At 37.8% G+C, this 60,948-nt stretch overlaps 1 long non-coding RNA gene across 1 annotated transcript; it reads left to right on the top strand.

The window, feature by feature from the left end:
* The first annotated feature begins 333 nt into the window (after positions 1–333).
* On the top strand, positions 334–32,625 carry LOC148045626 (uncharacterized). The gene is made up of 3 exons (XR_015696608.1): positions 334–405; positions 31,476–31,584; positions 32,235–32,625. It is a non-coding gene; the product is annotated as an uncharacterized LOC148045626 (long non-coding RNA).
* The last annotated feature ends 28,323 nt before the right edge of the window (positions 32,626–60,948 follow it).

Genomic DNA, 60,948 nt, shown 5'->3' with positions numbered 1-60,948 from the left:
AACAAATTCTGATTTCACAATACTGAAGTGGTAACCTGTAAGCACATGTTAACATTTGGAGAGGCGTCCTGCAAACTTTCAAGTCAGGATCTTGATTTATTTAAATAAACCATAACTGCCTGTCTGAATGATTCCTCCATCAATTATTTTTTTACACATTAGAGGCTTTTTACTTAGTCCTCGTGACGAACCCTTGTTTTGGTTCTGCCCTCAGAGTGGTAGATACATAGATGCTCATGAAGTCATACTCTTTCTTGTGGCTCACATGCAATAATTTATACATGGAACAGGGGCTGCCCCACCAAAGAAGCATTTTCTGAAGCAACTGAAGGCAAGGCAAGGTACAATGGATGGAAACTAATCAAGGAGAGAAGCAACTCGGAACTAAGAAGAAATTTCCTAAAGGTGAGAACAATAAACCATTGAGATGGGTTGCCTTCAGAGGTTGTGGGTGCTCCATCACTGTGGGCTTTACAAATGAGACTGGACAGCCATTGAAATGTTATAGGGCCATGATGGTGAACCTATGGTATATGTGCCAAGGTATGCAGAGCCCTTTCCGTGGGCATGCGCATCGTCGCCAGTTGCTCTTCTGGATTTTGTTGCATGCATGCTGGCCAGCTGGTCCATTGCTCATGTGCACTGGCTAGCTGCTGTCTTCTGGGTTCTGGAACGCATGTTGGTCTTTGTGTGAAGACCAGCTGGCGGCATGCATGTGCACAGATCAGACCCTGGAAGAGAGCAGCTGGCCGGTGCGCATGGACAATGGACAGCTGGCCACATGCATGCATATGCTGGAACTCAGCAAAGCAGTTGGCTGCCGCATGCATGTGCACTGGCTAGTTGCTCTCGTCTTGGGTCCAGGTGTCCGGTGCTCTGGTGTGTACGTGCATGTTCCAGTTTCAGCACTCAGTGCTGAAAAGGTTAGCAATAGCAATAGCAGTTAGACTTATATACTGCTTCATAGGGCTTTCAGCCCTCTCTAAGCGGTTTACAGAGTCAGCATATCGCCCCCACAGTCTGGGTCCTCATTTCACCCACCTCGGAAGGATGGAAGGCTGAGTCAACCTTGAGCCGGTGAGATTAGAACCGCTGAACTGCAGATAACAGTCAGCTGAAGTGGTCTGCAGTATTGCACCCTAACCACTGTGCCACCTCGGCTCTTAACCATCACTGGTATAGGGTCTCCTGCTTAATCTATCTTTTATATGCCACTTGTCTATCTGTGACTTTTCCTCCGGTCTCTCAAGTTCATTTCCACATTCCATTACATGCAGCTTATGCCTGGCACAGATATATAGGTAACAGTTATGAGAATGAGAAATAGAGGGTGGGGGAGGGACTCCAATCTGGTTGTTTTCTTCCTTCACATGCAGGCCATAGAGTCAATTTGGATACAAGCAGAACATTAGCTTGAAAGAATAGAGGAGAAAGTTGGCTGGTTCGGAGCATTGCTTCCTTAAAATCTTTCAGGTAAGGTGAAGCAATACAATAGTGGGGCTGCCTTATTTTGCAGAGAGATCGTGCTGTACTGGAGCTAAATGTTATTATGTTCCATCAAGAGCACAGTGAAAGCAATGCTCCAAATCAGACTCAGCTGTGACATTGCTTTCCTGCAAAGTTATGGATTATGAACTTTCACTCAACCCCAAGCCCAATTATATTATAACTTAAGAAGGGCCTCAAAATTGGAAGAATGAATGAAATACATGCTGTGAGGTTGTTGTAGATTTTTCCCCCCTTTCCCTGCCAGGGACATTAAAAAAAAAAAGAAGAAAAAAAGATGGAATGGGGAAAAGCACATTTTCCTCTTTCCTAACACCAGAAAACTCCAGCTCCCAAAATATGTAGTGCAGAAGAGGCCAGGAATATCTCTGAAACATGCAGTAGATAGCATTCTTTTCCCTGGCAGATTGGGAGAAAAGAATTTTTCTTTGGCTTTTTCTGCCAAACTTTTCCTCTTTTCTAACCAGCTGCAAAGATTGTTGCAAAGCTCCTGTTCAGGGCTGTTCATTCTTAGAGGTTGGCAGTACTTATGAGTTAATGTGTGTAGAGTGCTAAAATATCTTTGTTGCCTTTTAAACCACAGGAGACAGAGGGGAATTTCTCATGGAATTGTACTACTGCTCTCTCAGATTGAAGTGAATTTTCAGACTGAAATGTCTATGAATATCTTTTGTTCATGCAAGAAGGTTACAACCCAGGTCATAACAACTGGGTTTATCTCCCATCATATTTTTTTGTTAGTGGTTATTAATAACGACAGTATTAGGATTGAGTAATCCTTCAATGTAGGGTATGAGGTGGCTCAGTGGCTAAGATGCTGAGCTTGTCGATCAGAAAGGTCAGCAGTTCAATGGTTCAAATCACTATTTCTGTGTAAGAGAGTGAGCTCCCGTACTTGTCTCAGCTTCTGCCAAGCAGTTCGAACGCATGTAAAAATGCAAGTAGAAAAATAGGGACCACTTTGGTGGGAAAGTAACAGCATTCCGTATGCCTTCAGCATTTAGTCATGCCAGTCACTTGACCACGGAGACATCTTTGGACAGTGCTGGCTCTTCGGCTTTGAAACAGAGATGAGCACCGCCCCCTAGAGTTGGGAACGAGTAGCACATATATGCGAGGAGAACCTTTACCTCTACCTTTAATGCTTCAGATCTGAAGGCCAAAAGGTGTTTTGGAGCATGCAAGGACATGCAGCCTCCAACTCCTTAAATCAAGTGTATCTTCTCCTTAAAAAAAAAAGAGTTGCAGATAGATGCTATGTGAAAGTGTACTCCATAAACCTAATCACTATCATTGTCTACCTTTTCAGCAATGCATTTGTTTTTCACTTTATTTTTCCCTATCACATATAATATTACAAATATATAATGTGATTCATGTATATACAAAGTAAGAAGTCAGCTGTGCTGTACAAAAAATAATAGCTTATATCAGTCCTGCTAGCGACCGGTTTGTTGTTGTTTCCACCTCAAGGCTACATTTCTGGGGAAAAAAGTGATTAAATATGGTATAAGCAGCTTGTATATTTCAAATTACTTGGAAGTCATGTGCTACTGCACATGAAAGGCAGAAAATAAAATAGACATGCAACACACTTTGTTCTAAACAAAGCTTTGCAGATTGGCATGAAGTTGAACCTCAAATGCTATATTCAAAGAATCTGGAAGATATGAGTAATTTGGGAATGTGTTGTGGTGCTGTTTAATTTTTTAAAAAATTGACCTATAGTTGACAGAGTACAACAACTAGCTAATAGTTATTGTAAGTAGTGAAACGTCAGTGTTTTCAGAAGACAAGAGTTTTTTAAGACAAATCCTTCAGGCCAATATTTTACTTCCATCTGTTTGCAGTAAATATTTCTAAGAGGTTTTTGGCTGAAGACAAAAAAAGATATAATGTGCCCATTGTCAGTGCTGTTCCTAAGCATATGGCTATATACTGTATGATTATCTGGGGAAGATTATTCAAAAAGTTGATCAAAATGTATTTGTTCTCAGTGCCAAAAATGTGGGCCTTTAGTACTAGAATTGTAAGGAATCCATTGCTCTCCAATTGGAAGAGGTAGATTATTTCCATAATATTATTATAAATCCCCCCATTTTCTTCCCAGAGTAGGCTAGCCCACAGTTACCAATTTTGAAGTCATCTTATACATTAAGCTGTGCAGTAAAATATTTTTATGAAGCTATTTCCCATGGTTTTAAAGACTGCAGTTTAGGATCTCAAAATCCGAAGGGAGAATTGACATTTTGGGACACTACATAAAAATTGAAGTGGGTAGCCAAAGTGCCAAAATATGACATGAGTGCCTTTTTAAAAAAAAATGAAATATCAAAACTGATTTGTTTGCAATAATTACCTAATCCTCGCTCCTTTCCTTTTAGCCTATTTATGTAAGATTAAGTTACCACAATTCCAAATGATATCAGAGGCTCCGCTATCATGGCTCTTTAGCCAAATGAATTGTCGTCTCTTGTAAACAATCTTGCGATCTGATTTCCATAGGGACGAAAGTTGTAAAAGGCCTGGGATTTGTGATGGATTTACACATATACTGTTTCAGTTAAGTTACCAAGGTCAACTGAACAGCCCTTTTCCTCGGAGTCTCAAACATGCTTGCCACCCAGTTGCTCTTGCTATATGCTAAGAATTAGGAAATGATACTTTAAAGGGATGTTTGAACTTAATGGTATTCCAATGCTGCAGAGTTTTAAAGAGATTGGGGGTGGGAGTAATGTGTTCCCAAGAGCTGCTAGGAAGTTTTGCTTTCATTAAAATGTGGGGTATGTGAACAAGGTGAGTCTAATGCTATAATATTCAACTTCTTTATTAGAATGTTGCATCGATTTGAAGTATAATTACAAGAATAGTTTAAAGCTAATGCCTGTCACAGGACCCATTAACCCCCCCCCCAAACCCCGTGTGTGTGTGTGTGTTCTCCAACCAAATTTCATCCCTAATTCTTAAACGTTGGGATGCTGGTGGTAGTTATGTCCTAACAACAGAAAAAACCATATGGAGTATAAGTGCTTAAATACTATTTGGTTGTTTGGGCCAGTTTGACCTATAAAATGCTTTGTGTTAAGGAGATGATATGATTTCTCTATTGAGGAGCAGAGTCAATGCCTCTGACCCGCTGAGAAACATAGTGTTGTTTCACAGCTACAGGCAGCAATTGGAAGGGTCAGAAAAAGCAACAGGGTGGGAGCAAGATTTATATGAAACCCTCCTTATACTATTGGGGAGGAGGTCTCAGAAGCATCACTGGATCACCCTTTTAAATTTTTGCAAAGCCCTAAATATCATCCAAAGTTACAAAGATATAATATTATCCAGAATCAGCCCAACAATATTGGACTTGATTCAGTTCTGATTACCTGAAATAGTTGGCATTAGGACATTGAAATGTTGAGTTCAAAAAAATTACCGTAGATTAACAGTTCTTATACAATTCCCATATCTGGTCTGATTGTTTTTGCAACTTGGAGAACAGTTCCTTTGTGATTCCTATCACTCTAGTAATTTCATTTGATATAATAAAGAGAATCAGGTTAAAATATGATCTAGAGATTGCACTTATTGTGGACTGATTAATATGCTTGTTCCATGACCCCACTATCATGAGGAAAAGCATAAAGATACATTGTTCTCAGCTAGTGCCCTATATATTCATACTTGCTGTGTGCCAGAAAAGCCTTCTTTGATTAGCCACACCAAAACACTCCTGAAGAGGTAGGCATTTTTTTCAGACTCACATTTTTATAATCAAGTAGTAAATTTGGAGACTAATCATAAGTGGTACCTTTTCTCTGTGTGTGCAAAGGAAGTTCATCAGGATTTCTCTCCAACCCCATTAAAAATAAAGTACCTGACTACAATAATTAAAGATGTATTGCTCTCATATCTAAAGTTCAATTCACAGGATCATAATATGGATTCTGAGATCTACATTAAGTTTTCCTAGGTTCTTGTTTTATGGACTAATATTTTGTTAATGAAGTTCTGCTAAAAATGAAGGAATCTCATGCTTCCCTTACTTTCTGCTTCCTCAGCCAAACTATGAAGCACTATATAAGTTATTTTGTTCTGTTCTTAAGTAATAATTATTATTGTTATGGTTGGTCATATCGTAAGAAAGATGTTTATGCTGGATTGGGAATTTTCATCAAGTCCTTCCGAAGGAACCAGATAGATAGATATTTTTGTTTCATGGTATTAAAGGTTTTGTTGCAGGATATAAGCTGTTCCAAGTATAGTTGCCTTTTGCAATTGACAGATGGTGTTTTTGTCAATGCTGATGGTGTTCAAAAAATATTCCAGATGTTTTGGTGTACCAGGTTGCCTATTGCTATTGGATTATTTGATTTCTGTTGTAACAATCATTCTATTTCTATTTTCTTCTTTTCTTCCAATTCTTTTTTCTCTTTTTTCTTCTTTTCTCTAGGACTTGGAACATACACTATCCAAACTATTTTTTTGTCTTTCTTATTAACAGTTATTAAATCGGTGATGTTATATGGCAGGTGCTTGCCTGTTTGAATTCTAAAATCACAAAGAAGTTTAGCTTCTTTTCAGTTTCTAATATTTTCTCTATTTGATGGTCCTACCAGTTCTTGCTTGCAGATATTCTAATGCATCATTGTTGCTCCTTTGTCACGCCATTGACGGTGCGATCTTCTTGCGGCAACTAACTAGGCGGTCCACTGTTTCTTCAGCTTTTTTGCAATGTCAGCCTTTATTGTCTGTTGCTTTCTTCTAAATTCTGGCTTGTTCTTAACGCTTGGTCTGTACAGTCAGTTATTTTTATTTACATTTTTTTTCTGTGTGTCATTCTTTAGAATTGAAATCTCACAGTCTCTTATGACATGTAAGTTGAGCATGGAAGAGCAGGATAATATAATGAATGCACAAAACTGTAGAAATCTGTAGGATATCATTCTTCAAGCTCCTTTATAGTACTATGATGACATCATTTTTTTTTTAGTCAGTCATGCCTGTGATGAAACCTAATTCTTTTGGATTTTCATTACTATGCACTTATATTAGCTTCCTATTTGAGAGCCAAATCCCACTACATGTTATCATGCCCTACCAGATGAGACCTATTAAATATTCTAAAACTTGTCTGCATTTTTTTGTGTATTCCATCCTCATTTTATTACGTTTCTTTCCCCCCTCCCTTGACTGGATGGGAAAAAGAGAGTTCCCAGTGAGGTCAATACTTCCTCTCCTGTAGCAGACAAGTCAACAGAAGATGACATTTATGCAAATCTCTACCCTGCTATGGAAATACATGCACAAGGATTCCATTACCACATTCATTAGGCTGCACTATCTTGAATACAGATCAGGAGCTGTAATAGATTGAACAGCTGATTGACCCCACTTAGCCAAATCTCTGTGATACTAGCTAAATATTTCAGACAGCAGGAAGAACAGGGGAATATTTCAGCTCTTTGGAATCTTTGTGCTTTGATTTTTAAATGTTTGTTGTTGCGGCTAAGTTTCTGAATATTGTGTAAGAAAAGCAAAAATCATGATCCTTCTCAAAATCTGCCTAGGCTCATTTTAGGTCCATGGGCTTTAGTGAGGGTTTGGGAAAAGCTGTGTGAAAGATGTTGTCACATAAGTTATACTCTTACAGAAAAGCTTTCTTTGGCATTCAGAAGGGAATAGTTCTTTATTGGTCACACATATTGAAGGATTATGCTATAGTTTAAACATAATTAGAATCAGATGGGGGGCGGAAGTAAAATCTACTTCTACATTCAGGTTCCTTCAATAGAAAGGTGGGATGTGCCACAATCCTAGTAGGTGGCTGCTGAATGATTTTGTTGCTCTCTGCTCTTTGGATGGCTGCAGAAAAGCTGGCCAATGGCCATACTTCTGGAAGGATGTTAATTTTACTCTTTTGTCATCATGGACAGCATCAGGGTAGGAGAACAAAGAATTGAATGGTTTTGTTTATAATCGCAAGGAACAGTTTCACATGGGCTGGCCAGACACAATGTTTTGGGGAAAAGATCTCAAGTTTTATGTTAGGGCTTGCTGCACATTTTCTGTTCATAGTATGCATCTAACACAGGGGTCAGCAACCCTAAATACTCAAAGAGCCATAAAGGTCCTAACCAAAAGCCCCCCCATTCAATTCTGGAGTCGACTGGAAGTCTGCTTCTGCCAGGATAGAGTCTCCTCCTAGCGTGGCATCCTTTTCTCTGCCAACCAGAAGTCTGGTTCCCCCACCATAGTCTCCTCCTAGCATGGTGTCCTTTTTCCTCTACCCTAACCCTAACCCTATCAATTGTGGAGCCGACCGGTGACAAGGAGCTGCAGCAGAGGGATGAAAGAGCCACATGCGGCTCCAGAGCTGCGGGTTGCTGACCTCTGATCTAACCAATCCTTATTCTTCTAGTCAGTGTTTACTTCAGGCTCTAATACTCCTTTCTTTCCAATCTGGCCACCTTCCTCTAAAAGGTCATTTCTTAGTGTTTGCATTGATTAGGTTGTTTTGGGTCTTATTGGAATTTGTATATAGAATGCTTCCTTACTTCCCTCCTTTGCTTAATTTTATTCATCATTATTAAGTAACAGACAATTCTGAGAAATGATATTTGCACTTCTAGAATGCATCAGGATTTGGGAAGGCTGCTGTGAAGGACAAGGAAATATGATGATATCAACCATCCTAGTTGTTCCATGGAGAGATGAGGTCATGACTGATAGTCTACCAGCCAGGAATAGAGCTGGCACATGTCTTTCAGTGGGTACCGAATGCCTTGATGGTACTTCTTTCTTTAACATTAAGCATCTGTCTCTTAACTGCATCTTGCTATATTAAAGTTCTACAGACTTCCTTATAAAGATTGGAGTGAGGTGGGGTGGGGAGTGGGCACCTCTTCCAGAAACGAGTAGATCGTGTACTTTCTTCCAAAGCCAACCTTCTGCTTCTTATGCTCCGGCTTTTTTCTTTTTCTGTTACAATTTGGGAGAAAGATAAGTGGAAGGATCAAACAGGTTGAGGGAGGGACTGTTTTCTTACTGCAAGAACATGGCCCTTTACATTGTGATTGTAATACAATCCATCCTCTCTGGGACTGTGAATGCTACAGTGCAAAACTGTGTTTGAAAACCTCTTTTATCATTCATCGTCTCCAAACTGAAATCATTTTTGACAACCTCTGCAGAAAACAAGCAGCTTTCTGGCTACTGGCGAGCCGATTAAAGGGAGGAAACACATGTTCACTGTCAGACTGAGCCCCTGGAGAAAGCAGTGACAACCTTTTAACCTCCTTTCTCAGTGAAAGTGCCCAAATATTTCTCTGGAACAAAATCCCAGCATTGTTTTAAGTAGCTCTTTTTCAATTAAAGGGCCCTATTTTCTTTAAGATATTTTTTTTTAAAAAAAAAACCTGCATTGGAAGCCGATTTGATTCCAGCCAAGGGAAGAGAATTGGCTAAGCAGAGAGTATATCTCCTTCGGAGAACTAACCTTTCTTTATGACTGTCTGACCACAGTTAAAATACCAGCAGACTTGAAAAAAAAACTCCACAACCTCAGCAGCGATTTCTTCTTATAAGCCAAAGCACTGCAGGAGTGAAATTTTCTAAACAGTGGGGAAGGCTGCCGAGCAGACATTATTAGCGCTTTGAGCATTATAATCTAGTTATGGAAACTTTTGTGAAGCATGAGGTGCCGCGCCAGAAAATTCCACCCATTACTTATGTATTTGTTATCAAGGAAAGCTCCCCCCCCCCCCCACCACCATTCCACTCTATTTAATCAGCAGCAGCAAGGGAAAAATGGCCTACTAGGAAAATAAAATGTTACATATTTTTATAAGAATAGTGAGTGCAGGTATCTTAATCCTCCTACTCCTTTGTAGGCACAAAAGGTGGATCTGTACATGCAGTGCATACAATCAATGTCCTGATTGCCACACTCGTGGAATATACAAAGCATGCTCAAACTCATCCGACCATCATTGTTTTCCTTCTATATTCGGCTTTTCTTTCCTTGACTGCTTTTCTGATGGCTCTTTTGATGCTGCCAAATACAATGTTTTTCAAAGTTATCGAATTATCAGTGTTACTTCTGGGATGCTGTCAGGGAAGAGGTTTGTTGCTGATGGGAAAAAGGGAGAATCACGCCTGGAAATTCACTACAGATATTAAAAACCTGATTAGAAAGAATAAAATATGGTTGTCTGACAAAATCCACTTGTGAAATTGATGAAAGAAGGGCCAAGCACCAAGGGAAGAGAAGGGGTCCCAATTTCTACTTTCTGAAAAGACCAGAAAAGATTTAATTTTTAAAAAAATCAAATACACAGAAGCCAAGGAACAAATTTGTTTTTATTCCTGAAGCAGCCTGGTCTAGAATTAAAACCGACCAAAGTGAGCTTGGAATATATAAATAAGTCCTACTGGATCTTATCATGTATTTGCCGATCATAGAATCAGTATGCTCCTCATTTTAGTGAATAATCTAAAGGGGCTAGGTAATCAATAAGAAGGCTAGAATTGCCTGCTCAAAATGGATACCAATTTGTTATTATAATCAACATTATGATTCCATGAAGTCCAACCTGTTCATTTCTCAGAAAGATTTCTTTACATTCTGAATCTGAAATTTCAGTTTATAAATGTTTTTTTAATCAATTCTAGCAAATAGATAAAGTGCTAGGATTATGGCATTTAGGGTGACTTTTTAAAAATAAATGCATACAATATGTTCTGTGTGCTTTATGTTTTTACCAAGCTGTTTGTTTGTAAATGACTGGCAGCTAGAATGAAGTGGCCACAATCCAGCAAAGGTTCATGTTCATTCATTCCTATCAAAATAAAGCAGAAAAGTCAGCTGCAATTAAAACTGGGTTAAATTATGTCTTCAGTGAGCCGTGAGTTCTCTTCTTATGGAAAAGAGGCTTCTGTTTTTCTACTTCATTCTCAGAGTGCTTTCAGAACTCCTTAGAATGGATTTTGATGGTGCTTGTGAACTTATTTCATTGCTGAAAGGCAGTGGAGAATGCTGTAACACATGCAGGGGTGGGTTTCAAATTTTTTTGCAAGGGATTCTCTGCCTGGTTACTGGGTGAGCATGGCCATGGTGGGCCAGAGTGGGATTTGGGGGTTCTCCAAACTGCACAGAATCTTAGCTAGAGGTTCTCCCAAACCCCTGCAAATCCCCAGCAGCCCACCCCTCATGGATGTTTCTTCTGCAGCATAACCTCTTGCTCACATTTCCTGGTCTGAAAAAGGTATGTGGGAAGAATTCTCCCTAATATCTTTACTTAGAATTTAATTGAAATATCACTTTACAGGAAGCCAACTATCAGGTTATCTTTGGAAGATCTTTGGAAGATATCTTTGGAATTACTTTGGAAAAAAAGAATGCTTGAACAGAGTTTTATAAAACTCTGTCAGTTTTATAAAACATTGCAGGTCAACTGCAATGTATAATTGCAGCCTTTTGTCTTTTCCTATGCTTCTATGTGTTAACTGAGTTGGTTTCTTTTGAGGAGTGAGGTTTTTTTTATTTTGCTATATTTGTATGAAAAAGGACTTAAATAAAACTTTTATTTAAACAGGAACCAGGAGTACTACAGTACTCAGGTACAGACTCTAAGGACACAGATAAACCTCCAAGTGCTTCAATAACATTCTAAAAGGATGCAAATGACCAGCTGTCTACAAGGAATATAAATCCTTCCATTCCCCACCAACCAGTCAGAGCTGAAGAAACTAATTGGATGACAAGCAAAACATCTTCAAAGAAAAAACAAGAAAGTCCTGAAAAAGCACTTTTGGAACAACTGTGGCCTGGATGACTGAGAATCTCTACAGACTTTTAAGGAGAGATTAAACCTAGAAATAAGGAGGAACTTTCTGACAGTGAGAACAATCAACCAATGGAACAACTTGCCTTCAGAAGTTGTGAGAGCTTCATCACTTGAGACTTTCAAGAAGAGAATGGACTGCCATTTGTCAGAAATGGTGTAGAGTCTCCTGCTTGAGCAAGGTGGTGGTGGTTGGACTAGATGACCTATAAGGTCCCTTTCAACTCTGTTAATCTGTTAAAAAAAGAAAGAAATCTGGAAAGTCATGGAGAATGAAGACCATTGGAAAAACAATTATGCCTTTTGGGAGGGTAGTTTTTAATGCATTTTATTATTGTTATTTTTGCAAAGTATCAAAGCTCTACTCAAGTTTTTGCACATTGTTTTTGCACCAAATTAAGTGTAAAAACTTGACTTGAGAGTTTTGCTTCTTTACAATAATAATCATAATAATAAAACATTAATTAAAAAAAAACTCTCCTCCCAAAACAATCCCTTTTCAATAAAGCAATCTTGAAAAAATACAGGAGCAAATGTTCAGCACAGCATTAGTTGGAGCCAGTTTCAAAGTTGCTGCTTTCAGAAGGAGTTTATCTCCTTTAATTTTAGCTACGCCAGATAACATATGCAACAGCATCCAGGTCAAGGCGCTAAACATTGTGAAACCAACTACAGATAGAATTTCTCTTTCTGTTACTGACCCAGCTTGAAAAAACAATCTCATATTCATTTAGTATTTTGACTCATGGATACCGCCTAATATAGAAAAGAGAAACAGAAGTCCTTGAGGCCAGTCATCTGTTGAAGCACAGCCAACACTTAGTTCCACTGCAAGGCAGCAGGTGTGAATCTGTGCCAACAGACATGAAGCCCAAACTCCAAATTGCAGAGAGTTAGCAGAAAGAGACCAGACCATGGGAAAAAGCCAAACATTTTTTTTATGCATCCTTTTTTTAAAATTAACAAACATGTAAAATACACACACACAAAACTTAGACGTACACCACATTTAGACAATACAATATGAAGCTTCCTGTTCTTTCTAATAGCAATTAACAATCGATACCGCTCACCTTATATTATTTCCCCTTCTATTGTATTTCATTTGGATTTCACCATTCTTAACCCTCTTATTTTACTCATAACTATTTTTTTGAGTTTTGTTATATTCCTTCATTGATTCTTGTTTCTTTCCTCCATCCACTTATACTATTTAGCCCATATCTGGTAGAATTCTGATTCTTCTTTTCCCTGGATTTCTTTAGTGAGTTTGTCCATTTCAGCACAATCCATAACCTTTCTTATTATTTCATCATCTTCGCTTGGAATTAATTTGTTTTTCATTTCTGGGCAAAGGCAATCCTTGCCTCTGTAATTATATGTAGTATTAAATACTGGATTTCTTTTTTGTATTTCGCAGACATTATTCCTAATAAAAAAACTTCCGGTTTCCATTCTATTTTAATACCTGTTATTGCCTCTAGCCAATTTTTGATCCTTTTCCAAAAAAAATTAGCCTCCTCACAGGTCCACCATAAATGGTAATATGTTCCGTGTATTGATTTGCATTTCCAACATTTTGGGGAGGTATTTGTTTAGATTTTAGCTAACCTTGTTGGTGCCAGGTGCCACCTGTAAAACATTTTGTACTGGTTTTCCTTGTATGCAACTGATAGTGTCATTTTTAAGTTTGTTCCCCAAAATTTTTCCCATTTGTCTAATTCAATATTATAGCCAAAGTTCTGCGCCCATTTTATCATTTGTTCTTTCACAATTTCCTCTTCCATTTTATACTTCAGGAGAAATGTATATATTCTCCCTATCATCTTTCTATCTGAGCTTTGAATAATTTCGTGTGGTTCTCTTTTGATGTCATATAATTTAGTATCATTATTGTATTTAGTTTTGATTTGGAGGTAAGTTAGCCAGTTAACTTTCATGTTCTGTTCTGCCAATTCTTCAATTGTTTTTAAATTTCTCTGTCTATCAATTAAGTCTCTGTATCTTAGCATTTTGTTCAAATCTATAAAATTTGGATGAGTCGTCCTTTCTGTCGGTGATAGTCAATTCGGGATTTTCACATAGCCAAACATTTAAAACCTTTTCTTGCTCAGAAAACCCATGTGCGAGTAGATAAAGAGATAGATGAAATATGCAAACTGAATCTAAAACTTAAACATGAAAGCTACTTCTTTGCTTAAATAATGAAGTTTTGTAATGCTGTAAAACTGTTTTATGTACTGAACAAAAGTGAAAAAGTGTAAAATATTTTATATTAGCCAGAAGTTATCCACATTTTTTTCTAAATGAATCTGTTTTATTTTTAAAAAAATGGATGAAAACAACAATACAGCAACAGAAAAATGCCTGGGAATATTTTCATACAGGAAACATTGCAGAAAGAGAATGGTTTTGATGGTCTGATTGGTTTCCATAGGAGCTGTCATATTTGGGTTGTCTAATTCAATATTATAGCTGACAGTAGAGACATTCAGAAGTGTCTCTTTATCTTCATCCAATTATATAGATTTTTGCCATTCAGATATCATAAGCCTGTGATGGTGAACTTATGGCCCATGTACCACAGAGCCTTCTCTGCACGCACAGCCCAGCTTTACCACACATGCATGCGCACCTCCCACTGTCCAGCTGGTCTTTGGCCATGGGGCACATGTGTGGGACACACGTGTGCATGCATTGGGCGGGCACATGTGGGGGAGGCACTTGCATTGCATTTTGGGGTCTCTTACAGCACCTCCATGTCCTGCTTTGGCTCCAAGCCCAAAATTGGGTGCCGGGGGAGCATGCACATGCATGGGGGGGCAAGGCATGTGTGTGGGGTTGTGCACATTGCATTATGGTTGTGGGCACATGGGTGTGCTGATGCATACGCGCTTTCGGCATGCGATGACAAAAAGGTTAGCCATCACTGTTATAGGTCTTCCTTCCTTCCTTCCTTCCTTCCTTCCTTCCTTCCTTCCTTCCTTCCTTCCTTCCTTCCTTCCTTCCTTCCTTCCTCTCTCTTTCTCTTTCTTTCTTTCTTTCTTTCTTCTTTCTGAACCACCTTATTATTTCTATAAATAGCATACCTTCCTCACCTGTGAGATGATGAACTATCCTGTGAGATGAGTTGGACTGAGAGAGAGTGACTGGCTCAAAGTTACCAACTGGCTTTCATGCTAAAGTGGGACTAGAACTCATGGGCTCTTGGTTTCTAGACTAGTACCTCCAGTCTGGTTTGGGGTATAGGAATTCTATCAAGAATATATTATGTTTTGGTATTCTAAAGAACCCGGGTGTTTCCCAATGATGCCAATTAGGTTTATCAGTCAAATAACTTTATACAACTATGCTGACTCTTTTCCCCTTTTCTATTTTAGTAAAATTTGTAGTAAAGTTTTTTTTCCTTTTTGTCTTTCTAATTAGATTGACAAAGTTAAAAATTAAAAATAAGATTTCATTGGTAGTGCTGGGAGCACTCTTGCCCCTTTGTTCCATTTTGGCAATCATAAATGAGGCAAATGCTTAATGAAGCCTTATTCTCATCCCCTGATCAGTGATTTATTCTCTACTGCCTTTGCTTTGACATCAGTTTTGCATGTACTTACTACTAATTTCAGCAAAGAACAGAGCAGGGGACATAAGACAGTTTGTATTTTTTGTTCAGGTGAAAATGTACAATGCGAGAACAGTCTTCTCCTTATCGAATTCTGTTTAGCTTTCATGCCATGCCTTTTTGCACTTCGCTTCTGATTCTTGTTGACATTGTTACATGTTTTAGAAAAATATATTTATGAAAAATGCTGAAGAAATGTAAGTTTAAATGGAAAACAATAAAAAAGTATAAAAATGAGCAAATACAACAGAAGAACAAAAGCATTTCAGAAGAGAAGAGAAGATGCTATTTGATGCTACAGCCATACAACATAAGTAAATGCACATAGACAATGCAGTCTTACACACCTTGACCTAAAGGTTAGCTCTAAATGTAGTGAGATTTATTTTCCGGTAAGCATGCATTTGTTTGTGATCTATCTGTATAATCTGATGCTCATTCAGAAATCAGCCATAATGAATTTGGGGTGTTTTGCTTTGCAATACATTTATTAACGTTTTAAGGAAGAAATGTAAAAACTAACAGAAACTAATATTTTAGGAAAGGAAAGGGAACTAAAATACAGAAAAAATGTACAACTTTCCTTTACAAGAGTTATAGGTATAAATTTAAACTGATACTCTTATAATTACAACACAACTTTTCATTTTTTTCTATCTACTATTTTTCTAGTCATCAAATCGATATAATGTAATTTCATTTTTTTCTGTTACATTCAACAAGTCCAAAAGGAGTTTCCAATCAGCATTAAACTTAATTAGTGTCTTTATACTAATTAAGTCTGTCAGTTTAGCCATCTTTGCAAGCTGCATCGTCTTTACTATTCACTCTGCCATTGTGGATAATGTCATTTTTCCCCCCACCAGGGTGTCTCGTTCACATGTAATTCGGCACAGAAGAAAAGCAGAAACAGGAATATTGATGCATTCCATTTATTTTTGGACTCCTGGCCAGCTAGGCTATACTTACTGGAAGTGACTGATCAGCAACGTGTGGAAGGCTGTAGGTTTCTCAGGCCTGTTTAAAAAAAACAATGGGGAATTTTGCTTCTCATGGTAACTAGTCTTATATCTTCACGTTGGAAACACAGTTCACTTAACCAGAGCTCATTTCGGTATTTTTGTATTACAGAAATTCATATGGGAGGAAATACTAGGTAAGTAAGCTTCCAAACTATTTTGGACTTTTTAAAGGCATACGTGGAGTTTAAGATTGGAAATGAATTAGTGAAGAGATCTGAAACAACTTGATAGATGAGAATGCCAAGTGTTATTTGATCTGTATTGACCATGGTTTCCATCTGGCAGAGTAAGAAGACCAGATCATCATAAAACATTTTGATGTAAAGTGAATTTGAGCTCTCTGGAATCAAAAGAATCAAAATCATATGTAACCATATAATTGTATATGTGATGTGGTTATACATGATTAAATAAATAGTACCAAGTGGCTTAGCAGCAGGTCAGATTTGGAGAGTCTAATCATGGCTAAAATCCATTAGTAAGCAAGTGAACTCATTGCAAGCTGGTGAATTTTTAGAGAATAGAGACACTACTAGATTCTGCCTCACTAATGAAAAGCATCTTCAAGCAGACCATCACTGACTGTTTTATTGCTTGACTTTTCAGTTTGACATATAGTTAGCTACAATTACACTAGCAGTGCTATCATAAAGTCACAATTGCAGACCAAGAATATAATACCCAAGGAAAGCTTTTAAAAGAATTCTTTAAAGAATTTTGACTGGTGGGGTCAAAGAGACGAGCCTTTTCTGTTGTTGCTCCTGTCCAATGGAACATCTTGCCCTGGAAGTGAAGCTGGACTGCATTCTTCTGGCAGAAGAAGATCTGCTTCTGCCAACTAGGATGGGGACACCAATAGTGGTGGTGGGTAACCCTGGAGATGATTTGTGACTTGAGGACATTCTCTCCATCTTTCAATATTTTTGTAAGAATTTTAGCAGTCTTTTAACTTGTAATTCACTTATATAGGGAGATGGGTGATGTATAAATCTGATAAATAAATAAATAAAATGAAAGTATTAGGAAGTGTACATTTCCCTCATATTTGAGATTCATCTCTGCATGCTCAGCTTAACTTTGTCTCATGGAAGTTTCCTATTGTGAAGATAAAGAACTGATCTGAAAATATAGACATTGTGCTGCATTCTTTCCCTATAATTTAAATGGTCAGAAAACTCCTACCAGCTCAGTGCTCCTCTAAATATCCCAGAATCTATTTTAACTTTTAGATTATTAGATCTTTTTCAACTAGTAAAAAGTTTCCAAAATTTATCACACAAATGCTGGGACAAAATAATAGCTGGATGATAAACAGAATCAGATGCAGAATGGTAATCTAGCAGGTGGAATCAGTTACTCACTATAGTCCATGAAACCTCCATAAATGTCTATCCTAGCTGTATCTGAGTTACTTCAGAAATTCTTGAGAAAGAGTTGGGAAACTGTTTTTATGATTAAATATGTCAGAGTTGGAAATCCTTGCTACTTGTTGTGGTGAAGGAGCTTCCTGAAGCAGAGAAACATCTGTGTATTTGATCTTCTCAAGTTTCCTTTGTGCTGTCATTCACTTTGTTATGTTTTAGATATTATAATTCCACCGTGCAGGTTTTGGGTTTTTTAATGTTGAATATAATCTAGAACTGGTGTCCCCAATCCCTGGACTGCAGCCCACTAACCTACCATGGGCTGTAAGCCATTTGGAACCAGGGCGCAGAAGCAGTGTGTAAGTGCATGTAGCCCCACTAGCGTGAGCAGTGGATAAACACATGCAAACGTGGTCCATTTGTGCAAGTGGTGAGTGTGCCTGTTGGCTGCTTGTGCAAATGGAGCTGCATTTGTGCACACGCTTGCTGGCCACTCATATGGAACAATCTCGTCCCCCGTCCCCCCCGTTTCGCAAAGCCAGAAAGGTTGGGAAACTCTGATCTAAAAGAGAATTGGAGTTACTGGCATGTATATAATTACTGTAAATAAATGAATTCATTAAATTGGTTGGTTTCCACAAGAACATGTGATCAAGGATCTTTCTTCCTTGATGGTTGGGCAACTGAAATTTTAAACGATGACATCTAGATGTCCAACTTCTATGTCATATGTCTCCACCAAGAGGAAGTGGAAGAATGCTTTGTTTGAATGCAGAAGGTCTTTCTTCTCCTTGAAGAAAGCTTTTGCTAATCGGTATTGACAAACTTAGGTTGCCCAAAACATGCCAAGCCAAATATTTTGCATTGTTTTTCTGTCCTATATTGTAATATAGGAAATCAATATGTTTGATTGAACAAATTGCATTTGGATGGCTTCATACAACACAGACAGCCATAAGTCATGTTTTCCATGTCATGACTTATGGCTACCTGTGTTGTATGAAGCCATCCAAATGTGATTATTTTTTCAATCAAACATAGTCAACTAAATCATAGTTTAGCTCAGTGGAGGAACCAATTGTGATTAATACAGCTTCTTATGTTCCTGGACGTTATTCATGTGAATATGTTCAACTCAGTTCAATAATGTCTACATCTGAACTATAGGAAACATGTTCAGAATAAACTTTGATAGCAGCAGACTTATTCCCAAGGGTACATTTCTTTCATAGGAATGGACTATAGCATCCTTCCACAGACAAAAATGATTACAGCCATCATTACTGTTCATCTTGGGTGATGAAAGTTAAAATCCAACATTTAGACTATCCAAGTGAGTTTCATTGTAGATATAATGACCACGTACTGATATCTTACTAGTGTGAAGATAAAGCTCAAACTATACATGTTTCCTTTTCTGCCTCAGTGTCAAAAAGGTCATCGTTACTTACTATTTTAATGTCCCATTTGATTAAATACTAAGTGATTGTCTTGTAATTATGTGTATTCAGTGGAAAAACAATAGGCCTGTTCAATTAGGAATGTAGCTTTTTACTGCTTTGGTTTTAATGAAGTTGCAGCAGTACTGCAAGTTATAAAGAATAATGAAAAAGCTTTTTCCGTTTTCTTTTTAAAATTGAAAGAGCAAAATAAGTATTCTTGCAGAAGGAGAAGGCATGCATTGCATGTGTAATTTGATGAACTTACTTTGTGAGTTTACTGGGTGATCTAAGAAGTAAATGACACTTGCCTGAGCAGTTCAACTGTTGATCAAAAAGAGTAAATTATTTAAGTGGATGCTGCAGTCCAGGAACATGTGGATCCAGCTGGAGTGTCATGTGTCATAGCCTCTGTCTGCTGCCAGCTGGAAGCAACACAAAGGCAGAACAAGCTAAACAATTCTTGTTATTCATAACACTGAGCGGGTGTTCAAAACACATAGGGTCCTGCTTTATGGAATAAATTTGCACTCAGAGATGCCCAGTATTGTCTGCTCAATTGGTCTTTAAATCACACATCTTGTGTGCTGGACAAATCTCGACAATTTGTTGTAGAGGACCTCAACATTCCTCTGAAAAAGCAGAACCAAAATACTGGATTGAAAGCAGGGGTGAAATCAACTTACCTTCGCAACCAGTTCACAAATGTGAGTGCATGCGCCACTTTCTACGCATGTACAGGATCTTCCGTGCATGCGCAGAGCATCAAAAATGGGATATGATGATGTCTGGGTAGATTGGCGGAGCCTCCCGCCGCCGGTGCTACCAGTTCACCTGAACTGGTAAAAACTGACTGAATTGCACCACTGATTGAAAGAGAATGCTGTACTTCTGCTTGAAATATCTTAATCTAAATTCTTGATTAGCTCTTTGGATAATCTGTCAGCCTCACCTACTACCCATGGCTGCCCTGAAGATAAATTCAATAATATACATGCAAAGTCAAGCTTCATAAGCTCCTTTGAAAGAAATGTTATACTTATGTGATGGGCGAAATCAAGGACTACAACTCCTTGCATTCCTCACCATGGGTCCTCTTGGGTAGTCATACCAGAAGGTTGACAATTTGAGACCCAACATTGCATGATGGGGTAGGCTCCCATTCTTACCCCTGCTGCCACCAACCTAGCAGTTTGAAAACATGCAAATTCAAGCAGATATAAATAGGTGGCACTTTGGTGGGAAGCATTCTATGTACCTTGGTGTATAGTCATGCTGGCCGCATGACCATAGAAGAATCTTCAGGCGATGCTTGGTTACCTTGGCTAGGAAATGGAGATGACACCACAGTCTGCAGTCAGACATGGCTTGACAGGGGAAACCTTTACTTGTTTTTTTTTCCTGGAAATTGTAGCTGACCATCATTTGGAATGCTATAAAATGCCTATTTTGTGAGATACCAATAGTTACTCAAAAGGAAGCTGCTTCTCTACATGCAGTAATCAAAGATAGCTTCCAACCAAAAGACAACCAACAAGTTAAGTCTTTGGTTCTTCTGTTTGCATTCTGGTTTCAACAAATGTAAAAAACAACAACACATTTTTCCACTTTACATTTTTATAAAAATCCAGTTGAGACATCATGTTAAATATCTATTTAAATATCTATTTTTTAAAAAAATTACAAGCAAATATGTCCAGGATCTCAGCAAACATATTTTTCATATTTTGCTGCAATCCACAATGCCACAAACTGTTCTCAGAAGGGAGGGAAGCTGACTATTCATACAATTACAAAGCTACATTTTTGGGGTCAGGATCCCAGCAGTAAGATTAAACGCTGCCTTTATAGGGATGTGGATGTTAAGAATTCAGAAGTATATTAAATGTATGGCATGGACAATTGTGATGAACAATTCCTCCTCTTCATCTAGATATGGTTTCTGCAACAAGGAAGTTCAGTTCCACTATAAAGTTAGCAGCACATAAAAATTGCCGAATACATGTGTTCCTGTTCTGAATGTTTTAAGAATGATATGTTTACATAGCACACATGTGGAATGTTAAAGAGCATGATCTCTGTTTGCTAAAACTTGAAAGCTAAGTGAATTCAATAATTGAATTGGAGTCTCTGGCCATTGTAATTAATCTCTCACAAATCTGCTATGAGGATGTGTCCAAAGCAGAAAGGGAGGGAGGACATGATTACAATACTGCCATGTGAAGATTGTAAAGTCCCAGGGTACCAGTCAATTAACTGTCTTTTTGTAATTGATTAATACACTATAAATTCACTAATTTATATTATGGTGATTGTTTGAGGAGGATAAATAGATACAATTTCAAATAAGAAAGGGAATTTTTTGTTGTTGGAAAAACAGCCGAAACCATAGATGACAGCAATGTCTCTGTTAAATGTTTAAAAAACAAAACAAAACAGAATTTCAAACAAGACAGGATGCTAAATAAAAACAGAGCCTTTCATTGGTGGCTCCTCAACTATGCAGGACTATTTCAATTGAGCTGCATATGGTTCCATGGAGATGTGGAGAATTTTGCAAAACATCCATCCTCTTATTTTAAATCCACTTTTCAAGGCCAATTATATAAAGCTACTCTTCTAATCTGAGGATGTTGCTAAAAATAAGTTACTGTTGTTTTAGAATATTTTGTTAGGCGATTGCACAGCTATTTTATGCTTAGTGTAGTAAATTATTCACTGTATGTATATTCTATTGTTCTGTTTTTGGCATCTAGTTTAGAATTAGCTTGGTTTCAAAATGTTCTCTCTTCCAAAAATGGTCTCAAATTGAATGTAGGAGTGTCTGTATATGTTTTACACTCTTTAAGTATTTAATGTTTTAACGTCAGAAATTATTGGTAAATATAAGATATTAAATATGATTTTAATGTAGTTGTTGCTTATAAATATGCCAATTTTAAATGATAGCTGATTTCTTTTAGTGCTGTGAGAATTTGTTATAAATACTTCATAGGTTTAGGAATAGAGAATTGAATTAAATGTACACATAGGCATGTTAAATCTACATTTGAAATCTTACACGTGGCAATATGTGTCCTCGTCAAGTAGTTTAAATTTCCACAACTTGGTTTGTGGTTAATGTACTTCTGCTAAATTTCGTCAGTTGGGGATCCGTCTTAATACTAAAAGAAACAAATCCATGGTCATTATCAGACTGAATCATCAACTTTATCATCTCAGGTGCTTTAATTTTTTAAGCCTCCCCATTAGTTCTTTCTTCTTCTTACAAAAGAATTGATCCAGACTATCAGCCTGTTTTGGCTAAAAGTAGCTTTGTCAATGCAGAGGAGGTAAGATTGTCAGAAAGGCAAGGAAGATATGCTGGAAGTAACATTTCAAAAAAGAAGCTAACGCTTTATTCGGACATGGTAAATTCCCTATATATGAATGCAGAAATGTCTCTTCAAAGAAGATACTTGCTCTGGTTTGTGCATGCCAGGATGAATGCAAATTAGGTACATTCTTTAGAAGCATAGTTCTTGAATGCAATCTGAACAATTTTATCAATTAATTGATTAAAGAAACTGGTTTAACTAGACAGTTAAATTAAACAAATCGCCCCTACCAATAAAGGAGAATTTTTGTAGTTCAGGGTTGAAATGAGAAGGGTCCTTGATACGCTGAGCTTAGTTGTTTTCTTGCAGATGTTTCATTACCCAAACTTTGGAAAAAGTTCAGAGAAGAGCAACTAAGATGATCAAAAGCCTGGAGTCTAAACCATATGAAGAACTGCTGCAGGTTTTGGGTCTGGCTAGTGTAAAGAAAAGAAGAATTAGGGGTGACATGATAGCAGTATTTCAGTATTTGAGGGGCTGCCACAAAGAAGAAGGGATCAAATTATTCTCCAGAGCACCAGAGGGCAGGACAAGAAATGATGGTTGGAAACTGATCAGAGAGAGAAGCAACCTGGAATTAAGGAGAAACTTCCTAACAATAAGGACAATTATGCCTATGGAACAACTTGCCTTCAGAAATCATGGTCACTCCATCACTGGAGGTTTTTAAAAAGAGACTGGACAGTCACTTGTCTGAGATTGTATAGGTTCTCCTGCTTGTGCAAGGGACTGGACTAGAAGACCTCCAAGGTCCCTTCCAGCTCTATTCTATTCATTCATTCAACTAGGTAATGTCATCATCAGTGCGAGTGATGCCCCTACTAAGTAATATTGGCAGATCTCCACAAGAATAGATTAGTCAATGCCCACATTGTAAAGCAAACTCTTTGTTATTCCCAACAATGATAATTCTTACATCTAGGATGGATAACTTTCCCAAGGCCAAAAATTATTCTTTAAATTTTGGGGCAGGTGGGAGATTATAGATGGGAGCAGAATTATCCTTTGTCCCTAGGGAGCTTTGTTATTGTTCTCTCTCTCTCTCATTCTCTCTCTCGTTCTCTCTCTCGTTCTCTCTCTCTCTGCCTCTCTGCCTCTCTCTCTCTCTCTCTCTCTCTCTCTTTCTTTCTTTCTTTCCTTCCTTCTTTCTTTCTTTCTGTCTTTCTTTCTTTCTTTCTTTCTTTCTCTTTTTGGTATTTTGGGCTTATAAAGGTGGTAATAAATATTAAAAGTCCATTAAAAGCCTAAAGTGGAAAAGCAGAGAAGAAGACTTTGTTCATTACTTGTGTCTACATTAAATCTTTTAGAAATTTCCTGTAGTTAGGAAAAAGTTGGCTCCTATTCCACTCTAGCTGTATCAATCAAACACAAGATATGCCAACTTATTTTCTTTGAGATAAGTAGCATTCTTTTTGCTTGTGAAAAAAGAAGAGACTATTGAATAGCTAAATGTACTGAATTGCAAACTAGCTACATTTTTGTTCTGTGAACTCAGTTGGCATGCACAGTTTGTAGTTCAGTATGTCCAGGGAATCTAGGCAACTAGGCTAATTTAGCAAACTATGAGTTAATGAATCATGGGTTCTCATTTTAGACAAATACAACTGAGTAGCACAACTTTGCCTAACCTGATGCCCTAGATATAGATAGGCTGTGACTTCTACTCTCAAAATACCCAGCCAGCACAACCACTGTTCAAATAATATGGATATTCCCAACACATACCAAGGGCTGAGTGGTTTTGTATTTTGGTATGAAAGGCAGCTCCCATTCAAAGTGTCACAAATAATACCTTTCTGAACTTGTCCAGACAACCAACTCAGATGATGAAACTCAGAAGATGCTTTGCTTCTTAAAAAAAAAAGGACTTAGAAGTATAACGGTTAAGTCGGGGAGATCTGTGCATGCAGTGATTACTGATGCATATCCAAATTCATACTGTATACTTATCTGGTCATCTGTAAACTTGGTAAATCCATCTGATGTGGAAGAAGATTCATAGCTGTATCTGGAATGCCTAGTCCAGAACTGATGCTGAATCAAGACAAATATTTTTTTTCAGGACAACAAAAAGTTATTTTATTTTAAATGGTCCATGTGGAAGATGTAGCCTCTTTTCTTTTTTTAAAAATACACTTTTCAAAACATTTAGGCCAGATTCTCCACCCCCCTCTCTCTCTCACACACACAAGACTTTGGGAAACATACCATTTTCAGATCTGCAAACTTTTGAATGAATACCCTAAATGTATTATGTGTGGCTCCCTTATTTTTTATTATGGCAGTTTGTGTGTAGAGATGATTGATTCTGAGAGTTAAAAGAAAGTTTAACTCCTCCCAGTACACCTACTTGTTTAGTAGTTTTCTCTCTCTTTTGTAGGGTCATAAAAAACAGGAAAAAAGAAATAAAATCTCAACTAGACTAGAGCAAGAGCCAGGGAAGATTTAAGCTTTTCTTCTCTGCAGGCAGTGTTTTTTGTCAGCAACTGACTCCCACAAACTTAGATTACTGAAAATTAAAATAAGGAAGTTATATAATTAATGCATTAAATAACTCTAACTCAATATGGGGACATTTGCTTTGGCTTAAATATTATCCCAATAGACCCCACAGCAGCTGAGTATGCTCATTTTTCTCAGCTAAGAGCTACCTTATGGCTCTATGTGATATGTGGATCTAGTCTTACAGCTAGATGCACATTGGCCAAACAGCCCACCAGAGCATTCTAGATATGAATCCACACAGATAAAATCTCTCTAGATAGTTTTCAGTTTGCAATAATCAATGAGGAATGGTGCTGGCTGAGCCAAGTAAAGTATACATGATCAAATCCTGGATGAAGATAAGACAGCAAGGACTTTTTTCCATTAGTTATTTATTATATCCCTGGGATAGCCTGGCAACTCTAACTTTATCCCATGGAACCTATGATGTTGACCTTGCCTCATCCCCAGCTCATAATTTCAGAATTCATAACTTATTCTGCTCTACAGCTTCCCATACAGCAAAACTACAGCCAGCAAAACAAGCAAACAAACAAAACCCTCAAAACTAAGAAAGTCAAGATCAGGTGTCCTTACGCTAGTAATTCTTTGGTTTTTCTTCTTCTTCAAGGATCCTTGTCTAGCTCAGTCCTTGTTGTATGAATGAAACAGCTTTTCAGGATAATACATGTTTGTTGATCTGTTACTGCTATCTAGCTTGCTAACAAAACGTACTGTTTTCATTGCTGTGGGGAAAGTATTTAGAGATGCTTATTGGTAATTAACTATTCAATGTCAAGTGTTTCACATCTCCACAAGAAATGCCCAAGAAATCATCAACCGATCAACTCACCAAGGTTAGCCTGCTCATATCAGACTCCAGGTACTTATTATCATATGTGGCAGACTTGTATGAAAGCAAGAAAATATTGGATGAAAATACATACTTGGTTGGAAAAGACAATCAAATAACATATAGATATGAAACCAGAAATATTTTTGTTGGATATAATGCCAGAGGGCTATGATAAAGGCACTATATATTTAGTGCCTATATATTTAGTTTTGCATGTATTGACAGCAGCAAGGAATGTATTTGTACAACATTGGAAAAATGAGAACACCCCATTAAATGAGGATGTAATTGGGAGAATATTAGACTGTGCAGAGATGGACAGACTGACATTAAAAATAAAGGACAAAGACGACACAGAATATTACTTAACATGGAATAGACTTTAAGCGTGGTTAGAGATAAGAGGCAGAAATTATATGAAGAAAGATTATTGCTATGTATGAATTAAATATAAAGATGGTTTATAATTATAAATATGCTAATATAATTAACAGAATTATAAATAAGCTAATATAAAGAGAAATCTAGTTAAAATTATTGTTACACTATTATTATTGTAATTAATATATGTGTTAATATTTTTTTAATTCTTTCTTTGCTTTTTTGTAAATGATATGCCCTGACAATACACTGTATTCAAAATGTTTATGAATAAAAAAAGGTTAGCCTGGTCCTATACATACTTCTCCAAAATAATGAGTTTTATACAAATGTGATTTTGAATTAGCTTAGCCAGGAAAACACTGGTTCCTTTCCTGGATGTGAAAGGTATCAGGTTGACAAAGTCATGGGCTTGGGACAAGATAAGATCAACATCAGTTAATCAAGGTAGAATATTGGGATTACTAAGATTATAAAATGTAAATGCAGAAAGGACACTTCTGTCATCACAACAAGGGCTGGGTTGGAATAAGATTCATTAAAAAGAAAAGCTTTTTAGTCAACCTGGATAAAGTGTAATGAATAGTTTCTAGGCAATCTTGGGGTAAAGTATGCATCTGCTAAAATATATTTACTTATTTATATTTCACATTTCTAACCTTAGTTTGTGTTGCAGCTTCACGTCTCACAATTCCTAGTGTTCAGATCAATCATTTGCATTCTACTTTTGAAATTCAAGGGAATTCAGTCTGGTAGGTAGAATAATTCCTGGCTACCTTGCCCGAAAATTATGGAAGTGCAGAGGATCAGAAAGACCATAGAGTAGAGAGGAAGATTGTAGTAGAGTTAGGGATGTCTTCAGCCAGACATTCACTCAACATGAATAAATAATTCACTAGTTATTGTAAAGAGAAATTTTGGGGTAAGCGCTGTTGGAATTTTCTACTTCATTCACCAAGAGTCCAAGTTTAGCCAAATATACACATCTGAATAGAAATTAAGGCCATTAATAGCATCTAGAGAATATAGATCTTATATATACAGTACTAAAGAAATTACATATTCTTTAGAGTATATAAATACTCTAAGAGTAAGCCGGCATTGCTCAGCTTTGTAGGGTGGAAGTGGGACATAGAACATAGAATAATAGAGTTGGAAGGACCTCGGAGGTCTTCTAATCTAACCCACTACTTTAGCAGGAGATCCTATACCATTTCAGACAAATGGTCTCCTTTTGAAAGCCTACAGTGATGAAGAATCCACGACTTCTGAAAGCAAACTGTTCCATTGGTTGATTGCTCTTATAGTTAGGTAATTTCTCCTTAGTTCTAGATGGTTTCTCTCCTTGGTTAGTTTCCATTCATTGTTTCTCATCTTACCCTTTAGTGCTTTGGAAAATAGTTTCACCCCCTGATCTTTGTAGGAACCCCTAATAATATTGGAATACTGAGATCATGTCACAGCTAGTCCTTTTTTCGTCAGACTAGACTAGTGGTTCCCAAACTTGGCAACTTTAAGGCTTGTGGACTTCAACTCCCAGAATTCTCCAGCCAGCTGCTGGCTGGAGAATTCTGGGAGTTGAAGTCCACAAGTCTTAAAGTTGCAAAGTTTGGGAACCACTGGACTAGACAAACCAAATTTATATAACCATTTTTCATATGTTTTAGTCTCCAGCCCCCTAATCATTGTTGTTGCCCTTCTCTGCACTTTTTCCAGAGTCTCACATCTTTTTTATATTGTGGCAATCAGAACTGGATGAAGTATGCCAAGTGTGGTGGAATTCTACACCATTTTTGGGGGTAGAAATTAAGCTGAAGAGGTTGAGATTATAAGAGTAGCTGTCTTCCAAGCAGAAGAAAGCAGAGTCAAGGCACAGAGAGCAGCAAAAAGCCTAATGATCAATAGGACTAAAAATAATGGCAAAGAATCGGTTTCCAACAGAACCTACCCACAGTATACAAACATCATAGGAATGAATGCAAGTTGCATTTTGCACTTGGAAACTCCCCTGATTATGGATTTATCCAAAATCCAGTATCTTTAATAGGTGCCACTGGCCCAACTTTTGGATAAAATGGTATCCAGGTGTATTTTAGTCATTTACACCTTGGCTATTATGTATCAGAAATGCATACTACAGCATTGATTTCAAATGTTGAACATCTTCCTCTCCTTATTTGCCTTCTCTTGGTTGACTAGAGTAGTGATGGCTAACCTTTTTGTCCTCGCGTGCCCAAAGTGTGTGCACTGCACGTCCACACTCATAATGCAATGCACCCCGCCCCCTGTGCATGCACATGAGACCACCCATGCTCTCCCCACCCGCCATGCTGCTGCCGCCTGCATGCGTACAACCCACCCATGGCCCGTTTTGAGCCTAGCAGGCATCCCTGAAGCCTCCTGGGACCAAAAATGGGCTGTGGAGGGGACACACTCCACATCCTCTCATGCCCCTCATGTGGTTCACCGACAAAACCGCGAAGCCCTTATCCGCGCCGACATAAGCGCGGCGGGCAAATCCGCACTGTCCGAAGCGCTAAGAAAAAAGGCAACCCTAGTGCGACGACATAAGCGCGGAGGGCAAATCCATGCCTTCCGAAGCACTCAGCACCCTAACCCTAACCCTAACCCTAACCCTAACCCTAACCCTAACCCTAAACCTAAACCTAACCCTAAACCTAACCTTAAACCTAACCCTAAACCTAACCCTAAACCTAACCTTAAACCTAACCTTAAACCTAACCCTAAACGTAACCCTAAACCTAACCCCTAAACCTAATCCTAACCCTTACCTTAATTTAAATCAGCTTTCTGTCGCTGCGCTGTTTTAAAGTGCCCTTCTGTCGCCGCGCTGTTGTTGCCGCGGTGATGACGTCACAGTGATGACGTAGCGGTTTTAGCGACGCAGTTTTGTCGCCGCTATTTTGACGAGCGCGGTTTTGTCATGCCACGCCCTCATGCATGCGTGCACACCCCCTGCTCCCCACACATCCATGTGCATCTCCCGCATGCGCCCCACCCCATCCCCACGCATGCACAGCAGAGGCCTGAAAATCAGCTGACCGGCGGGAGGCGCATGCACATGCATGGTGCAGATGAGCTAGGGTGACGGCTCACGTACCGGCAGAGAGGGCTCCGCGTGCCACAGGTTCGCCATCATGGGACTAGAGTGCTATTACATCACAATGAGAAAATATCATGAAGAGAGAATGCAAAAAGACAAGGTCCAGGAAGAGACATCAGTCAGTTAAATTTTATTCCACACACTGGCACTGTATTCTAGGAATGAGAACCAGAAGTGGGGCATTTTAATTTTCTCTGCAGTTGAAACCCCTGCTGGGTCTGTTTATGACAGCATAATCCTCTCCAAAATTTGTTATTACAAGTACTAATTTTTATTTTTTTAAACCGCAGACTTCTCACCATGGTAGAGTTATTTGATAGCAGAATTATCTGAAGTGTTACAAGTGGCCTCTGTTTGAAGAGTCATCTAGTGAAAACTGCTAAAAAAAATCATTAGGTTTCTTTAAAAAAATCCTTTGGGGAAGTCCATTATTCTGCATTTTCTGTTATGAAACCCTGTAAAAAGCTTCTGAAACAGAAGCCGCTCATAGTTTTATATATATATATATATATCATACCCTCCATGTATTTAATATTTAAAATACCATTTATTTTTGTTTTTCACTAAATTCTTTTTCTCAGCAACACATGCTGAAAAGAACTTATGTATTACAAATATAAAAAACTCAGGGACACAATGTAGGTTTCTCTAATGTGGGAACAGGAAGCATGAGATTCAGAGCAGGGAACAGGGAAAACTTCTCAGCATGATGGAAAAAAAACAGCTTTTTTAACTGAGATGGCCCTTTCTGTCCTGCTGCCCTCCAGATGTATTGGATTGCAACTCCCATCGTTTCCAGCCAGCATGGTCACCGAGTCTCTAGGACAGAGTATTACGTTAAGGAGAAAAAAAGCCTTGTACATTTTAAAGGAATATGCTAAGTTACTTTTTCTATGGACTATGAAAATTGCCCCTTTCTAACAGAAAGTTAGACACGGGATGTGGTGGCTCAGTGGCTAAGACACTGAGCTTGTCGATCAGAAATGCCAGAAGGTCGGTGGTTCAAATCCTTAGTGCTTTAAATTGTTTAAAGTTGGTTCAGCAAGAAGAAGTTAAGGTCATTTATTAAGGTTTATTTATTAAAATTAAGGTTATTAATTTTTTTATTTCTTTTTTTCTCAATAGATTTTAGACTGTGTTTGTTAGAAATCCATACCGTGTACGGGTTCTGGGAAGTCGGGGGGGAGGTGGAGGGGGGTTGGGGGAGAGGGTAGAGGGAGGGAGGGGTATATATTAGGCTAGACAAGAATTTGGTGGTAAACTAGAATTATTTTGATATACAAGAAATTGTACTTAGATGTCTTACTGATTGAGGAATGATGAAATGTTTGCCTTAAAAGAAATAAAACTTTTGAAACAACAAATCCTTAGTGCCACATAACAGAGTGAGCTCCCATTACTTGTCCCAGCTTCTACCAACCTAGCAGTTCAAAAGCATGTAAAAATGCAAGTAGAACAATGGGAAGCACCTTTGGTGGAAAGGTAACAGCATTCCATGTGCCTTCGGTGTTTAGTCATGCTGGCCATATGACCACGGAGATGTCTTCAGACAGTGCTGACTTTCCGGCTTTGAAATGGAGATGAGCACCCCCCCCTAAAGTCGGGAACGACTAGCCCATATCTGCAAGGGGAACCTTTACCTTTAACAGAAAGTAATTTATGGTAAGAGTCTCCCATGTTGGAGGGACACTAGGGCACTGAATAAAAGAATGAAATCCCATCCCCCAAAGTCTTCAGGAAGGGCCACCGTATCAATAATATAGTGAAACCATAGAAATGCAGCCACTGAGTTAAGTAGTTAAATCCTACCTCTTTGGCAATTTTGGCTAGACGTTTCCATTGGCAATCATGGATGTACTGTACTTCAAATATAGGCTGCTTTTGGACGCGAGTAGTCCAAAAGCAGCCTAGTGAGTTTTCTTACCAAATGGTTTCTATGACAATGTAGCCCTTCATAGCATCCCCATGTCTCTTCCTTGTATACCCCCTAGGATCCTCTGTAGGTTACCTTTGCCACAGTCCACCAGTTTTATTTTCCAGAAATAGTTAACTGGAGCTTATGTGAGGTCCAAAGACATTTCTGTTAAAAAAAGATGATATCCTGAAAAACTAAACATTACATAGCATGACACTCTGAAATAAGTTGGACTGAATGATGAAAATGGAACATTTTTTTTCTTATCTTTTTTGAAAATTCCATTTAGTGCTGTTATTCTGATGTTATTGATTGACAGAGAAAAGGAAGATATAAATTATGACTTTGCTTATTGGGATCCTTCCTTCCTTCCTTCCTTCTTTCCTTCCTTCCTTCCTTCCTTCTTTCTCTCCGTCCTTCCCTCCCTTCCTTCCTTTGCCAAATTTCAACAGCTATTTGCTGTTGAGATAGTATGATTGACCCCAAAAATTAACATAAACCAAATGCATTGGGCTTTGTGACTTTTTCTTTTCTTCTTTCACCTGCTCATGTCAGGAGATACTTCTGTGCTAGCACTACATCTGAGCAGAAACATCTTTGGGCTTTGGTGAAGATCTGGTAAAGGAGACAGATGTGTTCTCCCACATGGCTCACCAAACATCGGGTGAGTTGTGACAGCTGTGGTCCATCCTTTGCTGTGCTTGCTGAAGCTCTGCTGCCTGGAGAACGTAAAATATACATTTCACATTGTTCATCAAAAGTTTTGTAAAGTGGAGCAAAGCAAAGTAATACAACCACGCACCTCTCTTTGTTAAAGTGAGATGATCATTTTACTTAGAAATGAAGCTTTGAAGAAGTCCTTCACACCTATTATATACTATAATAATGTTAAATTGAAAGACCCCTTTGAAGAATACAGTAGCAAGACCCCAAATTATGATACTTTCAACTCTAGAAGCATTATAACACTGTAATTAAATCATTGCCTTTTAATTATTTATATTCCAGTATAAAAGAGATTAATGTTCACAATTTCAAAAAAATCTTTGTCTATTTTATAACCATTATTGCATTTATTAAAAGAAAGGAACAGTCATATTGAACAGTAAATAATACATTTGAAGTTCTGTATGGATGCATGAATCTGACTCTGAAGTTTGACTTTGAATGTTCTAGCTAGACCATGCAATTCATTAATGTAACAATTTATATGGAATCCTTAAACTATTCCAACTTTTCTTACATGTAAATTCCCTTTCTCTGAAGATCAAACTGCTCAAAAAGTTAAACATGCTGTTTGTTCATGCTCCCTAGGGAACCAACTCAAGATTGGATTTGCTGTACAACAAAACCGAGACTTTGGACAAGTTAGCAGAGAAAGTAGCCGTGATTAACTACAGGCATTCTGGGATGACATGGGGCATCTGATTCCTTTGAAAGTGGGCTTCATTGCAGAAAATACCACTTCAGTAACAGAGTTGTCAATGCCTGGAATGCACTACCTGATCCTGTGGTTTCTTCCCAAACACCCAAAACTTTAACCTTAGACGGTCTACTGTTGATCTTACCCCATTCCTAAGAGGTCTTTAAGGGGCGTGCATAAGCACACCAGCGTGCCTGCCATCTCTGTCCTAATATTCCCTTGTATACGTATTCATTTCATGTATTCATAATCATGTCTATACTTATATCTGTTATCTAATTCATATTTGATGAAATAAATAAATAAAATAAATTAACTGCAGGCATTCTAGGATGACATGGGGCATTTGATTCCTTTGAAAGTGGGCTTAGTGTAGTTCTGGATCACTGTCACGGGATCTCAGATAACAGATATATTTGAAATTCAGCAACACAAAGTCAATTGAATGGGCTCAAGCTACTCTCAAGCAACTGAATGGATCTGCCTACTGTCCTTCAGAGTCATTCTCCATGCCATCTACGTTTTGTCTCACTACCAATACTTTATAGGACCAGGAAGATGGAAAAAATGTTCTTATTAGAAGATAATAATGGCAAACCACTACTGTTAACCAAGAAATGGATGTATCTATGAAGTCACCAGGAGTCCTTAGGCTCTGTTAGTTAGAATGAACATTTTCTCCATGAAACTTTGGGGAAATGAAATGTTCCCTGATAAGGGAGAGGAAGTGATTTTACTCCAAATAAAAATCATACTAGAGCAAGAGAATGAAAGATGGGCATGGGGTTCTTTTAAAGAATATTTAGGTGCAGCAATATAATACTGCTAAGGCCAGGTGCTGCATTTTAGTTTCTAATGTACACAATATCTTATGCCAAACAACGGAATATCACCCTCTAATGGGTACTGGCCCCAATCACACATGTTCCATAAGTGTTTGACTTTCTCTCCTGCTTGAAGATGCTAAGATTTAGAGCAGGGGTGTCAAACTCAAGGCTTAAGGGTGCTTAGACCTGGCCCATAGGGCCGGTCTGGAAATAGCAAGGGATCAGCCCACGGTGCCTCTGCTAGCAAAAATGGGACATGGGCAGGGGACATGGACAATGGAACCCCTTGCAACTCCTTTTTGTCTCTGGAGTAGTCCAGGCCCATAAAGTAGCACCTGGAGTACTACAGGAGGCTGTCCTTGGCTCAGAAGTTTATAAAAGGGAGGAAAAGTAAAATATTTTACCTTTCAGACTTGCAGGATTCTGCTACTAGCCTATGCCAATAATTTATAGTTCTAGTCTTCCTATGGAGTCAGTTTCTTGATCTGGTCTCTCTCTCATAAAGTGATGAAGTAAGAATTAAAAAAAACAAAATCACAGAAATGTATGCCTCCCAATTTTTATAAATTTATAAAACCATGCCAGAGGTGCAGTTCCGTATCATGCCCACCATGGCCACACCCACCCCACACCTACACCTGGCCCTCCAAGGTCAACTCAATCCTGATGTGGCCCTCAATGAAATTGAGTTTGACACCCCTGATTTAGAGGGTGCTAGGTAAGGTAATCTTAGGTAAGGTCATCATTGCAGACTATTACTGATCACAGTAGGTTTTCATGTTATGTTTATTAAATATTTAGAACAAAGGCCCATCTCAACTTGTGAGACAATACCAAGAAAAAGAGAGAAACTTTGAAGAAAAGAACAACTGGCTTGAAGATGTGAATGACAGCACTATCAATGTGCTGCCAGTTCAAAAATCCTGACATTAGTTTTCATGGCATACAATTAGCTGTAATGCTGTCATTTTCAGGGCCAGTTATTGAATCATTGCTTCTCAATAAACTGCATCCTCTGTCTTGCTTGCTCAGTGCATGAAGCTAGTACAGAATGCCAGCTGTACAGAATAAAGCTGGCAGAGAATTGAAGATCTGAACTGCCAACTTATTTTTTTTCTCAACTTTATTTTCTATTCAGTGAAAAATAATAAGAAAGCAAAGCTAGTACCAATAGCAATTGATGCTTTGGCTGCAATCCCAAATCAGCTGGAAGCCCCACTGAATACCATGGGCATTGACAAAATCACCACCAGTCAATTGCAAAAGGCAGGTTTACTTGGAACAGCTTGCATCCTGCAACAATACCTTTAACTTTATCAAATAACAACACCTGCCTGCCCTAGATCCATAGGAAGGTCTCAATTTGTAGATAAAAATGTCAAATCCATCTAAATATCTCACTGATTATGCAACCATCCATTACAACAACCCCCAATGAATCACTACCTTGACCAGTCTAAACCTGACCTTTGGGAAGGGCTCGAAAGGTGAATCAAAATGTCCATTCCAGCCTAAATATCTGGCTGACCACATGATCGATCTTATTTGATAATAAAAATAAAAAAAATCTTTCTCTCCTATCAGGTGCATAACATCCCCCACCCATCTCATTTTGTTTTAAATCTCCTAATCCTTCCTCATATTCCCATCCAGATCTATTCAAAAAGATGTCTCAAAGTGAGCATTTATATAGGACTACAAAATCCTAGTGGCAGGACTAGAACTCAGACTTCCACTTTCCAGACTGGTGTCTTCAACCCTATACCTAACTGGCTCTCTTCTTACAAGGTGTGTAATGGGAAATGATTACATTTCACTTGAATTCAATTATTTAAAGTGTTCCATATGATAACTTCTCATGTGACAGGGCTGTGCAAAACAGTCAAAGCTAACACTGAAGCAGCCACACATTTTGCAAGGCTTGTGTGTGGTTGTTTTGAATGCTCCTGCAGTCTCCTCCTGCATGCATGTGGATGCCAAACAGAAGTCTGGTCTGTACACAAACTATGGTCAGTTTTTGAATCCTTGCAAAAGATGAAGCTGCTTTATAGGACACTGAAATGGGAGTGGCTATCTGTTTTCAGGTTACAAGCCACATATTCTTCATTTTTGTGGAGCTTACTTGGGAGCAAGAAGTAGGTGGAATCGGGGCAATAGATCTAATGTAATTGAAATAGACATTTTATTAAAAATTAACTGAGTACACAATCATGATTATTTCATAAAAAGCTACCACCTGCACCTCCAAATGAAATTCATTGTTAGCTTTGGAGAGATCTTGGTTTTCACCAAGACTTGAGATACATCCCTGGGAACTCAGGCTGTGTTGTGTTGGAACAATCCAGTACTGGTTTTTTTTAGTGCAAAACAGTTTGTTTAAAAAGTTGCTGGTCTTTTACTAAATGTTTCAATATTCCTTGTGTAGCACTTTCACACACAGAGAAACTGAACTTCTTTGACATGTTCTACACACACAAACAAAAGGGGGGAAAACCAATTCAGTATCTGTGCTTATTGGGAAAGAAGAATGTGGACAAAATAGAAACAATTGAGATATCAGACAGGATTTGCGTCTATGTAAAGCATTAATTTTTTGGGGGGAAAGTGGGTAATTGGGGAGCTGGGCTCTGCGATGCCTACCTGTAGCCATCTGATATATTTAACCACGTTAGAAATGTAATTCTCATGTGTGATGTTGCAATGGGCTTTGGCAAATTTGAATTCTGTGGGAAATAATGTAGTTCTATCAAGGGACTTCACTATCTAATTCTCTGGTTTTTAATTAATAGATTGGATGAAAAGAGAACACTGAGTTCTCATTTCTCCCCAGCTCCCCAGCTTCATTTTAATACAGATTTATTTATAGCCTAAGATGCAGGGTTATTCAGTGATGGGCCGGTGTGACATTTTATGTTTGAAAAAAGATAATTTGTATTGTGAGAACAAGAAACCACATTCTCTTTGTACAGCTATGTTAAATGCAAAGAATATTAATGTTGAACATAAGCCTTCTATTTTAGGTAGAGCGGTTGTTCTTATTCAGTTTGGGAGAAAAGATTATTTTTTCTCTCTCTTTCAAAGTTGGAGAAATGTTGTATGTTCAGAGGTATGTTGTATAGTTCTGCCACTTAGTTTACTGGCCAAGAAATGAGGAGGAGTGCTTGATCTTGTTTTCCTGTCTTCTTGAGGTTCAATTAAAATGGAAAGCAACACATAATGAGCACCACCTCTTCTGATAAAGCCCTGAAGCCAGAGAATCTCCAATGCAACGGAGAGATGTACAACAGAAAACCACATCCATGTCCTTTCCCACTCTGCAATAGTAAATCATCAGGCCATCCTTATCATTAGGAAGAAAGAGGACATTGCTTCTGGTAATATATTAGAAAGACTGGCAGATTAGAATCAAGCTGTGACCTCCAAGGGTTTCTGATTTTGCCTGGAAGATGCTGTTGGTTGGCCCCATTTTTGCTCTGCTCTTCTGCTGCCTGCCACTGGTTTTTTTTTTAAAAAAAGCGGGGCGGGGGGGGGGGCGATAAGTTTCCAGAGTGTGTGGCTACCCCAGTATCACAATCAGGCACTAGGCATTACAAGGTGGGAGAGTGTTGCTCAAAGTGAGGTGATAACCTCATTGTAGACTAGCAAGACATCACTTCATGAACCTGTCCAAACCAAGCATTATAACCACCAACTTTTCTGTAAGAAATCCCCTGCTACAGTTCTTTGGTGCATATTCCTCTCCTGAAAACAAGGGGCCAGAAGTATGTTAGGGGTCTTAACATGAAGTTATAAGTAGTGACCACAGTGCTTTCACCTCAAGTGTCAAATGGCATTTCAGCCACTTCAATAAACTCCAAAGGTCCATCAACAATCAGGCACCATACAAAATTAGATTTTAAGGCCCAGAAGTCTCTTTCAGAATAGAAGACTTTCTTTCAGTAACTGAAAGGCTTCCAAGATCCATTTGGCTCAGGAGATGTCAACATGGTGCTAAGCCTGTTTCCCAATGTTAAATACTCCAAACCTAAGTGGAATTATTAATCCTCTAGTTTCCACCCATAACTAACAAAAATTCTAGAACCCAACTTGTCAACTTATCTTTAGAGATCTGCTTAAGGAACATTAGTCCAGGAAGGAATCAGAGAAGAAATCCACAAAATCAAATTAGCTTAAAAGGTAATCCACCAAGAATCTGCTTCCCACCTTAAGCACTGTATGTAAATCACTCAGGATTTAAAAATATGTAAGAAATGGTTTTCAAAAGATTAACATAGAACTAATGACAAATTATCTAGATTTAATACTGGCTTTCTGGAGCAACCTGGCTTAGCTGAGGATATGGCATGCATAAGAAATAAAAACACAAATGCCTGATCTTGATCTAAATACTTTTGATGTCAGTGAGTCTATTTCTATTAGTGCTAGGTCAAGATTTAACTCAAGTTCCTGAAATTAATTTGCAAAATTCCAAAATTGATCCAGGCTTTCTAGAATGGACAGTTGTGTCAAGCAGTGGCATGTCAGATGGGTTGAACATTTCTATATTCATCTTTTAAATTATATTTTACATCAAGCTAATTACCCAACAATTCAAAAGGGACAAAGATGCTAATAGATGGAAAAGGAGGAGAACAGAAATCTGTTAGTCCGATAGGGAAGGATGGAAATGCACCAACTTCCTTGAATTATTTTGCTTTGGAAAATGCAAAGAATTGCATTCTATGATGATATCAACTTTTCAAATGTTGAATAAATGGTGTGAGAATGTATGGCTTGTTTCAAAACTGGTTTGATTAAATCACCCCATAAAGCAGTTCTGTGCAGCAACAAGATATTTTTTATTCACTATATGAGAGCAGTCGCTTCTGTAGCCCTTCAGTTGACATTCATACAAAAGCCATTTGCCTTCAAGTAAGACTACCAGTTGCAATAAATTGGGACTTCCTTGTGCTTTGCAAGATAACGAATTAGTTCAGAGCGTGATAGATCCTATAATATCCAGCACTCAGAGTTAGGTGCCAAGATGTGCCTGTTGGATGCATCATCTTTTTCTTCCTACTGTTATTTTAATGCTCTAGAATAGAAGAGCCATCACCTGGTGTCCCACTTTCCATCCATACTGTTATATACATAAAAGAATTAAATAAATAAATTTTGATGAACCCAAACCTCTGAGATTGTGCATGCTGATTACTCATAGTATTGTTTCTAGTGGTGTTTCTTTGTTTGTTAGTTCATTCATTCATTTTCATAGCTCTACTGAAAGGTTGTATGCTTGATCTGATCTGGATATAAGGATTAGTTGGGCAAGTACATTAATTTATGAACAATGCCTGTTCTGCGCAGTCCTTGTGGCTCCATATGAAAGAGTTATTCTTCTTCGTTTCCAAATGAGAGCAAATAAATTATAAAGTATCACCTTAGCAAAGGTCAAGGCAAAAACATTAAAAATGTGGCCAGATTAAAGCTAATTCAGAATCAGGTTTTGATGATCAGTACAGAATTGAAGTTGGAATATTTCTCATTTCATTATGCTAGTAAAAATTCTTACTTGCTTAACCTAGTTTTTTTTACAAAAAATTACATTACTCAGTATCACTTAGTAACTGTTTAAATGAAAAATTCGGTGCATATCTGGATGGACAAAATGCAGATTAATATCCAACTTCTAGATGGTTATTAGAGTGAGCCTCTGAGGAATCCTAAGGTGGTAATTTTAGTACAATGGAACTGGAATCATATGGAGGCCTAAGAAGCATCTGTTTAAAAAAAAGCTTGAGCCACAGGCTAGGTTTACTAAGAATTGGATCAGCTCTTCATCGTAAGCATGGATGCACTTGAGTCATTTCTAATCTCTGCCTTGTGGACCACAAAGATTGTCTGTTCTGTATCTGAGCTCCTATCAAGGCTTCACATTAAACCCCTGCTCATTCTAGCCTTGAGCAGAATTTCCGAGTACCTCCATTTCTGGAAGTTTAACTTTATGAAGTTGGATTGCTAAAAGTCAGCAATAAGACTCGTGCATCCACACCTTAAAACCTTGAAGTTAATCTCAGACTTAAAGACGGATGGATTTCTACAAATTTTCATTTGGCTTTCATCATAATGGAAGCACCTTAGTCAGACTGCACACAAACACGCACCCAAATCAGCAAGCTTGTATTCGCAATTCAACTTGCTTTTGAGTTCCATTGAAATTAATGGAGTTTAAGCATTTTGTCAACTAGTCTTTAAATTATATGGATGAAAAATTTAAAATGAGAGTCAAGCACGCTACCTGTGATCTATGGGCTTGAGTTGACTACTCCAGCAAGTAGTACACGCAGCATCAGAGTGTCAAGCAAGTTCTGTCCCTTCTCCAAAATGATGGCTTCATCATTTAACAAATTCTTTATAATAATCCTGAGCTTGTGATGGCAATTTGGGGTCCGAATTTCTGTTGCTAAGAAATGTAATCCTAAAGTGTGACATTACATGGCGTAGTCCTGGTTGCCATCATGACTTCATGACTTTGTGGCATGTTAAGGGGAAGAGGCAGGAGTCCCAGGCAATCAGACTGGCTGATGCAGAGGTGCTGTGGGAGCACTACAGAAATTGCTCCCGCTCCTGCAGGGGAAAAGAATATCTGCAGGAGTGGGAGCAACTTCTGACTTCCAGTTGGGTTTCCCATTGATTTTGCTTATGGGAAACCTTCAGAGAACCTCACACAATTGCAACTTGCTGTATTCTAATGTCTTAATCACAATTGCTTCATGGAGATGCTGTGATATCTGGAATTCCAAAGATAGGTTGTACAAAATCCCCTCTCCTTCAGTGCCATAGAAGTCAGAATGATAGGACTGGAAGGGACATTGGAGGTCCAACCATGAGGTCCAATCCTCTGCCACCGTAATTTTGTTTTTTATATATTTTTATAAATGTTATTAAACATTTTTTTAAAAAAATGAAAAACTAACAAAAACTAAAGCAAAGTAAAGAAAGGAAAAAGAGGAAGAAAGGAAGGGACAAAGGTGCAAAAAGAAAAGATGAAAAGAAAGAACCATCATTATTTTGAATAGTCACAGAGCGAGTAGTTGTAACCTGAGGACTACCTATAAACACATTTACTAGGCACTGTGTATCCCCAGTGACTCCTTCAGTCAGAGATAGCATTAATCACATGTGCAGTAGGAAGAGGATTTCAAACTAGAGCAACAACAGAAGTATAATGAGATTGGTTTGTATTACAGGAGGGAGAAGAACCAGTAATTCTCTAGATTGCTGATCTTCAACTCCCAGCAGGCCAAAGTGGTTCATCTCTTACAAGAATTCCTGAGCTTTGCTTGCAGTACTAAATATTTATTATTAGCTTTATTAAGATGTCTAATATGAGATTTGATGTGACCGGGCCTCAAGGCATTTGTCTGCAGCCGAAATTAGCACTTTGAATAATTAACACACAAGAAAACATAAGCTCTGTAATTATGAAGAGTTCATTCCCAACACTGTCCAATCTTTGGGAATCTAAAAAAAAAAAGCAGCTTTCCCCCCCTATCTTGTAATGCCCTTCTCCTCTCCTTTTGGCCAATACTAAACATAAGGCACAAATATGAAAAAAAACATAAGATACATATATACACATTCACAGGCATATTCATAGTGAGATGGCCATGGCTAGTCAGCTGCGGTGAGTTGTCCTTGACTCTACTCATTGTACTACTAGATTTCAGGACATGCAACATTATGCAATGCATGGAAATAAATAAGAAATAACAAGCAGAAGACTACAGGAAGATGGTAGCAGAAATAAAAGGTAATTTGACTAAATCTAGATTGTCCTCAGTGCATTTGCTCTACTGCTCTATTCCTTTTATCTCCTTGCAAAACATCTCTGTTTCCACCCCATCTTCATAAACTAGGTTGCCTTTTCTTCCTTAATCTTTTCACCTTTTTCTTTTTTAGGATTTCTCAAATCCATTCAAACACACATTCTCCATTTCCCCCTTACTCCCAACCCATTCACGCTTCCTTTAAATATGTCTTGTGACTAAATTCTCATCTTAAAAGTCAATGATATCTAGCTCTTATCCCAGGTGTTTGGATACAGTTAAATATTGTCTCCTTTTGGCATTTTTTAAATTGAGTTTATATGTAATACATTTATATAATGTATTTTCTTCATGCTTGTTTTATGTTTGTTTGTTTCTCTGTTGTACATCGTTAAGAATCATATAACTTGAGTTGGGTGACTTATAAATTAAATAAATAATTTTAAAAAACCTAGATGGCCAAATTATCTCAATATATTTCTTTTTTTTTGTTACTGGTTATTCACTTTCACTTTCAATCCACATTCATCCAGCCTCCAATCATTCTTAACCATTTCCATTCTTGTTTTACTACACAGACAATTCTTAAGCACCTTATTCCCACTTTATTCAACTTATTTTATGTTTCTCCTTAATTTTTTCCACTTCCATGTAATACAGTGGGCAGAAGTATGCTCTGATGGACAGCCATTTTTCTTTTTTTGACATGCATTCCTTGCTACATTGCTTCCATTAGCTTTCTAAAATTATTTAAAATCTCCATATATATTTCTCATCCTCAATAAACATTCTTCCAAGGTACACCAATTCAGTCACTTGCTGTTGCAATTGTTCACTTCATTTTCCCTGTCAAATGCAACTCTCAGTCTTTGATACATTAATTTTCAGAATTATGCTCCTCATTACAATATACATTCTAACAGCTGCAAATCACTCAGGATGTCAGCCAGCCACAGGCATAATTTGCATCCCAAACTACATATACAATCACACCCCCGACTGGCACACTTCTAAAGTCATCAGAAGCCTATCTTATATATTTATCTATAAAGCTATTACATAGCAAGATGATATCATCTCTCTTTCTTCCCCTCTTAGCTCCTGCTCAGGGATGAGCCATTTTTTAGACATCCAATTTATTCTAATAAATACTGTAATTATATATCATGTTATTAGAGTCAGAACCAACTTTTTGTGCAAAACGTTTATTATTGCAAACCTATCCAATTTTCATGAGCTTTCTCTAAATCAAAAAACATTAAAATATTTCAACAAATTCGTAACAACCTACTGTAGGCTCTATGAAACTTCAAATAAGTTATTTGATTCAACAGTACTGACCAAATCTCCCGAACAAAACACATTTGTAAACTGAAACGAGGTACTGCAATTGGCTATTATGGTTGGTTCCACAATCAGCCAGATGTTTAGAATGGATTTAGCATTTTTATTCACCTATTACTATACTCTGCATTGTGTGTTATGTATTTATTATTTATATTGCAGGTAGTAAAATGACTTACGACAGTTCATTTTCTGACCATTCAAAGTTACAACGGTATTGGAGAAAGTAACTTATGACTATTTTTCAACACTTACGATCATTGTGGCATCCTCATGGTCATGTGACTGTAATTCAGATGCTTGACAACTGCTCATATTTCAGTCGCAGTGTCCTGGGGTTATGTAATCACCTTTTGCGACCTTCTGACAAGCAAAATCAATGAGGAAGCCAGATTTACTGAACAACTGTGTTACTAACTTAACAACTACAGTGATTCACTTAACAACTATGGCAAGAAAGGTTGTAACTTGGGGCAAAACTTACTTAACAAATATCTCCATTTAGAAACAGAAATTTTGGACTCAATTGTGGTTGTAAGTTGAGGACTACCTATATACATTACATATATACTTAAAATACAACAAATGCTAATCTGAAAATGCCAATTGGAATGAGACTAGGATAAAATAATAAGGCTATGAACTAATACATTAGTTCAATCAAAAAAGTCTGACTCCCTTTTAGTAGCCATAAAATGTCCACAGAGGTAAAGGGAAAGAGTTAGCTGATTTCGGAGTTGCAGGGCTTGGAATCCGAAGATCATAACCCTGAAATCTATCTGTCGGTCCGTTGATCTGTCCATCCATCCACCCACAATCAAAATGGTTGCTCATGCCAGCTGACAGTGTGTGTGGGTGTAGAGAGAGGGAGAGTGTCAGACATTTGGGGGAAGAGTCTAGAAAAATCTTTTTTAAAATTGAATCTCATACTGAATCAGATTGCCTTTTACCCTTGATTTCCTTCTACATGGAATGGGACAATTTGCCACAGCCAACTTGCCATGGTCAATTCACTCACCATGGCCAACTTGCCGTGGGACAGCTCACTGTAGGAGTGTAGGACAATTCAATAATTCCATTTAATTATTTAAAATAATTTTACAAATATTTTAATTTTTGTCATTCACAATTCATTTTTGTCCTTCCTTTGGCATTCTTTCTTTAATGATTCTTATTCCACCATTTCTTCAATATTAGTTTAACTTTTGTCCCACAGTGAGTTGTTCAGGGTTAGTTGTCAAATTAGCCATAGTGAGTTGTCCTAGAACCAGCTGGGATTTTGGTGAGAACTAACCATAAAGGTTCCCCTACTTGCACAGTGGTTCTAATATATAATGAGAACTTTGTCAAATTACTACACAACCAGGCCAATGATTGCCTTTGAAGGTTTTGTTTGGGGTCTCATAGTTTCAATCGGTTTTGCAAATATTTTGGGGGTCAGTTGTCTGACATCAGTGGTGGGATTCAAATAATTTAACAACCGGTTCTCTGCCCTAATGATTTCTTTCAACAACCAGTTCACCAAACTGCTCAGAAAGTTAACAACCGGTTCTCCCGAAGTGGTGCGAACTGGCTGAATCCCACCACTGTCTGACATACTTTCAGAACATCAAACAGTCATTCTAGGCTTATCTAAACTGTGACCAAGCCCCAACATTGCATATGATGGTAATTCCCCCATTTCAAATAAACTTAAATAATTTTTAAGGAGAACAGGATGAAGGGCAACAGAAAGGTCCATGCTGAGGATAACATTTTCTTTCCCCCACCTCAACATTCCCCACTAATTTCCTTCTATGATTGTCTTTCTCTTATCTTTCTCTTCCCTTCAATGGTCTTCTCCCCACTGTTTTTTCCTCATCCTTCCCCTCTGTACCAGATATTGATAAATGATTGGATCAGAAGCTCAACATGAGGAATATTCTTATATTTAAGATCACTTTAACCTTAACCAGTTTGCATGCCAATTTGAGTCTGACTCTGACATCATTTGAGTTCCTCCCAGTTTAAGATTATAGCTCTGAATCCTACAAGCACTGATTGCAAGGCTAGCTAAAAGAACATTTTCCTGTAGCCCTTTTACTTATCAATAAACTCTCTGCTTTGTGTTTCAGCCACCATTGAAAATGCAGTGAGACCACCAAGAAGATGTTTTCAGTGTTTGCACTGAGCTTTAGAACTTCCAGCAAGGAAAGTCCTCTAGGCTAGCTTACTAATGAGCTAGAAACTTTCAATTTAGGAAGGTTTTTGCATAAGTGTCTTAACTCTGATGGAAGCTGTTTTAAGTATTTGATTGGATGCCTTTTTGATTACTGTTTTAATCCCTGATGTTTTCAAATCATTGATCTTGTTATTATTGTTCTCTTTTATTGTAGGCCTTAACTGAATGTTTGTTAGTTTTCTTAAAGTCTTTCAAAGGGAGGAAATCATTACACATTTTAAATAAGTTGGGTCCAAGTTTAGATTGGGTTCACAAATTACTAAATGATGCTTAGTCATTTTTATTGACTAATATTTATTTATTTATTTATTTATTAATTATTGAATAATAAAAATTGGCAGAGCCAGCCAGAGGTGGTATTTGCCAGTTCTCTGAACTACTCAGAATTTCTGCTACCGGTTCACCAGAACTGGCTGAATACCACTAGTGGTGGGTTCCTACTGGTTTGGACTGGTTTAGCCAAACCAGTAGTGGTTTGGCGGCCTGGACTGCTGGAACCAGTAGTGACCCAGGCCTGCCATGCCCCTGAACTGGTTCTCCTGCTTCTCCATCTTGTTTTTGGCTTCTGCGCATGCGCAGAACAATTTATATTGTACTGCGCATGCACTGCACACCCATGAGTGAACTAGCAATAGTGGCTGCCAGAACCCACCCCTGAATACCACCTCTGAAACCATGTCATGGATTATCTATGTAGTATGTGAATCCAGCTTCAGGCAATGTAATCATTCACACAGCATGAGGAAACCAAATCTACACCTACTGGGCTACCTATTGTTTACCTGTAGTGCCAACTTCCCTTTGGTGAACTTTGTAAACTTTTTACATTGATTTGAATTTTTAAGCTTTTTAATCATGGATTTCAAATGGAATACAAATGTGTTCGTGCCTTTCTTTTCTTTTTCTTTGCCCTCCCCTTGCAGGTAAATAAAATCAGGCACAGAACTGTCCTTAGCTGTCCTGTGTGTTGAAAACACCCAGAAATTGTAGTGTAGTCTTTAATATAGACTTCATTTGGTTTTACAACGAAGAGTTTAAAATAGCTTCTTACTTAAGGCAGAAAAATGTAACATTTCTATCCCATCTTTCCTCTAATGACATCAAGGTGATTTATATGAGACCAATCCTCACTTTACACTCATAATAATTACAAACTTGGCAATGCAATAGTGATGGCCCAAAGACACCTGATGAACTTTGGACTTGAATGGGGATTTTCCACCTTCTGAGTTGACCAGGAGGCAGCGTTGGCCCTGATACAACTGGAACCATTTGAATCATTTTCCCTGTTCCTGAAACACTACTCACCCTGACAGAAATGATCACCTTGCTTGTCAGCCTGTGATCTCACTTCTACTCTGCTGCAAGAGGAACATTATTCCCACAACCAAACATCATAGATGAACAAAGGGGGAAATATGGTTTTCTTTAAATGGCAACCAGGTCCCGAGCAGCTGTTAGATCCCATAGATCAATAGAATGCTTTTGAGAACTGATCCATGGAATTGCACCTTTGATAACAACTTAGTAGAAACTCTGTTCTCTTTCTGGGGGGAAAAGGAGGATTAGAAAAACTAAGGATACATACTGAAAAAAAATGGAGACCATTTTTTTTAAAAAGCTCTTAATTTGATAGGTTCTGCTCTGTGATCTTCCATTCCCTGTCTCAGGTAGCTTCATACTTTAGCAGCATTTATTAATTGATAATGTATTTGCTAAGGACAGGTCCTTGCCTTGCTTTCTTTTCCTGCAAAGAAAGGGAGGGAGAAGAGAAAGGAAAGAAAGGGGCACAAGGGGAGGAAGCTAAGATGAGTCAAACACATTTGTATTCCATTTGAAATCCGTGATTAAAAAACTTAAAAATTCAAATCAACGTAAAAAACTGTTTTATTCTAATACTCTGGAAGGTTTCAGTGAACTCCATTATTTTCACTCACTATTTGCTTGAATAATTTAGGCAAGAAAGCTAAATTATACATAAAGTGTACAGTTAGAAGAAAAAGTTCATGCATAGCCCAGGGCTATAGCCATCCCCTAATGATGTCTGTATTCAGTGGAAAAGAACTCGTTAGACTGAGAGTAATTTTCTGAGGGTTTAAATTTTTTCTCTCTTAAAGCAGTAATGTTCCTAGGTTACAAATTGTACAAATAATACTATGCTGCAAGTAAATAAATAAATAATGGCCCAATGCAAACTCAAAGAAAAAAGGAGGGCGAGAAGAAAAAGAATACGCGGAAGGATTTTTACCATCGCTCCTTTCATATTAAATGCAAGTTAATTTGTCCTGTTGCCCCTTTGCAGAAATTTGATTAAAGGAGTAGAGATGAATTTTGGATAATAACCAGAAGTCCACAATGAGTGAAAACTGGGCACAGGGAAAGATGTTCAGAACCTTGCTGCAAAAAAACCCAAACACTGATTTCTCAACTCAATATAAAGTCAGGATTTTCAAGTGAATAGCTGCAGTTTATACATTCTTGCATGTAAGTGGCAATTCATACCATTAAATATTTATTGCCTGATTTACTTAAGTTTGTTGCCAACTTTTTAAGGTTGGCAATATCCATTTCTCCAAGTGAATTGCAACCCACCCACACTGCTTTGTTTTGCAGTGGATTCTTCTTCCCTGGTTTTAATTCTCTTTTTGGGATTCAGCAGCATGTAGGGTAACGTTACCTCAGAAACTTATGCGCTAATAGGCAGCCCTAGCGGGCCACCCGTCAGATCACCCACATCTGACTCCAGTGTAAAATGCAGGCATTCCGATTATTTGCAATGGATCCAATTGTTCTCAGGGCAATAGATCCAGATCCTCCCAGGGCACATAGTAATCCGAATAAAGAGAATAAGGGTGATTTTGATAGCAATTCTGCCTGTTCTTTGATTTGCAATGGAAGTTTCCCCATATATGGTAACAATGGGAAACAGACATACAGATTGTACTACATTGCAACTGCCAGGTCTTTGGCTACAACTTCATCTGATTATGAGAGGCGAGGCTCATTTAGTTCACCACATATTTGTACCCATATCTTTAATATCCCTATATCAGTCTTCCCAGTCTGAAGTCTTTGCAGATGTGTTCAGTTTACAACTTCCAATTTTTCCATCCCACATAATTTGGAAATTCTAGGAGCTGCACTCACTTTGGGAGGACATTAGTTTAGGAAATGGAGGTCCACACGAATAGGATAAAATGGAAAGTATTAGGCAATTGACGTAGTTCTCCCATTCCAGGGGAATAAGGTCATATTTCCAGAAAGGGAAATAATAGAAAGCTTCTTAAGGCAAACGGGCATTGCTTGTGATAATAAGACTGAGAATTTAAAATCCCTTTTCAGACAAATTCACACAGTAGCTGCAATCTTCCAAGTTTCCAAGATCTATTCAGTCAGAAAAAAATGTAGGAACCTGTGGCCTCCAGATGCTGTTAAACAATCAAATCCTATCATCCTCAACTGGGATGGCCAGTGAAATTGAGGCTTACTTACTGCAGATCACCCATCAGTGGTATAAATTCATACCCAAGCGTTCCTCAATCTAGCGATTTCCAGCTATAAGAATAAGTGTCCCAAATGCCTGAGAAGTCATTATGTTGGGGAAGATTGCAATTCTTACCCAATCTCTCACTGATTCAGTGAGACATCTCTCAAAATAGGCCTACAAAATATTGAACACTTGCAGATAAATCTCACCTATAAGTATTCCTTCCAGCAGTCTGCAAGTAAAGGAGAAGCAAATGATGTTGTTCCACTCCAGTTCCGATTCCCTTTTCTTTCAAATGTTATAAGCAATGAGGGACAATTATCTCAGGCCGTTGCTGGAGCTGGTATAATTTCATGTGGGATCCTTGGGTCCTCCTGGCTGGCTTTGGAAATCCAGTACACCCCTATTGCTTTTTTTGTTCCATAGATTTCTCTGGGAAAAAAATGGATTTATGAGTGCAGATTAAAGCTAGTTTAAGATCAGAGGGTGAAATGTGAAAAAAACCATAATTTCTTGTGATTTTCCCCCCAAAGGCCATAGGACTGTAGGGACTGCAAATAGGGACTGCCAAGCACTGCAAATAGAGACAATTTTTTTGCAGAAATGATTACTTTGAGACTCAAACATTGGGATGGAGGAGGGAAGGGATGGGAAGGGAAAGGCGAGTGGGAGAAGAAGGGGGAAAGGGAAGGGAAGCAATGTGGAAGGGAAGAGGAAGGGATGGGAAAGGGAAAGGGAAAGGGAAGATTGTCTAGTTGGAAAAAAATCTATTATTTACTTCTCATTGTGACAATTTTGTTCCCAAGAAAACTCAAACAACCAAACTCCTTGAGGGAAGAGGGCAGTCTAGAAACATGAAGCATCAATATAAGTAAATAAATAAAATTTTCTTCTATAAATGCAACCAAAACTGCATCAACCTTGCAGAAGGCAAAGCTTTCCCTTATTATCAAGAAATACTGTTGATAATAATACAGCATTCCCAATATTGTTGCTATAGTCGGGACCTAAACGATCAACAACCATAGGTTGATACAATATGAGACTGTATGAAGTGAAGACAATGTACCAGCCACTTCTATTTGTCGCTCTGGTTTTATTGTTAATATAAAACTGCACAATGAAGACAGTTGGCAACTGTAGAGTTGGTTGCAGCCCATAACTGCTTGGCTGCATTTGATTTTATTGTAGCTACAATCTAGATCCGTGTTTCTCAACCTTGGCGACTTTAAGTCCTGTGGACTTCAACTCCCAGAATCCCCCAGCCAGCACAGCTGGTAGTTGAAGTCCACAGGACTTAAAGTCACCAAGGTTGAGAAACACGGATCTAGAGGAAACAGGAATGGAATGGATGGAATTGAATCTCTATTGATTTGATCATTTGTTCATGTCAAAATATCAAACTAATACAAATATACAAGTACTTTAGAAAACAAGAAATGGTCTGGGGAATGACCCTCTGATAATTATACAACAAACTGATTATTTCTGATCAAGCTTTCTTAATGTGATTAATAAGAATATTCTTAACAGGCAGTTCATTTGGTGATATTTCTGTGGCCAATTGTCCAATATATAAATTTTTACATTTTCAAATAGCAATATAGCAGTAGACTTATATACCGCTTCATAGGCCTTTCAGGCCTCTCTAAGCGGTTTACAGAGAGTCAGCATATTGCCCCCAACAATCTGGGTCCTCATTTTACCCACCTCGGAAGGATGGAAGGCTGAGTCAACCCTGAGCCGGTGAGATTTGAACCGCTGACCTGCTGATCTAGCAGTAGCCTGCAGTGCTGCATTTAACCACTGCCCCACCTTGGCTCTTAAGAATACTTAAGAATAGTTTGTTATATTTGTTTTAAGCTGTTATTTTGTTCAGCAGTTTTATGATAATGTGAATACAAGTATAATCACACATACAATTTCATACAGTATTGTATTGAAATCAAGTATTCCTATGACACTAATATAATGCACCCAAATAACAAAGGCAATTGAAAGTAGAAATATTTTTTATATTTTATATAGCATTTAAACATTTACATGTTTCCTACTTTTTGCTTGGGCCATTATTAAATATGCATAAGAGCAAAGAAATAGGTAGATCATTGTGTAATATCTCTGCCACTCTTGGTATAACAAGCATGTAGAATTGAAAGTTAATTGTTACTAACATTTTGTCCCTGAATTTTTATGTTGTATATATTCTAGATACACTCTGCATATGCAAATATTGGCTAAAGTTAGATAATTATAGCAACATTTGACATGCAGTGATACTTTGAATTGTTTTTAATATACGATGGTAGACATTAATTCACAGGTGGTGTCTGACTCTGTCTTCTAACGAACCTGGAGGAGCATTTAATTTTTATTGGTTGCTATGCAATAATAGCCATCTGTTTTCATCAGGAGCTGAGAGCTGTAGTCGAGTCAGCATTTGGCTGGAAAAAGAAGTGAAGTTTGGAATCTGGCAACACAGTGACCAAGGTCCATTTTTTTTTTTTTTTTGCTTTGCTTTGCTTAACAAACTACAGAATGCCATTTGCAACTTGATTGTTTCAAGTGATATGCAGCTTCAGAAGGATTAACATATGGAAGAGTTGGCATCTGTCTGGGGGAAATCTTGACTTTCAAAGTGGATCAAAGGGCCTACCAAGCCAACCTGCCTAAAGAGGAAAAATGGAATTGCCCCTTCCATCAAACCAGAGCAAGAGAGAAAGTGGTGGGTTTTCTTATGAGGCTGGGAGAAGAAAGCTACGGTTGTCTTGGACAGTCTGGTTGGTATGATGTTGTCAGAACTTTCACAATAAGGTTGTATCAAACTTAAACATCCAGCCCAGCAAAATAGTACAGATTCTCTGTTCCTAAAATAGCTTTGGGGACCCACCATTTTTGTTGTTGTTGTTTAAATCTAGTGGGTTTATTATTATTATTATTTTTAAACCACAGTAACTTTGGAAATTAAGAGAGTAAATTTAGAGACCCACAACAAGATCTTTACTATCCTGAGAATATTCCATTGTAAAAACAAAATTTGGCAAGTAGCTTCCAAAGTAAAAAGGTCAAATCAACTATGGCCTTAAGATCAGTGGTGGGTTCCTACCAGTTCACTGAGTGTGCGCTTCGTGCATGTGCTCTCACTCCATGCATGCACTCTCACTTTGTGCATGTGCAGGCTACTTCAGCTGACTGTTATCTGCAGTTCGGCTGTTCAAATCTCACTGGCTCAAGGTTGACTCAGCCTTCCATTCTTCCGAGGTGGGTAAAATGAGGACCCGGATTGTTGGGGGCAATATGCTGACTCTGTAAACCACTTAGAGAGGGCTGAAAGCCCTATGAAGCGGTATATAAGTCTAACTGCTATTGCTATTCTCTCTCGCACAAACCAGGTGCACACTGGGTGCACATGCGCACTGGAAAGAAACTTGCTTAGAAAGCAAGGAAAATGGCTGAAGAGCAGCAATTTAATCTGCCGCCCCTGATCAGCTGGGCTTCAGAAGCTGAAATAAAGGCAAGTATAACCCCATGTGGACAGGCCAACATTCAAAGCAACAGAGCTCGATGGCAGAGCTGAACCGATAGAATCTAACCACTGCTTAAGATACTCAGGAAAAATGTCATATGAGAGACGCTCACTTAGGATTTGTATAGCATTTCTTGCTTTCTTGCTAATCATTTCCTAACCCTGTTGCAGACAAAGCCAACAATGACCTTCATGGCTGGCTACATAGAGAACATAGATCTTCCCCATAATTCCCAATCAACCATGAATCACTAAGGCACAGTCACCCTTCCCAGCCATTTGCTTTGGGCACAAGACAGTTGCAAACTGTCAGCAACCAAACAACTACAGGACTTTGTACCCACACTGTAGTCTCCTGGCTAATGTAATATCGCCATACACTAAATAAATAAATAGCTGCAAACTTTAGAGTGAGGGGTTACAAGAATATTTTGCATGCCTCTCAGGACCATTTTTTAATTTCTTTCTGAATATGCCATAATATTAAGTGGAAATGGGGGCTGGCAAATTTTGTGACCAATTGTTTGGAACAATCCCTTAAGTATCTGTGAGGCTGGTTTAGGAAACAGTAACAGACATACTTATTAAATATGAAATATTTAAGACACACAGATGAGGTTTATGCAAAACTAAATTTCAGAAATACATTGCAATACTGTTCAGCTTTTAAATTATATCATTTCCTTAATTTTAATGCTGCACTTAATGACAAATGGTGCATGTGTATATAAATGACTGGTTTAGAAAGTTTATCTTTGATTTTAAGAAATGCTTGAGTAAAGTTGCCTGGTAGCAGTTTTGGGTTCTTTTATTTTGAAGTACTTGGCTGAAGTCTATTTTATTAGTTTGTTGAATGTATTAAATATTAATTTCTCTCTTTTTCCTTGCTTTGCCCCCACCCCCTGCTAGCATTTCCCTTTAAGCTATATCCACTTTTTAAATACATATTTCTGAAAATACAACAGATTCTGTGGACTGTGACCTTGATTGGTCCAAGGTTGCACACATGTAGAAAAACTAGCAGAGCCAGGGGGAAGGGTAATAAGAGGTATCAGCCTAGAATCTCTATGTAGCACAAGGAGAAAACATCTGCTGCAAACTCCACATAGGCATCAGGAAGGGCATCCGGCCAGTAAATGCTCAGCTCTATTCAGTTGACCACACCCCACCACAATAAAAGGGTTGTAAAAAGGGGGGAAATCAATCAATCAATCAATCAATCAAACAATGAATAAAATGAGCTCTGAGTTTTTAGGGTATACTGACCTTTTGTAGGAATATTTCATTTTTTACCATAAAGGTAGAGGTTTCTTTTGCACGTATGTGCTAGTCATTCCCGACTCTAGGGGGCAGTGCTCATCTCTGTTTCAAAGCCAAAGAGCCAGAGCTGTCCGAAGACGTCTCTGTGGTCATGTGGCTGGCGTAACCAAATGCCAAAAGTGCATAGAACGTTGTTACCTTCCCACCAAAGATTTCCTATTTTTATTACTTGCATTTTTACATGCTTTTGAACTGCTAGGTTGGCAGAAGCTGGGACAAGTAACAGGAACTCACTTCCTTATGTGGTCCTAGGGTTTCGAACCATCGAACTGCCGACCTTTCTGATTGACAAGCTCAGCATCTTAGCCACTAGACCCCGCATCCCATTATTTACCATAAACTTATGCAATCACATGGGAATAATTTGCTCCATATTATGCAAGTTTTTCTCTAGATTCACAGGAAATTTCAATTGGATCCAATCCACTTTGCATGTTATATTTTAATTGTAGACTTACAGTACTTCAAGAATGTATTCCGAATATATATTGAGTTTAGATTCAACCTTTATTTTCACCTGAGTCATAGTGCTAGATTAAAAAACACACACCAAGAACTTTCAACATTACATGGATGGATACAAAAATAATCCTCTCTGGAAAGCTCCTTAGTCTGATTAGCCTAGGTATTATCTTAGCATTTCATTTATTGCACAATAGAGCAAAGCTTTAAATAACTGAAATGAGCATATTTCAGAAGCATTTTATATCTTCAGTTTGCATATCAATTATATGCCCTGAGATTATATGGTTTTTGGAACTTTTTTCAGGCAGAAATTGTCACCAAAGATATGATAAAACCACGATTTTATATTTCATTTCCCACATCTGTTATCTTAGCAAAGTATACCCCCAAACAACCCTTTGTGCTGCCATAGTAATATAAGAGATCAGAAGAAGCTGCAGCATAACACACATACCCTCAAATCTTTGGGTTTTGCATTTTAAATACAGCCTTCATTGTTGCACTGTAGCTTTAGATCCCTTTCCAGACACTACAGAGATTACCTTCGGTAATACCTATTACACTGTCCTTTGATATAAAATAATATATGTCATAAATCATCCAAGAGACTGTCATTAGAATGAAAAGGACCTATTTAAAATCTGTAACAATTTCCTTTTCTATTTTTAAGAGACAGTAGCATTTTAATTACTGATTTAAAATCATTACTTGCTTCTTAAAATTATCTGCATAATCATCATCATAATTTTAGCCATTGTCTATCCACTGCAAGCTGAAGGCCACTTCTGCATGTTTCCAACCAATATGGTCCTGAGCTTTCTTTTGTCAAACTGGGCCCACAATACTTGCTGATCTCAAAGCTCCATCTTGTTTTAGGTCTCTTTCGTGGATGCTTTTTATCAAATGGGATCCATTCTATGACTGCCTTGGTCGATTGTGAGGTTAGTGTCCATGTTTCACCGGGATATGTCAGAGTAGGTCGCACACACTGATCGAAAACATTTCTCTTCAGGCATAGGGGAAGGTTGTTCTTGAAAATTATGCTTAGCTTGCTGAATGCCTGCCAATCACAGGCAACCTTATCTACATAATAATTTTTATATATAAATCTGTAAGGAGGATATATAGAATGTTCCTTTAAATTTTGCTTTACCTCCATAAAATTCAGTGTTGCTTCTAATCTTTTGAATAACTGCATAGAGGTGTGGATGGAATTGTCTTCTGAAAAAGGGGTCTGAAATCTCAGATGGTTGAAAATCAGGCAGTTAATAACGTCTGTATTATTCAGAAATTTTCTGCCTGTATTTTATCTATTTTTCTAACAACTTTCTTTCGTCTAATGCAGGAATGTCGAACTCACGGCCCAAAGGCCAAATGTGTCACATGCTGGCCATGCCCAGTTTAGCAAAGGAGAAAAAAGTCAAGATACATCACATGACAACATACTGTGAGTTTGACACCCCTGATCTAATGCATAAGAAATTAATTTTGTGCATGATTTGGGAAATATTTGGAAATGGGTTTGGAATGAATGGGGATATCAATCTAGCACCTGTCTACAATTCTTGAAAATAGCTGTGTCTTTTTTAAGGATTCCATGGCTGTTTGAGAGTAATAGTAGTACTTCAGTTTTGCTATTGCAAATTGCATCAGCCACAAGAAGAACAGAGAATGGCCCAGTTTCAGCTGATGCCCTTATAACTAATAGGTCTACTTCTCCTGGACATTGTATTTTCCTACTACTGCAATTGTCATAAAAACTCTCACTGGCATTAGCGTAACAGATTTATGCCACTTTTTATTATTCTGAATTGAAGTCTAGAAAGTAATGCCAAAAAGTGAAAGATATTTCCGTAATGAGCAAGTTTTTATTCTAGATGGACATTATCTTGTACTGTAGCACCTTGACATGTCTGAACAAGAAAGCTTGGAATTATTCATTGTGCTGTACTACTTGTTGAATTTCAAATGCCATCATTAGTTAGATACTACTAAACTTTGTAATCTGGTAAGCTTAGTACCTTAACTGGTGTTAAGGTACTAAGCTAGGACCTGGGAGTCCTTGAGTTCTAATCCTTCCTTTTGGCATGAAGCTTGCTTGATGACCTTGGGCTAGTCATTCTCTCTCAGCCCTTGGAAGGAGGAAATGGTAAATCACTTCTGAAAAACTTTGCCAAAAAACAAAACAAAACACCAAACTGCAGGGATGTGTCCAGGTGGTTAAGAGGAATCAACAGTAACTTGAAAACACCATGTTTGGTGCAGTGGTTAAGGCATCAAACCAGAGACTGGGAGACTGTGAATTTTAGTCCCAGAAAGCTAGATGGGTGGTCCTGGACCAGTTACTCAGCCCTAGGAGGAAGGCAATGGCAAACCACTTCTGAAAAACCTTGCAAGAAAACTGCAGGGACTTACCCAGGCATTACTGACTTGAAGATACACACACCCCTTTCCAAAAAGGCTATCTGGTGCAGCTACCAAATAATCCTAGAAAAGGTCATGGCAAGTATTGAACATTGCAGATAACTGCTACATTCCAATTATTTCCTATTCTAAAGCCCTTTCTGCTCTAGAGTTGAGTTTGAAGCATTGATCAACCTTTCAGAATGTAGCCATGACATTTTACTCTATTTGGAAAAGTAGAATGATACTGCAAAATTCTCAAGGGCAATCCTGAATTTAATGTAGTTATTAGGGGGCCCAGAGATGTGTATACAAGTCATGTCTTTCATTCTGTAGTTATTTCTCCAGTGGTCTGTAGCCTCCTTGGCTTGCTGACTTATTAAATACTTCCTAGAAAGTCCAGGATAACTAGGCAGCCAGGTTATTGGGCACTCATGTGTACCAGAAAAAAAACTATACACCCTTCCCCAGAAAATGAACTCATTAAGTTATAAGCACCCAGACTATGAAAAACAGCAGGGAACAAAAGCATTTGAAGGACAATTTCACCTTATTGTTATCTGCACTGATTTCACTGGACAACAAAAATTTTGCTTCCTGACCACTTTTGGTTGTATCTTACAGATTTTTGGCTGCTTATCACACAAATAACCTGTAAATTAACCTGTTATATAGAAATCTGTTTTATAGAAATCTTCTGTTTTTACACAATGACAATATTCATATTTCAGTAGCTGTTGGTTACAATGCACCCATGAAAGTAACATATAAAAGCGTGGATCTGTTGTTGAAGCACATCTAGTACACAAAGGACAACTGGAATATCTGTGGAGACCTAAAAGTAGTGGCTCTGCTGCTTGGAGTGCAGCTCAGATATACCAAGTAATGTTGTTGCATATGTGAATGGGATAGTCATGCAAGAGAGTTGCATCACACAAAAATGAAATTGCCACTCTGAAAGAATTTGGTTCCAAAACAGGAAAATGTGGCATATGAACCAGATATTTTTGTCTCGGATTTTCAAAAAACTTGAACTGATGAAAAAATTTGTGAAAAGGAAGAGGAAGGTTTTTGTTATTTGAGACAGATGTTTCCAATAATAATGATGCCAAGATTAAGGAAGGCGCTTTTGTTGATCCATGAATCAGATATGTAATCAATGACAAGCAGTTTGAAGATCTGCTAGTAGGGGCAGAGAAAATTGACAGGAAACCATTCAAGGATGCAGTTGAGAATTTTCTTGCCAATTACAGTGCACCAGATTACATTCAGCTGGTGACAAAACTCACTGCATACAAGACCATGAAGTGCAAGATGTCACTGAAGATTCATTTTCTACACTTGGATTCTTTCATGAAAATCTAGATGACGTCCCTTATGAACACGGTGAAAGGTTTCACCAGGATATTGCCACAATGGAAAAATGGTGTCAGGGCAACAGGAATCCATAAATGCTGGATGACTGTTGTTGGACACTACAGCAAGATATATTGGATACTGAGTGCAAATGAGAATCAGCACAAAAACACTTTTGGCCCTCTTGAACTCATGCAGAGTATCAGAATCATTATATGATTAAATACATTACACTCAAAGTTAATTTTATATTTCTCAAGATTCCTTCATGATACAGTCATTCTAAAATTAAATTTATCTATCAAATTTGTCTAGTATAATTACCAAATGATTTTTGAAAAGTACTTTAAAAAAATGTTGTCCAGTATTTCATATATATCACTTTCTTCTGCAAATATCTGCACAGTTCCCAAGATCATCTTTGGAGACCCTTTTCTGGTTACAGTATGTCAATCAAATAAAATGAAAGGATTCAGTGAAGAGAGAGTCCTTTTAGCAATAGCAATAGCAGTTAGACTTATATACCGCTTCATAGGGCTTTCAGCCCTCTCTAAGCGGTTTACAGAGTCAGCATATTGCCCCCAACAATCCGGGTCCTCATTTTACCCACCTCGGAAGGATGGAAGGCTGAGTCAACCCTGAGCTGGTAAAATTTGAACAGCCGAACTGCAGAACTGCAGTCAGCTGAAGTAGCCTGCAGTGCTGCATTTAACCACTGCGCCACCTCGGCTCTCTTTTCTGGGGTGGTGTCCCAAGTTATGAAAAGTCTTGTATGGATACATTTATCTAGTTCTTCCTTGATAGGTTTTTGAGTCTGATTCATTTTTCCCAGGTAGGTTTATGTTAAAACCTTGTAATGTTTTCTAATTCTAGAATGGCAGGCATTACATTTTTATTTTATTTTATTTGCTCCTTTTGTTTATTTTAGATTCAGGGATAGTAGCATAATCTTTCTTGATTTCTTTCTTTATTCATATTTATTTCAATGATTGCAGACATTTAAGTCTTTTTATGAAGTTCTAGAAAAATATTCTTTTCTTTTCTCTCTGCCCACACAAACACCCACTTGGAACAATTTTTTCCCAAATGTACCTTTTTAAGGACTTATTCATCTGAGGTGGAAAAATACTTTAAAAACATAGGTTTGAGGCTCAGAAGAAAATGAAACAGCAATTCTTTACAGGCAGTGAAACATGCTTTTAATTTTAAAAATTATAGTTCAGAGGGTGAGGACAAAATAGATAAGAAGGGAAGGAAGCTAGGCAGATATGATATTTAAAATTATTACTATATTTCAGATTTCTAAGGTTGCTTCCTTGTAGAAGTAGATGGATTTTTTATGCTTCTTCAGTATAGAACAATTTCAAATTATTGTAACACTTTACTTTGAAGATGATCAAGCCTTGGATCGTACACAAACGTAGAGGGATTTAAGATTATGAGAACTCTTGAAATTGTTTAAAATATTGATTTTGTACAAAATTGATTTTTCCAAGGTTTTATTTCTTCAATGGCTAAGTAATTACCGGAGAACAAGCACTGAAGTACTTGGGCCCAAAAGGACAGTGTGTCTGCCTCCATTTCTTCTTTCTCTTTCTCCCGCTTGGATAGACACATTCTTCTTTGTTCTTTTCATAAATCCTTCCCTGACCAAGGAACCAGGAAGTTATTTGGGGTCACCATGAGGTCAGGTTACAAAGCTAGCTTTTTCCAACCTACCCTTAAAGGAGTAGGATAGCACTTCACTATCCTTAAAATTAAAGCCAAAGGGCCAATAATGTATTGGCCTGACTTTTGTTCGGCTCTTTCTAAAAGATCCCATCACAGATTGTGTAACTAGGGTCCCACTGACTTGCAGGATTTAAGGAGCTGCTGCTTAATATGGATTCAGTTTCTCCTAATGCATCACTTGGATTTTATTTATTAAATGTATAAATAAAGTTTAAGAAACCGCTAGCTGATTCTGGGTGCCTTTACAACATACGTTACAAGCGCTATCTTGTTTATTATTGGATGTAGGCAGATCAGAAACATTTCCTAAACCCAGTTTTCTTGTTGCTAGTGTGAAAAAGAAGAAGCAAGACATTGTCTGCAGAGGGATAGACTTCACAATGCCTAGGAAATGTAGACTGGTTTTTTAACTGCTGTTTTAATTCCCTTGTGCTCCTTCTTATGAAAGTCTGATTGTAACCTTGAGATATTGCTTAATGCCACTAAAATGCCTAGGCTTTTGTATAGGATGTAACATTCTTATAGATAGATAGATAGATAGATAGATAGATAGATAGATAGATAGATAGATAGATAGATAGATATTCTTATGGGATTTTGGCACTTTGGCATGTAATTGTAAGATTTTAACCATTTTAAATTGTTGTATATTTCGGTTTATTTGTCACTTCAGCAGGTGGCAAAGGTCATAAAATGGGATGCAACTCACTTAACAACTGCCTTGCTTAACAATGGACATTTTGGACTCACTTGTGGTCATAAGTCCGGGACTACCTGTATTGGAAAGAACAATACAGGGAACCAGCAATTTGTAATATTGTGTGTGTGTTTTACTGATTTTTATTATTTACTTAACACACTTACACCTGTTGCAATTGCAAGACTCTTGGAAACATCATTTAAGCACCTGGGAAATATAGTGGCTTGGGATGAGACTAGAAATCAATTATATATATATATATATATATATATATATATATATATATATATATATATATATATATATATATATATATATATATATATATATATGTATGTAAAATATTTCAGTTGTGATGTCCATCATAAACACATATACTTTATGCTGCTAGCTTTTGTAATGATTTTATATTGATATATTTTTACAAGCCACCTTGCAAAAGGCATTGCAACTGGATGGCATATAAATTTATTAAACTAGCAGGCTGTGAAAAAAACTGTTTTAACCGGGTGATCAAATTGCATCTAGTAATTCTAATACTCTATTTTCCATTTTGAAAAATCAACATGTCTTTCCCATTTTGGGAATTATAGTAAAAAAAGTGAGTGCAATGTGTATAGTTTAAGCAAATATTGCTGACATAGTGACATGCAGAAAATAAGGACTATGTCTATCCCCATTAAGAAAAATGGTGTAGCAGGAGGGGAATAAATGCATTGGTAAAAATGTGATCAACCACTAAGTGTCAGTTACTTTAGGAAGTAGTTGATACTAGATGGTTGCAAGAGGCAGCTACTCTAAACAATAAACATGATTAGAGCTAATTTGTTTGCAAATGTTTCCTGGTTAAAACTAATTCATTCCCAAATTTTCCTCAAAATTCTCCTTTTTAAGTTTTGTGCTGATATTCCCAGAATGCTCATATATTGGATGAATATCGTTAAGGATTCCATATCTGCCTTTGGCAACCAGTATTTGATTCCATTATTTGATTATTTACTATAATTGACAGTTGACATGCAATGGTATTTCATATTTGACAGGATTAGATAGGCGCCAGTGTGACTGAACTTAGAATTGCACAAACCTTGACAACTGACAGGTTCTGAGGTCTTATATTGAGGCTTGCCAAAAACTGTCAGGGGAGGCCAACGACCCGAAAACATGCAACTTTCCCTTTAAGATGCTCCTGAGGATGATTCTGACTTTTGAATTCAGAATTTCACTTTCAGAATTTCAGTCTTAAAAAACTGCAGATGCTGCTGAAGTATTGACATTCATCAGCATTGATTAGAGTCTAATACCAAGATCATGCGATAGTGGCTTTTGATAAATGCTTTAATCTAATGGGGGGAGCTTAGTTGCAAAGCTAATGTAATATAAATGTCCCTGATGCCACATTATTTTGATTATGGTT

This window comes from Thamnophis sirtalis, unplaced genomic scaffold (assembly GCF_051295495.1).
Source record: "Thamnophis sirtalis isolate CommonGarterSnake01/CBP01778 unplaced genomic scaffold, rThaSir2_p1.2 scaffold_5, whole genome shotgun sequence".
Lineage (NCBI taxonomy): Eukaryota > Metazoa > Chordata > Lepidosauria > Squamata > Natricidae > Thamnophis > Thamnophis sirtalis.
The sequence above is the reverse complement of the archived record's forward strand: the minus strand, read 5'-3'. Positions and strand labels throughout refer to the sequence as shown.